The sequence below is a fragment of the Sorex fumeus genome, unplaced genomic scaffold, assembly GCF_029834395.1.
Source record: "Sorex fumeus unplaced genomic scaffold, SorFum_2.1 ptg000036l, whole genome shotgun sequence".
In the NCBI taxonomy this organism is placed as follows: domain Eukaryota; kingdom Metazoa; phylum Chordata; class Mammalia; order Eulipotyphla; family Soricidae; genus Sorex; species Sorex fumeus.
Genome location: NW_026606093.1, coordinates 22,173,971 through 22,246,059, shown reverse-complemented (window position 1 = coordinate 22,246,059; position 72,089 = coordinate 22,173,971). Strand labels below are relative to the sequence as shown.

The 72,089-nt window shown below is 41.4% G+C and overlaps 2 non-coding genes across 2 annotated transcripts; both read left to right on the top strand.

The window, feature by feature from the left end:
- The first annotated feature begins 21,297 nt into the window (after nucleotides 1-21,297).
- On the top strand, nucleotides 21,298-21,434 carry LOC130027270 (U4 spliceosomal RNA). Its single transcript, XR_008793014.1, has one exon. It is a non-coding gene; the product is annotated as a U4 spliceosomal RNA (small nuclear RNA).
- Nucleotides 21,435-21,756: 322 nt separating this feature from the next.
- Nucleotides 21,757-21,859, top strand: LOC130027299 (small nucleolar RNA U13). Its single transcript, XR_008793033.1, has one exon. It is a non-coding gene; the product is annotated as a small nucleolar RNA U13 (small nucleolar RNA).
- Nucleotides 21,860-72,089: the final 50,230 nt, after the last annotated feature.

Sequence of the window (72,089 nt, the reverse complement as noted above, 5' to 3'; positions counted from 1 at the left end):
CTATATTATTAAGAATCCTATAAAATTATTATTTGGCAACTTTATGGAATAAGAAAATATGATATATGATGTTATAATAAAACGATGATTTAAAAATATATGTACATCTTGTGACCATCACCAGGGGGAGAATTTGGTGAGATCACACAGATAATAGTTTTATAAAGGTAAAGGAATCATAATATTCAAAAATAGCATTTTATAAACTTTTTGTAAGACTGATGATATATTTCTATTATGAGAAAACTGTAGCACTGCACTGTAGCATTGTCCTCCCGTTGTTCATCGATTTGCTCGAGTGGGTACCAGTAACGTCTCACAACAAATTGTGAGACTTGTTGTTACTGTTTTTGGCATGTTGAATACACCACGGGTAGCTTGCCAGGCTCTGCTGTGTGGGTGAGAAAACATACAAATAAATATAGAAAAACCCAACTAACCATATTGACACATGACATGTCCCCTTGTTTGTTTGTTGTTTTTTTTTTTTTTGAAAGGTAATGATTCTTTCTAACCCTTCCTTGACAATATACTGTTGAATGTGAGGAGTGTCCAGGCATGGAAAGCTCTGGGACGCTGCTTATTGGAAAGAATTACTCATTCAGAACTTTGATATTAGCCTCATTTACTCCATATTCCAACTCTAGTGGTGTTGACTATCCCATCTGCCTTTGATTTGTACCCTAAATGTTAAATAGATATCTTTTGTTTAACTCCCATTTTGTAAGCTGCTTTAGTACTGTTCAGTATGAATGAAGATACTTATGTAAAAGTACAGTCAAATTCTTTGTTTTCAAGGGCAAGGGATAAGACTCAGTACTAGAGTACTTGCTGTACATAAGATGCCCAACAACACAAAACCAAGCAAACCAAAAGCTTCAGATTCTGTTCAGGAGGGTAACTTGTTTGGATTGTGGATACAGTTGGACAGTTACTCCTAGTCCGTTGGATTTTTATCTGTGATCCAAAGGTTGAGCATATTGTATGATGCATGTATTTTCTCACATTCTCACATGTACTGGGATAACTTTGTAGGATAGTGAGGATAAGTTGTCAATAAGTTGAATCATTGGCTCCTGTAGAAGACCTTAGAGTTTTGTCTCAGCATAAGAAATCAAATGCAACCAAATATTGCAACCAAATGCAACTTATCTTCAGAACAAACATAGCTCCAGATTCGTGGTACTCTGAGTTTTTCTCGAGGATGGCTGTGCCCACTGATGCCCCCTCCTGGAAAACAACTGCTTGTGGACCCATGAGTGCTCTAGGATAACAACACCCTATTGTTCCAGACTTTCTTTGTCTTGTTGATTATACAATGAGAGAAAGGGTCTCATTCTCCTAACTCTGAAAGAGCCTTGAATATGACACTTTTAAAAAAAAAAATCTCAGGGCTAGGACGAAGGAGACATTATTGAGTCCTGCTCGAGGCAATCGACGAATAACAGGATTGATTATACATTGAGACTACACCTTTCCATGGTCCCATTGCTTGTAAGCCAGCTGTCAGGCAGAGAGAGGGTCTCTTGAGTACAAATTGCTTAGAGCCTTTAGTATTTGTTTCTGGAATATGAGAATACAGGCCTATTTATTGCAGTCTGTTTATCTTTTTCTCACTCATCTAGACTGTCAAGGTACAAGTTTACCCCGAACTGACTAAAGAAGTAGTAGTTTGAAAGGTTCTTTTCTGATTACATCTCTCATTGGTTTGACCTAGGTTTTTAAAATTTGAAAATTGATGTACTTTTTACCTAATGAATTTCATATTTCAAAAACAATAACTAATCATAGCACCTCAAAATGGGGATTTTTTTGTGTATGATTATTGTACAAATATAAACTTCAGATTTGTGATTACACCTAATATGTATGCAATGATTCCTTCTACAAGGAATTCATAAGGCTATAAGAGTCCTATGTGATAATCATACTAGAAAAAGAATGCGGTCCCTGAGCAGAGAAGTGTCTCACTCAGAATTTGAAAACATTGGTTCTGGCAGTTAAACCATGCCCACTGTCTGTCATTCCTCTTGTCCCTAAAAACTCAGAATAATCATTTCTTCTTGTATTTTTTCCTGATACCTGTCTCCATTCAGGTCGAATCAGGAAGCCTACTGACTGTCTGTTTCATAGAAGTGTGATATCCTTGAACCAAGGTTCTACCTCATCTGACTTTGGGTCTTACTAATACTTAGTGTAGTACCTGATATGTGAGGCCATTATATACCTGTCTTCTGGGATTATGGCGTTGGAATGTGCTTTAGCCTAGGACAGAAATATTTCTGCTTATATGAATAAAATATGTGTTATTCTTGTTGGATTTTTGCTAGCATAGGAGACAAACCTGCTTTATGAACTCTTGAAAATTTGGAGGTTTAGACCTCCCGAAAGAAGAGGCAAGTGTGGAGAATTCGGTATGGGTGCTTAGTAGTACAGACCTGCGCCTTCTAGAAATATAGCCTTTGAAGCACAACGCATGTATTATGTTGGGTGTAATGGAACTCCTGGAATTCCTGTTCAACTAATTATGTTTCATGATACAGATACCAGCACTTAATTTTCATTGTTTGCCTCTCAAAGTACACTCGTAACCTTTAGAGAGAATATTTTAGAGAATGAAAGTTTTATCGAGCGGGCCCAGTAACGTCTCCATTGGAGACTTTGTTGTTACTGTGTTTGGCATATCGAATACTCTCGGTAGCTTGCCGGGCTCTCCGAGAGGGGCGGAGGAATCGAACTCGGGTTGGCCATGTTGGCTGCTTGTAAGGCGAACGCCCTACCCGCTGTGCTATCGCTCCAGCCCCTAGTAGCATAACACTTGTCCACCCATCATAAGCAATTATTTGATAAAGTCAAGTATAATCAGAAATTCTAATTAATTTTTTAAGTTCCTCACTTCAGAAGCTATTAGAGACAGTTGCTTTCAACCTTTAGAAAGAGATACAGTGTAGATTAGAACTTGTGAACTGCCCATTGCACCTCCATTCTTCCTGCTTGTATTTGACCTGATTGTTCAGTGCTTGGTCTGTAAGGACTGGGGCCACCAAAGTCACATCTATCAGTACTTAAGGGACCTTGGGGTTCTTGGGTTCAAAATTAGGGTCTTTTCACATAAGATATGTGTGCCAGCCCTCAGAGCTATCTTCTTAATTCAGAAACCTGACTTTGTATAAATTTTTTTTTTTATAATTTCTTTTGTTTGGTTGTCATAGAATAGGGTTAAGAGGCTATCATGAAATCTGTGCCTTGTGGTTGCTACTGGAAGTGCTCATGGGATCCTATGGTACCAGAGATTGAAGGTTGGGCCTCCAATATGCAAAGCATGCATTCAGACTTTGGAGCCATCACCCCTGCTGCATATTGACTCCCCTTAAATAATAATGTCCCCCCTTAACTAAATAATGTAGTAAGTTTATTTTAAAAACTTTTTTGAGGAATTATGATTTACAAAATTTTAATGATGGTTTTCCATGTCCATAATTCCAAGACCATACTGATCACCAGTGTATCCATCTTCCTCCCACAAAATTCCCACACCCCACCCCCTTTCCTGACAAACTCAGTTTTGTGTATCAGTTCTCCTATTGCTTTTGACCCTTGTTCCTTGGTGTCTTTTTAAATTTAATTTCATTTTTTTGCTTTTTCTTCACATCCCGCAATACAAAGGGGTTTCTTCTGGCTCATACTCAGGAATTACTCCTGGTGGTGCTCAGTGGACCATCTGGCATGCTGAGAATCGAACCTGGGTCAGCCGTGGACAAGGCAAAAGCCCTACCTGCTTGGTGTCTTTAAGTTTCACATAGGACAAGAATATGTTTTAATGGAATTAAATAATGGGCTTGTTTTTCCTCTTCTTGGGGTGAGCACATGTATTTGGGGAGGGGCAACAATGAGTAAGAGTTATAGAGAGGGAGAGAAGAACAGCACTTTTACCTCCGAAAAGATCAACTTGGACTCCCCATCCACCCACTCATCTTAACAGTTCTAGGAGTTCCAGTGCTCTTCAGCATCAATGTCACTATTGTACAGGAGATAGGAGACAGGAGAAGAGGCAGAAAGAGTCGTAAGGTGTAGTTAATGGAAAGTATATCAACTGTGCAATATATTTGTATTCACGAATCACGACCATCTTGTTATTCATCGATTGCCTCGAGCAGGCCCCAGTAATGTCTCCTTCATCCTACCCCTGAGATTATATTCAAGGCTCTTTAGGAGAATGAGACCCATCATTATTACTGGTATTTGGCATATTGGGTATGCCACGAGGAGTTTGCCAGACTCTGCCGTGTAGGCAGGCTACATTCAGTAGCCTGCCAGTTTGTCCAAAGTAGGAATGAGATAATAAGATGTCATAATAAGATGTCGAGCGGCCGCATTCGCAGCCCTGCGGTTCTGGGAGCTGGTTTTTATAGTCTCTGAGTCTTGGCCATTGATGGGATTACATGGTGCCAGAGGGCCAGTTGGTCGGTGTGACCCCCGCCTACTGGAATTTGGAGGATCTGGGTGGAGGATGCTCAGCCCCTATCCGAGTAGGCTTGGAGATCTCAGCCCCGGGACCCGCTTGCCTTTGTTCCTCTGCTGGTATCTTCAGGTGTGCGGAGAGTGGTCTCAGCATGGTGGTGGCTGGTCCTGGAGGTCTTCGGCTGCCGGAGCACTGGTCGGGGCAGGGAGGAAAGCTCAACCCGCAACCCTCCAAGGGGTCCTCACGAGGACAGCCAGGCGTGGGGGCAGGAGACTGCACTGTTCTCTTCTGGGAGCTGGTTTTTATAGTATATTTTATATACTATATACTATACTAGTATATTTTATACACTATTTTATTTTTTTATAGTATATATTGGTATTCAGTACATTCAAAACCCAGTTCTGAAATACACACACACTTGACTTGTAAGCTAGGAGCTCTGGTTCTCTTGGGCCAGCCACCTGCAGATAAAGATCAACATAAACCACACAGTACATTAAGGTAATTTATGCATCGAATGAAACTTTAAGTCTTAGAAATAGGACTTCTGAGACTTCTAGACATCTGGTTTAGGTGGAAGCTTTCTCTTTACCAGAAATACATGAGTTGCTATAAAGCCAGAATAGGAAACCAAGGGCAGGCAAGGGAGGAAATTGGATGTTTGGGAGATTAAAATGCAAGGTGAAAAGGAATATTGTGCCAGGTTCCTGCTTGGGAGTGTAGGATTTTCTTCTGAAGTCATACAATATTTGTAGACATGAATGAGGGCAAAAAATGAGAAATGAGATGTGGTAAAACAATGCTTGAGCATATGCTCAGTCGTTTAGTCTCTCTCTCCAACCCACAAGCACATTTTCTTAACACAGCATTATGAGGCTTGGTTCTATCTGATTTAAGATAATGTTAATTACTATTAGGTAGTAATAGAGATAATCATGTTTCTTTTAAAATTTTAGAGGTTTAAAATTATATAAAGTAAAAACGTATAATATGTTTCAAACAAAATATGTTTTTTAGATGTATAAAAACTGAAAAAGTTTCCTGGATATGTTTTCTATTTCCATATAATCAATGCACTATAAATTTTCAGATTTTCTTTTCTTTTTAATGCAATAGTGGTCCCCAACTTTTCTCTATATTGGAATCAAGTTTTTTATTCCAATGCCTATGACATACCTTATTTCAATGAAATATGAATGTGGGTCAGTCATTTGAAGTTTTTAAAGATTTCCAGTAATTCTAATGTCCAGAGGAGTGGAGGAATGACTGGTTTAGTAGCACTTTACTTTTCAAACGTTTTATAAAAACTGTGCCTGATTGGTCCATAATTGGAAGCCTACCTCAAATGCCAGGGGAGAAGGCAGTTGAGATAGAGAAGGGACCACCATGACAAAGATAGTTGGAAATGATCACGTTGGATAAGAACTGAATGCTGAAAACAGGTAAAGGAACAAACATAATAATCTCTCAGTATATGTATTGAAAACTCTAATGGCCCGAAGGGGGTGGGGAGGGGGAGAGAGAGAGAGAGAGAGAGAGAGAGAGAGAGAGAGAGAGAGAGAGAGAGAGGACAGAGAGTGGGAGAGGGGGGTTAGGGAGATGGAAGGAGGGAGTGAGGGAGAAAGAGAGAGAAGGGGAGAGAGAGAGAGGAGAGAGTGAGGTTGAGAGAGAGAGAGAGAGAGAGAGAGAGAGAGAGAGAGAGAGAAAGTGCCTTCCAATAGAGACTGGCTAGTGGGTAGGGTGGCCAGAGGGAAACTGGGAACACTGGCGGTGGGAAATATATAATGGTGAAGGGATGGGTGTTGGAGTACTGTATGACTGAAACCCAACCATGATCAGCTTTGTAACTCTGTATCTCATGGTAATTCTAAAACATAAAAATTAAAAGGAAGAATAGAAAATTCTTCCTTTGCTTTTTAAAAAACGGCGATATTACTAAAAGTCTAAGTTAAGAATTATGATTAAGTTCAAAAATTTGTGTCAGGTTTCCGGTTATTTCTCTCCTTTGCATTTTCTAGACCTAACACAGCACATCAGACGAGTTTCGGTATATGGTGGGATAAGAGATTGGGTGGGGAGTGGGAAGAGTTAGGATTGAAACTCAGTGCTTTTCTGAAACTAAACATGGGCCTTTGTGCCTGTAACAGAAACAAGAAATCAGCTCAATGTTCAGCTTCTGCCCCTCCCATCAATGCTGTTTCTGTCTGCAGACTGCTGGTTTGCATTTCATTTACAGGAAGACAAAATGGAATCTTTGTACCAGACTTGAGGGAAATTATAAAAACCCACAACTTGTCTTCATACTTAATGTCAACTATTTGTATCCTTTTATTTCCAAATAAACAAGCTTTCCCCATGAGTTTTGTGGCTATCCCAAACATTCCCTCTTGTTTTATAGTTTCTTACTCCCTATGCCAATATATAAGAGAAAATATACCATTCTATATGATTGTGCTATAAACCACAGAGTGTTGGTTATTCGAATACACACTGATGTTGAATCTAATTATTTTTTTAATAAATGCTTTATTTTGGACTACATTTAATTAACTGAAAAAGGAAAGGTGGAAAAAAATTTCAAAAGTTTCCCCAAATATCATCAGCTCAAAGTATTTTCCCACCAAGTGGTACAATGGTTAATCTATTTTACAAATGGGGAGAAGTCCCAAAACAATTCTAATAGCTTCAAAAATATGGAAGATAATTCAAGAACTATCTTTCATTAGATCTGGACTGGCATTGAATGGATGGCCATTGGGACAACATGTTCAGTTACTAGGACATGGGATGGATCACCTAAAATTTTGATACTGTAAAAAAGAGAAATAAGATGTTTCAGTTTCCAATTTTTAAAATTATTATTACATGAAAGTTTCTGGAGGGTGGAAAACTACTTGAACATTATGTTGTAGCACCTAATTACTGCTCCACCTGCTGCCGGAGCCTGCTGCTCCAGATAATACTGACATCCAGCTGATGTCACTGGCCTAATCCAGAAGGGCAAGCAGAGTCCCTCTGGTCAACTCCCAGTGGCCTCCACAGACAAGCTATGCCATATAAAGGGGCTCACACCACCGCTTCTTCCTGACCTTCTGCCTGCTGCCCCACCATTCCTGGTGAAGCTGACCTCCAGGTGCTACCATTCAACCTTACCCAGAATGGCAGGAAGAGTCCCTCCCTTCCTGTTAGCTCCTAGTGGCTTCATACACAACCTATACCATATAAATGGTCCTGCACCACAGCTCCTGAGGTGTGCGGCCACTTATGTGGTTCACAGTAATTCTTCCTGTCACTTGGAGAAGATGGGCAGAGAAGAAAGTGAAACCTCAACACCTTCCAAGGGGCCTAACTACAAAGCCTCCCTCTACCCCGCCCAGAGCAGCAAGAACACTAGAAAAACAATGGGGAAAATACACAGAAACCCACCAAACTTAAAGTGAAAATAATATCACCAAAAACATAATCCGCACGAGTAAATTCTTAGACAATGTCTTACTCACACTATGATGAGGACATTCTATGAATTCAAAGACACAACAATGCAGGTGGTCAGCAAAGCGCAAGAAAGTAAAAGGGAAGAAATGAAAAAAAATACGAAAATCATAAATGAACATGGTTGGTAATATAAAAAGGTCACTAGAAGCTCTGAGAACAGTAGCAGAATAACTGAAGCTGAGCAAAAGATTGAGGAGCTCCAAGATGAGAAAGGGGAATCTGCTAGGAAACAGCAGAAGATGGAAAATACTTTGAAAAGAAATGAACATCATTTATATCATACTTCAGTTTCTGCCCTTTTCCCTCTGACTTTTTTAAAAATAAGTTTCAACTGAATAACCGTGAGCAACAGTTACAAAGCTTTCATGTTTGAGTTTCATACAATGATGGAACACCCATCTCTCCACCAGTGTGCATTTTCCTCCACTGATATCCCTAGTATCCCTACCCCTCATTCCACCTCTCCCCCTGCCTTTGTGGCAGGCACTTGCCTTCTTACTGTCTCTCTACTTTGGGGGCATCATGATTTGCAATACTGATACTCAGAGGCCATCATATTTGGTCCTTTATCTACTTTCAGCGCCCCTCTCACATCTCAAGCGATCCCTCCAACCATCATTGATTTAGTGATCCCTTCTCTATCCCAGCTGCCTTCTCCTCCAGCTCACGAGGCAGGCTTCCAACCATGGAGCAATCTTATTTTAACATGATGCCTTTCACTTCCATCCAAGTTGCAGCAAACTGCAACATTTAATCCTTATAGCTGCATATTATTTATTCCATTATGTATACATGTATAACATAACTACTATACCCATCTGTCATTGCACATTTTTGTTGTTTCCATATCCTATTGTTCTTAGTGCTACAATGAACATAGGTGTGCATATATTTTTAATTAATGTGTGTATATATTTTTATATATAGAAAGATTTTGTTTTATTTTAGCCTGAATTTCCTCAGCCACATAAACCTTTTTAATTTGATGTTGTCACATTTGTTTATTTTTGCTTTTGTTTCTTTTGCCAATGAAATAAAATTATTGGTATCCCTGAGAAGCATATCCTAGCTCAATGTGTTTTATGAATTCTGGTTTAATGTACAAGTCTTTAATCTACTTTGAATTAACATTTGGTGTGAGATATGGATCAATTTCATTATTTTACATATAAATATATATCCAGATTCCCAGAACAGTTATTGGAAGCTTTTTTTGCTCCACTTCATGTACCTGGTTCCTTTATCTTCTGGGCCCTCAATTTTATTCCATTGATCAGAAAGTCTGCCTTTACTCTATCATCACAGTTTTGATAGCTATAACTTTTTCTCAATAATATTTTTTCATTACCATGAATTCGAGTTATTCATTATTAAATTTCAGGAATACAAATTTCTAACACCAGTCCCTTCACCAGCATGCACTTCCCTCCACCAATATCCCCATTATAATGTAATTTAAAGTCAGGAAATGCAATACTTCTGATTTTTTTTTCTCAAAATTTCTTTTGATATTTGGGGAGTGATTGTGATTGTTTACAAATTTTAGTAGAGTTGTTTCTAATTTTTGAATCATCATTGAATTTTGATGAGTAGAATGGTCATTTTGGCGATATTAATTCTTTCGACCCATTAATAGAATATTTTCACATTTACTTGTGTCCTCTTCTATTTATATCAATAGTCAATTATAGTTTTTCATGCACGGGTGAAGACCCACAGAGCCAGGAAAGTGGAACGCTCTGACCTTGGACTCCAGGCTCAGAGGACCTGGGAACAGAGATCCTCTACCTGCTTCCAGCAGCCTGGAAGACCTCAACTACCTCCACTACCTCCACTACCCAGAGGACGCCACATTCCAGGGTGCTTTCTGGACTGCTGAATACAAGATTACTGCACCATATCTGATGGGGTTCAAAGTGGGTTTGAACCATGGGAAGACCTGAAAGGATGATTAGAGGCCGCCCTAAAAGCCTCTATCCCTCTCGGAGAGCTGGGCAAGCTACCGAGAGTGTTCCGCCCACACGGGAGAGCCTTGGCAAACTATCCGTGGCATATTCGATATGCCAAAACCAGTAAATATAATGGGTATCTTACTCCTGGCCCTGAAAGAGACACCAATAAGGCAGTGTTAAGAAGGATGAGGAAGGAGAGGCTGATAAAATCTCAGGGCCAAACTAGACTGCCACAATGCAGAAGGACAAAAATGACTGTCTGTACTTTCAATGCATGTACACTGGCAATGGATGCATCTATCGAGGACCTGATGGTGCAAGCGTGAAAGATCAAGTACGACATCATTGGTCTGACCGAGATGAGAAGGCATCAGTCTCATAACGCCTTTTTTGACACTGGAGAACTTGTTCCTCAGGACATGGGACAAAAGAGGCATCAGTCGGTGTCCTTGTCAACACGAACTTGGCCATAAACATTGATTCATTCGAATGCCTAACAACCTGAATCAGACGATTACACTTGAATAGGTGTGATTCACTGCCGGCAGTTTCTATCTTTGTTGTATATGCACCAACATCCAATTATGATGAAGGAGAAATTAAGAAGTTCTACATGGAGCTGGAGAAGATCTATAAAGAAGACCATACCTTTGACAAGATCATTGTTGGTGATTGTAATGCCAAGATAGGACTGAGAAGATCAGCGGAAGAACTCCACATCGAGACACATGGCCTAGAATGGAACAAACAGGGTGAGAGACTCTCTGAGTACATCATGTCGACCAAGACCATCCACGGTAACTCACAATTCCAGAAGGCCATATCTAAACGTTGGACATGGGAGTCTCCCGGTGGACCATTCCACAACGAAATTGACCACATCATATTCAATCGACAGTTTTGCCTGACCGATATTGCTGTTGTCCAAAAATTCCAAACAGAATCAGACCACCATCTCCTTCGTGCAATATTCTACTTCACAGAGCAGGGAGAAAGGGCTGCAAAGTTTAAGAAGAGAACTCCCACAACGGCCACCAACTGGGAGCTCTTTGGCAGTATTGTAGCAACATGAGAAGATGCCGTCATTGACAATATTGATTGTGAGAAACAGGTCTAGATAGCTTTTTCAGATTCCCTTTACAGGAACCCGCATTGCAAAATAACTTGTTTTTCTGCCCCTGAACAGGGAATTCGAATACAGGTGGCTGAGCTGCAAGTCACGAGAAGGGGGGAAGGGTAAGACCAGATAACCAGATGTCTCTCACAAGACCCATGTTACAAGACCCAGGATTGCCCTAAAAAAAACCAGGATGTTCCTAAGCACTGACACAAATGCTGATCTTTAAACTATAGGCTAAGGAGTGATGTACTTTAAAATGGATTGGTCAGGAAAGTATGGGTTGTTACAAATCTATTGGTTATGAAATTCACGGGCTCTGCTGTAACGGCCAGTGAAGGCCTATATAAGATCCCCTTTGAAGAAGCTCGGGGTGTTGCCCAGCCTGCCGGACCTGCGTCTCTGCATAGGCAGCTCAACCCTGGTTAGCCAGTCTTACAATAAGCCCTGCTTGCTGTTTGCAGTCTCTTGAGACTCTTTGTCGTTAAAGAGAGATCACGATCTGCGTCCTAACATTTGGAGGCCCCAGCAAGATTTCCTGATGGCAAACGGGCTCAGAGAGTGGGTTTTGAAAAGGCCTTAGATTCTGGGGAATATTCCATCTGGTTTCTGGGAGGACGGTGTCCCCATCTGGACTGTGGCAGGGAAGTGGTCAACCCTGACTGGGAGGACTTAAGGGACTTAAAGTTTCTTTGGATCCTCGTCTATTCTGGGCATCCTAGGATTGGGAGGACATATTTTCTGAGTCCTCATTTGTTCTTGAAAACCTGGAGCCAGAAGACTTGGAAGAACTGAACCCTCCGGAGGTGAAAATCATGTGCACACCCTTTGTGAATCCCAGTGTGACCGTGGTGAGTGGGTGCACACCCGTGTGAAAGAAGGACCAGTCCAAGCGAGTGCAGCAGTGTGATCTGTGCGTGTGTCCTTAGTGTGTGTATTTGTCTTAATAGGGCATTTGCCTTGCACGCAGCCAACATGGCTGACCCGAGTTCGATTCCTCTGCCCCTCTCAGAGAGCCCAGCAAGCTACCAAGAGTATCTCGCCCACATGGCAGAGCCTGGCAAGCTCCCCGTGACATATTCGATATGCCAGATACAGTAACAACAAAGTCTCCAATGGAGACGTTACTGGGCCCGCTCGAGCAAATTGATGAACAACGGGAGGGCCTTTACCTTTACCTTTATCTTTTTCCTAGTTCTGTTTATTAAGTTTGTTTGATATGGGTCAGAATCAATCGACCCCTTGAGCCTTAATACTTGACCACTTCTCGGAGGTCCAAAAGAAGGTCCAGAACATGGGCCTGGTGGTGAAGAAGGGTAAGTTGGATACCTTCTGCTCGGTTGAGTGGCCCACTTGGGAATTCAGATGACGACCATAAAGGGAATGATGCAGTGAAGAAATCCATGAGGAAGGAGGTAATCTGTGGAAAATCTGCTGTATGCTCGCTCGGAAATTGCTAGGGGACATTGGGAAGGAATGTGATAACCTCTGTGTGAATGTGTGTGTGTGCATGAGCACGCTGATAGGTCCTCTTATTGGGCATGATTTTGTGGCTCCATGACCTGGCACTCTTAAAGTCCCTCTAAAGTCATGCTGCCTACGATTCCACAGAGAATGTACAGTCAAGGGTGGCACTGGCATAGTTGCTGGTTGCAAGTCACAATGCTGAACTACTAAGGCCAAGTTCTCCACTGGCCAGGCAAGCATCTGAATGGTTTTCTGCAGAGAGGCAACCCCCCCCCCCCCCTTAGTCTGTTTTGCATCACCCACCACTATGGGAGGGATGGGAGGAAAGCACACTAGTGAGAAGATTCTGGGAAACCAAGGCAGATCAATTTCTAGGTAGAAAATCCTTTTCCCCACCCACTCTCTGTCTAGCCAGAAGATCAGCTAGAGGTCAATTGAAATGCTAATGAAGGCAGAGATAAGGCAGGAAAAAAGGTGAGGTTTAAAGGCCTGAGAAAAGCAGCAAGTCAGCAAAATGCAGAGTGGGAAATTCCACATAGATACCTAAAGATTCTTCATTGGGTTGCTTATTAAGCATCAGAGGAGCTTCCAACTAGGTAGTGTAGGAGTATCATGTTGACCTCTGTAACACCATGTGGACTGAGTATAAGCTAGAACATCTGGAAGGATAATCAGTGAATGACAGTTTGCATTACCAGATTATTTCGCAGTCAGATCTTTGCAGGTAACAAAAGAAATAGGATTATCAAAGCAGAGGAGGTGGGAAAATGCAAAATCATATGATTAACTGTTTGACATCAGAAACAAAGCCTATTCCCATGTCTGATAAGAAGATACTAGTTCCCTGACTCAGAACTAGCCTTGACCGAAATATGGTAACATCTGACCACCTTAGGTTTAAACAACTTTGCCATAGTTTATTTTGCCGGTTTATATCAACAAAAGCGCTTTCTTGACCCATTTTAACAAGCAGGAGACTGGCTGGTCAGGCTGGGAAATGGGAAGCAGTGTTCCCAATCAGCCAGCAGGACTTCTTTGCCCTGGGACTGTCCCTTACTTTCTCAGTCCATCAGTTTTCTCCCTGCCATTTTTGAAGGGTCAGATTGATCCATCAACTGCAGACATATGCACTTGTACATTTGGTGTTTTGTCTGTCTGTCTGTCTATGTGGAACACTCGAGTGTCAGAACCAGGTTGAAATCAGAAGTAGAAATTCTAGAGAAGTAAGTGATATGCAGCCCAGTGATTTAAGATATGCAATTGTTTTTGGAACTTGCTAGACAAGATTTAAACGAAGATTTCTTATCATAATGTTGAGCCTTCAGAGAAAGCTGAATTCTCAATCTAGATTTCTTGTTAGAAGAACATTAATGATGAGTAACAGTTGAAATCCTTTTGAACTTAAGAATCTGTACTATCTAGAAGAGCTGTGGAACTAGAGCCTGAAACTAAAGGGAAATAAAGTTCAGAGAATGCAAGTCTTTATCTTACAAGCCTCAGTCAATTGTAATGAGGAATTTAGCTGTTTTACAAACAACAGGGGGGCCTGAGCAATAGCACAGCGGGTAGGGTCCTTGCCTTACATGTGGCCAACCCAGGTTCGATCCCCGGCATCCCATATAGTCCTCCAAGCACCGCCAGGAGTAATTCCTGAGTGCAAAGCCAGGAGTAACCCCTGAGAATTGCTGGGTGTGAACCAAGAAGCAAAAAAAAAAAAAAAAAAAAAAAAAAATTAGGACTGGCACGATAGCACAGTGGTAGGGCCTTTTCCTTGCTCACAGCCAGCCCAGCTGAGCCGGCTTCGATTCCTCTGCCCCTCTCTGAGAGCCCAGCAAGCTACTGAGAGTATCTTGCCCATATGGCAAAGCCTTACAAGCTATCTGTGACGTATTCAATATGCCAAACACAGTAACAATGAGTCTCGTGATGGAGACGTTACTGGGCCCACTCAAGCAAATCGATGAATGGGAGCACCGTGCTACTATGCTACAAACAACAGAGGTACAGAAAGCATCAAAATAAACATAGTTTTCTTATGTTTCCCTAAACATTGACAGTCCAAGTGTTATTTTCTATGACAATATCAAAGTTTGGTAAAAACCCAAAGGGCTTTTTCTGTGTCTGAAAGCATGTTTGTATACTTGTGGAATTGTTAAAAGCATCTGGTGTAGAAAGCTCATGATTTAAATAACTAATGTACAAGAACTATTGACATTAAGCCAAAGAAGATTTTATCATGTTTTATAAAAATTGATTTTTCATAGGTCTTATGTTGTTATGGCAATGTACATATTTGTAATTGCATTGGATTAGAACATTTGACCTAGAAAATCTTGTGAGTTAAAATAATTATGACAAATGAAAACAGGTTCAAAAAGTAACGTTTTAGTTTAAAAATGAGTTTCTAGAGTTATAAAATTGGTAGCAATACTTGCCAGAGCTCTATCTGATCTCTGAGACTCTTGGTAACTAAAATTTCTAGAAATTTTAAGAGTTATACAATCTGAGTTATACAATCTCAGGTGTCAGCCTTCTGTAATAGTTTCTGAGAATGGAGAATTGCATGGAAAATGTGGGAAATTTTTACTAACTATATTGTTAATCAACCTGCCTAGTGCTTGAAAGTGCATGCTATTATTTTGATAACTTTATTTCATGCAAAGCCTTAAAATAAAGAACCTCAGCTCAAAGTGCAGAATTAATTGCTTTCCTACAGTCTGTGAATTGGCCAATGTTGCTTTGGTTTCTGTTGCTTTAACTTTTTCTTTAAGACAGCTAACAACTCTGTTCCTACTGGGTCAAAAAAGGACTTTTTACTCCTACAGGGTCTAACCATTTTAAAGTGATATCCCTCAGTCTAAGTGAAGTGATCTTTTCTTTCAGATAACTTCAGGAACCCAACCAATTCATTGCCTAGGGCCCGTTATAAACTAAGGTATCATGATATTTACCCCTTGCCCAGGCAGTGTCTGCACCCCTCTGTCAGCATGAAGCAGCTTCAGAAGATGGACCACCGACAATTTTCCCCTTAAAGATTTAAGGTTGTAAAATCTCTAAGGGGGGAGTATATGATGTGGGCAGGTAGACAGGGGAGGCCCCCTCCCAAGGCAATGAAGAATGGGGGTTTATGTGTGGTGTTAGGAGAAGAATGCTGCTTCTGTATGCCGATCACACAGGGCTGTTCCGCGACTCCATGACCAAGTTCCAGGAGGGCCTTGAGCAGCGCCAAAGAGAAATGGAGGCCCAGGAAAGCTGGTATGAATGCTGGTTTAACCAGTCTCCTTGGCTAGCTACCCTCCTGTCGGTGTCGACGTCCACCTTGGAGAAGATGACCATCAGCTCCCGCCTGCTCTTGCGCGGCTTGGCGTGCTCCTCAAATACGTCTGTGTCCTTCCCCAGAAACACCTCTTGATGGAAGTCCTTGTTGAGGTGCCCATCCAGCTTGAGCTTCACCTCGTTCAGGTGGTCGGGTGGAGGGGGGGGCAGGATCTCGTGCTCGTCTCTGCTGGCTTGGTCCCGAGCAGAAGAGTGGTTGGCAGGCCATGAAAAGGTACGCATGAGCAGCACGAACCCCAGGAACCAGAAGCAGTAAGGAAGCAGGCTGCCGAGTGGGGCCAGTCTGCATGCCATGGCCGGCTGGGTCCAGCAGGATCAGTGCACCCGCAGGCCCCCAGCAGACGGTGAGTGGCTCAGAGCTGCTATCCGACAACGCTGCTGACACTTCTGGAGAGACAGCTTTGCAGTGACCCTGAAAGCCTGGCCGGCCCACTCAGGCTGCTACCATCATCAGATTTTACAGCCCACTGAGGAAGATTCCTCAGTATGGATCAGAGAAAGGGAGGAACGTGAGGAACAGGTCTCGATAGCTTTTTCAGATTCTCTTTACAGGAACCCGCATTGCAAAATAACTTGTTTTTCTGCCCCTGAGCAAGGAATTCGAATACAGGTGGCCCGAGTTGCAAGTCACAAGAGGGCAGGGGGCTCAGACCAGATAACCAGATGTCTCTCACAAGACCCATGTCACAAGACCCAGGATTGCCCTAAAAAAAACCAGGATGTTCCTAAGCACTGACACAAATGATGATCTTTAAACTATAGGCTAAGGAGTGATGTACTTTAAAATGGATTGGTCAGGAAAGTATGGGTTGTTACAAATCTATTGGCTATGAAATTCACGGGCTCTGCTGTAACGGCCAGTGAAGGCCTATATAAGATCCCCTTTGAAGAAGCTCGGGGTCTTGCCCATCCTGCTGGACCTGTGTGTTTGCGTAGGCAGCTCGACCCTTGCTAGCCAGTCTTACAATAAACCCTGCTTGCTGTTTGCAGTCTCTGGAGTCTCTTTGTCGTTAAAGGGAGATCACAATTCATGTCCCAACATTGATGAGGAATACGATCGAATGGTTCAGCGCCTCCATGATTGTGCGAAGAATGCCAAGAGAGAGATAGCCACAAAAAGATGCCTGTCTTCAAAAACTCTCGAGCTCATTCGCCAACGTGGCTTGGCGCAAGCCTCAGGCAACCACAAGCGAACGTCGGAGTTCGCAAAGCAATGCAGAGAAGTGATCAAAGAAGACCTCAAAGAGAGAAGAGCAGCTGTGCTGCCAGATGCGGCAGAAGCTGGGAAAAGCATTCGCAATGCCCTCCTGTCCTTTCCCAAAGACAAAATCCTGATGGATCCATTACATCTTCCAGAAGGACAATGGAGAAAATTATCCATGACTTCTACTTGGATCTCTTCAATAGCCACGTCCACCTGTCCACATACCAAATTCTGCAGGATGGATATGTCATTCCCAATGTTCTCCTTTCTGAAACCCGACACGCCATTTCATCAGTAAAGTAGTGAACAGCACCTGGCCCAGACAAGGTCAGATCCGAACAACTGAAGAACCTGCCATCAGTACTCATAAGTACAATGGCTCGACTATTTACGCACTACCTGTCTGAATGCAAGGTTCTATCCCAGTGAAAAACCAGCAGGACTGTAATACTGTACAAGAAAGGAGACATCCACAACATTGGCAACTATCACCCGATCTGCCTGTTGTCTGTTGTCTACAAGCTGTTCACTCGAGTCATCCTGAATAGGATTGGCAGAACACTAGATGAAGGACAACCATGTGAGCAGGCCGGTTTCCAAAAAGGATTCAGCACAATTGACCATATCCATATGATAACCAAGCTCATTGAGGTTTCTCAGGAGTTCAAAATGGTACTCTTCCAGAAGGACAATGGAGAAAATTATCCATGACTTCTACTTGGATCTCTTCGATAGCCACGTCCACCTGTCCACATACCAAATTCTGCAGGATGGATATGTCATTCCCAACGTTCTCCTTTCTGAAACCCGACACGCCATTTCATCAGTAAAGTAGTGAACAGCACCTGGCCCAGACAAGGTCAGACCCGAACAACTGAAGAACAACATCTTCTAACAACACCAAATGTAGGATAACACTGTTTTGTCCTTCCCGCATAGTCTCAGGTAGTTTAGGTTTATTGGGTTGCTTCCATCACAATGCTCCCATTCCTCTGTTTATTTGTAACTTTCTTTGTGTTCTGTTGACTTGTAAATATTGTTTTTCTCTTCTCCCTAAGTCCTTTGCATAGTTTATTCAGAGCAATGTCCTTTTTGTATGGGCACAAGAAGACATACTTTTGTAATGTGACTCTCAGTGATATTTCCCTCCTGGGCATCTGTTCTCTCACCTAAGCCTCAGCTGCCCTTTCTTTCTACCACCCCCAAAAGCAGGGTCCTGATGAGGAACTGGATGGAACCAGGGCAAGCTGTAAGCTATCTGCTACTCTGGTATTGAGATGGGCCTGGCCGAAGTGCCATAATGCTTAACTATAAGTTAAGAGCTTGGTCATGGACAAATGCTGTCATGATCCAAAAATTAATAACTAGATTTGGACCCTGCTGGGGTTAAGAATGATTAATTTGGCCTGAGCTCTGTAGTCTGAGTCTGGCAAGATGTTCCCAGGAGAGCTGCCCTACAAGTCTCAATGTTATCTCTTACTGTGTCCATACAAAAATAGCTAGTATTGATATGTTGATAGTTATTGGACTGAGGAAAAGAGAAAGACACATTAAGGGGTATTTTGCCCTTGGGCAGTCAGGAAGGGCTTTGGAATACCTATTAGGTGGGGCCTCAGGAAAGGTTTTCTTATGTTGATTTTGCTACCTGACTGAGTGCAGTGTCAGCCCAGACTGCAGGGTAGTGGGAGGCAAGAGAGCTGGAGACAGGAGAGAGCGCAGAGCAGCAAGATGGACCACGGAGAGGCTATCAAGGGGGACAGAAAAGAATGTAGAAGAATAATACAGGAGCAGGCATGTGGAGAGAGAGAGAGCCCAAGCTGTGAGATGGCGTGTGGAGAGAGGAGCGGGTGAGACAGAAGGAGACAGGAATGAAAGGCAGTGTGAGACCATAATGGGAGGCTGAGAGAGACGGGGGCAGGCTTTTGGGGAGAATGGAATAAAGGGCAACTGATCAATCAACCGGCTTGGCCCTCTTTTCCTCTGCTGTCTGCCCCAGGGCCTGGACTGCCCTGACTGGGGGGTGGGGGGGGCAGCCCGGGCCCTCCAGAACCTGGGAGGCCAGGGGAAGAGTTGTCTGGGTCACCCTCTGGCCGTCCTCGAAGTTTTTTACAACCAAACATCAGCTAAGCAGTACAAACGCTGGCTGACTTCGGCAATGAGTGTGGAAAGGTCAGTCTACAGCTTAATCTCATGAAGACAATGTTTATGAGAAACAGTCTCGTTTCTGATGTTCGATTTTCTCTCAATGGGATGAACATCTCTGAATGCAACAGTTTTGTGTACCTAGGTGGAGAAGTCAACATGACGAATGACCTGGCACCTGAGTTACGCAGAAGGAAGAGAGTGACTTGGAACACCTTCAAGAGCATCAAAGAAATAGCTAAGAGGTCAAAGAACCTCCAGCTCCAGGCACATCTCTTCAATTCTTCCTGCATTAACATACGCCTCAGAGACCTGGGCCCTACAAAAACAGGATGAGAACACTATTCGGGTCTCCCAAAGAGGAATTGAAAGAGCTATGCTTGGAATATCACACTTCACTCAAATGAAAGAAAGAATCCGAAGTTCCAACTCCCATGGACGATCAAGAATTAGGGATGCTGTCTTGTTTTGCCAACGTTTCAAAAATCAGTTGGGCTGGACATGTAATGAGATTTGGAGACAACCGCTGGACTAGAGTCATTACTGACTGGATTCCACGGGACATCAAAAGATCGTATGGCCCCCCACGTATGAGATGGTCAGACTTCTTTGTCAAGACCCTGAATGATTGGTTTGAGGCTGTTCATGTTCCTAGATCGAGCTGATGCCTTTGGACTACACTAGCATGTGACAGGGACAAATGGAGACGTTACTGGTGCCCACTCGAGCAAATCGATGAGTATGTCAAGGATGTCAAGTGATCAAGTGATCAAGTGAAGTTTTTGATGTATAAGACTTTCACATCCTTTGCTAAATTCTCATGTATTTGTCATTTTTGGAAACTTTAATGGAATTGTTTTTCTGTATTTTTCTTCTAGTTTATTGTTTTTGCATAGTAAAGTTTTGTGTATTTATTTTGCAACTGATTATTTTACAACATCAGTTTACTGTTTCTAAGAATTTGTAATGGGAAAACATGGGTCAGGAGGACTGGTCAATATTTGGAATCTACAACAAATGTGTGTGGGACAGAGGGTAGGTAAGATAGAGAAGGGACCGTTATGACAAAAAAATAGTTGGAAATGATCACTTAGGACAAGTATTGTGTGTTAAAAGTAGGTAAAGGAATATACATGATAACTTTTCAGTATCTGTATTGTAAACTACAATTCCCAAAAGAAGAGAGAAGAAAGAGGGAGAGGGGGAGAGACAGAGAGTGATAGAGACAGAGAGAGAGAGAGAGGTAGAAACAGAAAGAAAGAGAAAAAGAGAGAGTGAAGTGTCTGACATAGAGGCAGACTGAAGATGGAGGTGGAAGGTGATGGGAAAGAACCTGGGGACACTGATGCTGGGAAATATACATTGGTGGAGATAAAGGTGTTGGAGCACTGTATGACTGAAACGTAATCAGGAACAGCTTTGTAAGGGTTTACCTCACAGTGATTCAATACAAGTCTTTAAAAAATCACCGTCTCACGCACACACACAGGTCACCATTCACACTTTAGAAAGAATAAATCACGACCACGATCACGACCACCCTGTTGTTCGTCGGTTGCCTCGAGCAGGTGCCAGTAACGTCTTCTTCGTCCTAGCCCTGAGATTTTTTTTTTTTAAAAGTGCCATATTCAAGGCTTTTTCAGGGTTAGGAGAATGAGACCCATCATTGTTACTGGTATTTGGCATAATGGGTATACCACGGGGAGTTTGCCAGACTCTGCCGTGTGGGCATGTTACATTTGGTAGCCTGCCAGTTTGACCAAATTAGGAATGAGATGATAAGATGTCGCGCGGCCGCAAATCCGGGAGCTGAGTGTGATGATCTCTGGATCCTGGCCGTTGTTGGAGTTACACGGCAGTTGGTGGGTGTAACTGTCTAGTTACTGGCAGGTCCAGTCCCAAACTGTGCAGGCTTGGAGATCTCAGCCCCGGGTCCCACACACCTGGGTTCCTCTGTCAGTTCTTTTATGCGTGAGGCTCATCCAAGTGTGTGGAGAGTGGTCTCAGCATGGCCTTGGCTGGGCCTCGGTGGTCTTCAGCTGTTGGGCCCTGGTGGAGACAGTCAGGCATAGGGTAGGAGACTCTGCCTTGTTCTCTCCCAGGAGCTGAGTGTGATGATCTCTTTGCGCAGTGGCAGTATCGTAGCCAATGAGGTTTATCCGAGGCGCGATTATTGCTAATTGAAAACTTTTCCCAATACCCCGCCATGACGACTTGAAATATAGTCGGCATTGGCAATTTTTGACAGAAAGAATAAAACAGAATAAAAAAATGTAGCATGCAATATGCAAGTAGTAATAGTTTAGCTATTCATATATGTATTTCTTTGATTTCTTTTTCTTGTCTATTTGTGTAGTAAGGACTTATAAAAATATGTAAAAAGAATAGTGGAGAAAATAGAGTTCCTGCTTGTGCTAATCACAGAGGATGTCTTTCATTTTTTGCCACTGAGTATGATTTTGCTGTGGATATATCATATATGATGGTTATTATCTTGAGGTATATTCTTTCTATTCCTACTTTATCTGAGGGTCAAAAAATAATAATTGTTTAATATCGTCAACAGCTTTCTCAGTGGACCCTTTTCTGGTTCATAATCATGATGATTGGGTGCTCACAAGCTGTGTGGCATGTGCCTCCCTTAAATCTTGTTATTCATTTGGCACATTATCCATCTGACATGAACTCAAGTGCCTATTAATATGATTATATGATTTCCGTCTTTTTAATGATATTGAATGTTGCATTAATTTATTTGTAAGTATTGAACCATTTGTTGCATCTCTGGAATGATTCCCACTGGATCATGATGTTGAATTTGATTTGAAAAGATTTTTTTCTGAGGATCTTTAAATCTATTTTCATCAGAGATATTTGTAATTTTCCCTTTTAGTAATATATCTGATTTTTGTTATTAAAGGTAAAGGTAAAGGCCCTCCCGTTGATCGTCGATTTGCTCAAGCGGGCCCAGTAACGTCTCCTTTGGAGACTTTGTTGTTACTGTGTCTGGCATATCGAATACTCTCGGTAGCTTGCCAGGCTCTCCAAGAGGGGCGGAGGAATCGAACTCGGGTCGGCCATGTTGGCTGTGTGCAAGGCAGACGCCCTACATTAGGAAAGAGTAATATTTATTTTAGTCCCATTTCTCTTTGATTTTTGAAGTGCTTGAGAAATTTAGGTAGCATGTCTTTGAAGGTTTGGCAGAATTCTTCTGGATCTGGAATTTTGTTCTTGGGGATGTTTTTAATTAGTTTCAATTTCCTTACTTGTGATTCATGTGGTAAGGTTTTTCACTTCCCTCAGTTTTGTATCATCTTGGAAATGCAGCCATTTATTCTAGATTCTCCAAATTTGTGGCATACAGTATGTGTCCAAAGTAAAAAATTATTATCTTTTGTATTTCTGAGGTATATGATGAAGTTTTTCCCTTTCATCTCTGATCTGTTTTATATATTTATATATTTAAAACGAGTCTAGCTAAGAGCTTGACAGATTAATTATTTAAGAAATATAGCTTATGGTTTCATTTAACTTTTGTGTTATTTTTTGGATTTCTGTATTATTATTTTTACCCTTTTGATATTTCATCCTTTCTACTTTGGAATTGCTTTGTTGTTATTTTTCTAGTAGTTCAAGTTGTGAAACTATACTTTTAAGGTCTTTTTTGTCTGTTTTGTTTTGTGATGTAAGTATTGCCTTGAATTTCCCTTTTAGTTTTTGGTTTGGTTTGGTTGTGCTAAATAAATTCTGACAGATTTTTAATCTTCATTCTCATTCATTTTGAATAGTAATTTTACTTCTTTGATTCCCATTTGCCCAAATGGTTAACAGGTATGATTTTTAGTTTGCAAATATCAGGGCTTTCCTTGACCTTTTAATAGCTAATTTCTGACTTCATGCCAAAAATCTGTATTTGTGATTTTATGGGCACTCAATTTGTGCTCCTGTGTATAGGCTAGTCTATGTAACAATGTTCTTCAACATTTTCACACCTGTAGCCAGGTATCTTATATAAAAGTCCCTATACTAGCAGTTATAATCAAGGTTGTAGAGCACTGGTTTTTAACTTTTCTGTACCTGCAGGTGAGCACCAGTTCATAGACTGATGGTTGAAGACCATTGCTATAGAATGTTCCATGCTCATAGGAGAAGAATGTGCATTCAGCCTTTTGTGGCAGTAGGGTCATTATATATATATATATATATATATATATATATATATATACACATACATATATATATATTAAGCTCTTCCAATTCCTCATTAGAGTTCTTATTTCCTTTAAGATGTGTTGTCTCATTAACTGTCAAATGAGTGTGTGATGTTAAAACATCTCTCTATTATTTTATTATCATCAGTGTTTCTCCTTAGGTCTATTAGCATTTGATTCACACGGCAGTTTTAAATGTTCAAAGGCCACAGTTTTGACAAAAATGAACAAATAAAATAAAATCCGGCATAAAATCACATATTTGAAAATTAGGAAGGAAATGAAAACATATACTGGACTTATTTTTCATCTCTAACAGGATAAGAGTAAAACTTTGTAAATATTCAATATTTCCTCTCCACCTTTGATTTTTAACACTAGTCTCTAACTCAAATCCTGCGGGTGCTACCTAGTCATATATTTTAATGTTTGCAGGTGGATACACCTCAAATATGAGAACAATTAGAATGCAGTGCCTTCAAGTTTCCCACACTAGTGATCATGTAGAAGATTGTCTTCTGTCCTATTAATTGTCCTATTAAGATTGTCCTGGGCTGGAGTGATAGCACAGTGGGTAGGGCATTTGCCTTGCACGTCGCTGACCCGGTTGACCCAGGTTCGATTCCTCCACCCCTCTGGGAGAGCCCAGCAAACTACCAAGAGTATCTCACCTGGAAAGCTACCCGTGAACGTATTCGATATGCCAAACACAGTAACAAGTGTCACAATGGAGATGTTACTGACCCTGCTTGAGCAAATTGATGAACAATGGGAGGACAGTGACAGTGACAGTGATTAAGATTGTCCTATGTCTAGGATTCCTGAAGCTGTTTGGTACAACCTGGAAAGCTAGAATTTCTCTTACATGTGATAACTTGTCTGCACTTGGACACTAATGGAAAAAATGGTATTGTTTAAGGTGGGGAGAATTCATTTTTCTTTTTCTGGTTGCCCAACCTCCAGGACTGCCCACCATAAAGACTCTCTCTCTCTCTGAGAGACCACAGGGCAGAGAGAGATGCTTTCTTATTCTGGGCTTACCCAGTGTCCTTCTAATGTCATGGATGGCATATTTTCATCTCTGAAAGAAGGGCAATCTAATCCTCACGTATACATTATAGCTGTTGAAATTTCAGGGTAACTGTTAGTCACTTTATTTTGAGATCCCATTGAGGTGGCTTTCACTAACAAGTGCTTTTTCTCTAAGGTGTTTGGACATTTGAAGTAAGGGATTATCTAAAATTGGAGGAGAAGAGAGATTCAAGAAAGGGGAAGAGAGATGCAGGTAAAGTTTGTCTCTAAGCAACAGCTCCTACTGTTGGACTGGTTAAGGATGGAGGATTTGGGGTGGCAAGATAAAAGTTGGGGCTTGGGGAATGCTAACTCCTGTTATATTGATAGAAGAGGGTAGAAGAGTGCTCATTTTGCCCTTTTTGGATTCTTGTGAGAGTCCAAAAAATGCCTTCGCCTTCCAGACTATTACACTTTGTATTTGCTTTGAGCAGAAAAGGGTGAATAGTCTGGCTTGGAAACCCTAACATGGTGAAAGGTGAAATCCTTCATTTTATTTTTTGCAGGCAGAAGCATACATGAATCCTGGGAGGAGATGAAACCTTCCACAATAGGTTTATTTCAGTGAACTGACACATCTGTCCCCAGATAACTCCATCTTCTGAATGACTGAAAATCAGCTTGGGAATATCTATATAATGCTTATCTTATCTTGATTATCTTGTACCTTCAGCATTTCTCATTGGGTTCAAATTGAAGATGGCAGAATGAGCTTTATAACTCTCCTTCCTAAATGTCTATTGAATTGGCCCAGGATATATACCTTTTGGAAACTGTGTATCATTTGAGAACAGGAAAGATAAAAGCTGAAGGAGGATAATTTAGAGACATTTATGCTAGACAGTAAAGTTTCAAAGTGAAAAAGGATCTATTAGAAATACTCTTTATTTTATATCTACCAAGGAACATTAGTAAAACTCTTCTTCTTCCCTGAAATACCCAAACTTATGTCCCACAGATGCAGTGAAAAGTTTTAAATATTTTTCATTCCCTTAGCTCTGAGATGTAACACTCAATTTGCTAGTCATGAAATAAGATTAATGATAGCAATAATAAGATAGATAAATTGTTCAGAGGAAGATGCATAGCCAATATGTTGATAAACATGTACTGTGAGCAAATTCCATTTTATCTTTATAGAATTATTCTTTTTATCCACATACACGTTCTATATGAAGTTCCTGAAATTCTATTCACTGATTTAAAAATAAGGCAACAGGATTAGAAGAGTAGACTTGTTCAAGGTTCTTAGCTATTAAGAGGATACAGAAGAATTTAAACTCATGTCTAAGTGCAAGTAGTATGTTTTCAATCTCCAAGCTACCATTCCAAGTCCATAAGAGGTGTCACTTTACGGAATCCTTTCGGTACCCCATTAGGAACTATTTTTATTAACAAAAAGAATTCAGAGGTTGAATGTTATGTTTTACAGAATTGACAGTAACCTGATTTTTCTCATATTCTATACTCTTTACCACCATATCCTTTTCAAATGATATAATCTATGAAAGGTAATTCCATCTTTCAACTAGATTTTATGTCCAGTGATTGCAAGGAGTGGAACAGCATTTTGATGTGATAGGGAGAAATTAAAAATGTGTTTGCCATGCTCCAGATTTTTGAAGAATTGAATTATTGAAAGTGCATCTTTCTTAGTTTCAGTAGAACTGAAAACATGAGATTTAAGTGGTAATCAACTGAAACTTTGTAGTGTGCCTGTCAAGCTGACAGGTGGGAATTGAGTTGGGGATTGGGATGGGGAGGGAATATAGGAACACTGGTGGAAGGAAGTTCACTCTGACAGAGGGACTGTTGTTGAATTATATGCCTAAAATGCAACTATTAGTAACTTTATAAATCAAGGCTCTAAAATAAAAATTAAAAAAGTAAAGTGCATGTTTCTAAATTACCTGTATTTCTCTTTGCTGCTAGAACTCAATGAAAATACCGGGATTCCCCTGAATCTTCTTGAAAACCATAGCCCTTGGCCAGCCTATGTAACATATACATCCCCAATGGTGAAAAGACTCATTGAGAACAGCAAAGCAAGAGAACTCCAATGCAGACGTACTCTGGAGGAAAATCAATGTCTCTTGAGGCAAAACAAGTCTTTCAACATTCCCCCAGTAAAAAAGAGAAAGTCAACCAAGACCTCTGTCAACATACTCAAGGACTTGAGGTCAAAGACTGCATTATCAGTGTGGAACACATGCCCAGTGACAGCCATGGCTCCACCAGCTATCCCCAAATCCAGTAATCTTCCAATGGATTCCAGAGATGGTCCCACTGCAAACTATAACAAAATCATCTTCTGTCGAAAACTTTTGATGAGGATGCTTCCTTACAGCTCACTTCAGGCCAACAGGAAGAAATAGTCAAACATTTTCCAAAAATTCCCTGCAGCCATCCCCCAAAATTGTGCAATAATTAAGATCCATTTGCACAAATTTCACTTTTCTTTACATTTTTCACTTGCCTCTTCAGGCTGGCTGAGAAAAACCAAATGAGAAGGTTTTTGAGAAGGTCATGGTAGGTAGCTGCATACCTTCCAGAATTGCAATAAGATAGACTGGGAAATTCCAGTCTCTCTACTTCTAACAGAGCTGCTTAGAACCAATCTGTAGGTGACTTATGTGGGTGTAGGTGGGAAAAAGAAATCACACAGTTATTTTACTAGAAATAATTTGAAGTATAGAATTATTAACATTGTAACTGAAAATTCACGAGGAAAACATAAAATATTATGGATGAAGCATCTGTAGGAAGCAATTGTCACCACCACGATTGGGGAACTGAATAAAATATATTTTCCTTAAAAGAAGTTAGATGCTTAGAGAACAGATGAGTGGAATCAATCTCATATTTCTTTTATAGGGGACTGAGGATGCTCCTCAAATGATGTTGACATTTTGAACTCGGAGAATAACCTCCATATGGTTGGTGTCTCTATCTTTGCACATAGAGAGTGATTATGTGTATGTGTGTGTTTGGTGTGTGTGCATGTCTAAGTGCGTGTGTGTGTGCACCACAGGGTCGATTCTATGGTGCCAAGAAGACTAAACATATGTATTCAAATGCTTTTGAAATTATTACTGCCTGAGTCAACAGTAAGCAGTTCTAAGGGCAGATAGGAATAGAAAACGAGTGGCAGGTAAATAGGAAGCAAATGAGGAACCAGGTTGCTTATTTCTCCTGAAGCCTTGTTAGTTCCTCCAGTGACCCCTTTGGGACACCAAACGGGAAGAAAAGATGGAATGTAATTTGTAGATTCCCAAAGTCTTCATTTTGAAACATTGTAAAAAATGATGTACTTGAAGTCAAGATAAAATTAGCTTGATCAGGAGCATAGACAAATTCTAAGTAATCCCACCTTGTTATTCCACTTGATACTTAAACCTGACATTGAGAAGCTTTTTCCTGGAGGCGTTGGAAAGTGGAAGTGAGGTTAGAGTGTACTCAGCTGAGAAACAGAAAATTATATCTGTCTACATATTTAAGGTTGACTTGTGAAGCAGCGTTGTGGGAGACTTTTTTGACTGGAACCCAGATACGATTTGTCAAACTACAGCAAGAATTGGTCCACCAGTGCTCTGTGTTGTTCTCAAATGACCTCAAAATAAGCCATGTTAAAAACAGTATCAAAACTACATAGTACTCCATTGCGTAGATATACCAAAGTTTTTTTTAACCAGTCATCTGTTCTGGGGCACTCAGGTTTTTTTCCAGATTCTAGCTATTGTAAACAGTGCTGCAATGAACAAACAAGTGCAGATGTCACTTCGACTATACTTTTATGCCTCTCTGGGATATATTCCCAGAAGTGGTATTGCTGAGTCAAATGGGAGCTCAATTTCTAATTTTTTGAGAATTGTCCATACTGTTTTCCAAAAGGGATGAACCATTCGGCATTCCCACCAGCACTGAAGGAGGGTCACTTTCTCACCACATCTGCGCCAACACTGGTTGCTTTTGTTCTTTTGGATGTGGGCCAGTCTCTGTGGTGTGAAATGATATCTCATTGTTGTTTTGATCTGCATCTTCCTGATGATTAATGATGTAGAGCATTTTCTCATGTGCCTTTTAGCCATTCGAATTTCTTCTTTGAGAAAGTTTCTGTTCATTTCATCACCCCATTTTTGTTGGGGTTGGATGTTTTATTCTTGTGGAGTTCAACCAGTAGTGGAGTACTATGTAGCTGTTAGAAAAGATGAAATTTTGAAATTTACATACAAGTGGTACTACATGGTATCATGCTTAGTATCATGCTCAGCAAAATGAGTCAGAAAGAGAGGGACAAACATAGAAAGATTGCATTCATCTGGGGAACATAAAAGAAACAAAATAGGAGACTAACATCCAAGAATAGCCGAGATAAGTACCAGGAGGTTTACTCCATGGCTTGGAGGCCAGCCGCACATGCTAGGGGAAAAGGAAGCTCAGATCCTCTCAGGAGGGGAGAAGCATACTGATAGTCAACTATAGACCGAACATGATTGCCACTCAATGCCTATTTTGCAAACCACAGCACCCAAAAGGAGAGAGAGAACCAAATGGAATGCCCTGCCACAGAGGCAGGGTGGGTCGCAGGGGGTGGGGTGAGGAAATGGGGGGGGGGGGAGATACTGGGATCCGTGGTGGTGGAAAATGGGCACTGGTGGAGGGATGGGTACTTGATCATTGTGTAATTGAAACCCAAGCACAAAAATTTGTTGTATATAACTGTACCTCATGGTATTTCACTAAAACAAATTTGATCACTTGATCACTTGATATCCCGTTACTCATCGATTTGCTCAAGCGGGTGCCAGAAACATCTTCATTCATCCCTGTTGCATACTAGCATAGCCCAATGGCATCTGCTCATTCTAGGAACACGAAGAGCCTCAAACCAATTGTTCAGGGTCTTGAAGAAGACTGACCATCTGGTAGGGGGGCGGCCACGTGATCTTTTGACATCCCGTGGAAACCATTTGGTAGTGGCTCTAGTCCAGCGGTCATCTCTAAATCTCATTATGTGTCCAGCCCATCTGATTTTTGATGCCTTGCCAAAGGATATAGCGTCACTGATTCTTGAGCGTTGACAGAGGTCAGAACTCTGGATTCTTTCTCTCATTTGAGTGAAGCGTGATACTGCAAGCATAGTTCTTTTGATTCCTCTTTGAGAGACCCGAATAGCATTCTCTCCTGTTTTCGTAGGGTCCAGGTCTCTGAGGCATATGTTAGTACAGGAAGAACAATGGAATAGAAGAGATGTGCTCAGAGCTGGAGGTTCTTCGTCCTTTTAGTTATTTATTCAACGCTCTTGAAGGTGTTCCAAGCCACTCTTCCTCCTGTGCAACTCAGGTGCCAGGTCATTCATCATGTTGACTTCTCGACGTAGGTACACATAACTGTTGCATTCGGAGATGGTCGTTCCATTGAGAGTGAATGGAACAGTTGAAATCCATCAGCATTTGTGCTGCTTGGCTGATGTTTGGTGTTATTATAACGATGTCATCAGTAAAGCGGAGGTGGTGTAGTTGCCGACCATTTATCTTCACTCCCATTCCTTCTCATTCCAGTCATCACATGATGTTCTTGAGGGTGGCCTGAAGACTTTCGGTGAAATGGTATCACCCTGCTGAATCCCTCTCTTTACATGGATGATCATTTCTTTGGTGAGATCCTGGTAGTGAATCCGTAATACAGCTCACGGAGGATCCTGATATATTGAGTTTGAACGTCCTGACTGGCTAGGGCTTCGATGACTGCTTCCATCTCAACAGAATCAAAGGCCTTCTTTAAATCAATGAATGTTAGACAGAGCGGCATCTTGAACTCCCGAGAAACCTCAATGAGCTTGGTTATTGTGTGGATTTGGTCGATGGTGCTGAATCCTTTTTGGAACCCAGCTTGCTCGCATGGTTGTACTTCATCTAGTGTTCTGCCAATCCTATTCAGGATGAGTCGAGTGAACAGCTTGTAGATGACAGACAATAGGCAGATTGGGCGATAGTTGCCTATGTCGTGGATGTCTCCCTTTTTGTACAGTAGTACAGTCCTGCTGATTTTCCACTGGGACAGAATCTTGCATTCAGACAGGTAGTGTGTGAAGAGCTGAACCATTGAATTGATGAGTACTGACGGCAGGTTCTTCAGGTGTTCATGTCTGACCTTGTCTGGGCCAGGTGCTCTTTGTTTCTTTACCGACGAGATGGTATGTTGCATTTTGGAAGGGAGAATGTTGGGAACAGTATATTCATCCTGCAGAATTTGGTATGTGGGTAGGTGGAAGTGGCTATTAAAGAGATCTGAGTAGAAGTCATGAATAATATTCTCCATTGCCCTTCTGAAAGATGTGATAGATCCATCAGGACATCAGAGGGCAGTCATCTTGGTCTTGTAGTTGGTGAAGGAGAGGCAGGCATTATAAATGCTTTTCCCAGCTTCTGCCTCATCTACCAGCACTGCTGCTCTTCTCTCTTTGAGGTCTTCCTTTGATCGCTTCTCTGCACTGCTTTGCAAGCTCGGATGTTCGCTTGCGGTTGCCTGAGGCATGCACTAAGCCACGTTGACGAATAAGCTCAAGAGTTTTCGAAGACAGGATTTTTTTGTGGTTATCTCTCTCGGCACAATCATGGAGGTGCTGAACTAGTCAATCGTATTCCTCATCAATGTTGTCAATGATGGCATCTTCCCATGTTGCCGCAAAAGAGTCAAAAAGCTCCCATTTGGTGGTTGTTCTGGGAGTTCTCTTCTTAAACTTTGCATTCCTTTCTCCCTGCTCTGTGAAGTAGAATTTTTGCATGAAGGAGACGGTGGTCTGATCCCTTTTGGAATTTTGGGACAACAGTGACATCGGTCAGGCAAAACCGTTGTTTTGAATATGATGTGATAAATTTCGTTGTGGAACTATCCACCGGGAGATTACCATGTCCAACATTTAGATTCGGACTTCTGGAACTGTAAGTTACCATGGATGGTTTTGGTCAACAAGATGAACTCAGACAGCCTCTCACCCTGTTCATTCCATTCTAGGCCATGGGTCCTGATGTGGAGTTCTTCGGCTGATCTTCTTGTTCCTATCTTGGCATTAAAATCACCAACAATGATCTTGTAAAAGGTGTGGTCTTCTTTATAGAACTTCTCCAGCTCCATGTAGAACTTCTCAATTTTTCCTTCACCCTAACTGGATGTTGGTGAGTAGACAATGAAGATAGAAACTGCTGGCAGTGAGCCACCTCTATTCAAGTGTAATCATCCAATTTGGGTTGTTAGGCATTCGAATGAATCAATGCTCATGGCCAAGTTTGTGTTGACAAGGACACTGACTCCTCTGATGCCTCTTTTGTCACATGTTCCAAGGAAGAGTTCTTCCCCAGTGTCGAAAATGGTGTGATGTGATTGATGCCTTCTCGTCTCGATCAGACCGATGATGTCATACTTGATCTTTCGTGCTTGTACTATCAGGTCCTCGATGGATACATCAGATGCCAGTGTACGTGTATTGGAAGTACTGACAGTCATTTTTGTCTTTCTTCTTTCTGGCATCCTAGTTTGACCTTGAGATTTTATCAGCCTCTTCTTCCACATCCTTCTCAACGCTGCCATATTCAGGGTCAGGGGAATGAGACCCATTGTATTTACTGGATTTGGCATATAGAATACACCACAGATAGCTTTCCAGGCTCTGCCATGTGGGTGGAATATTCTCAGTAGCCTGAAAACAAAAATAAACTTTACAGGTGTTCCTATTCAGGCATATGTGCTGGCATGATACTCTCAGTAGCCTGCTGGGTTCTCTGAAAGCGAGAACTAGAGAATAAGAAGAATAAGAGAATAAGAAGTCTCTTATTCTAATTAGAGAATAAAAATAATATTCTTATTAGAGAATCTAATTTGTGGCCGCACACTTCTGGGAGCTTGGTGTTATAGTCTCTGGATCCTGGCCGTTGATGGGGTTACACAGCAGTTGATGGGTGTACCTGTCTAGCTACTGGAAGGCCCAGTCCCGAACCGAGCAGGCTTGGAGATCTCAGCCCCGGGTCTCACACACCTGGGTTCCTCTGCCGGTTACTTCATGCATGAGGCTCATCCAAACCTGTGGAGAGTGGTCTCAGCATAGCTTTGGCTAGGTCCCGGAGGTCTTCAGCTGTCGGGCCCTGGTGAGGACAGTCAGGCATGGGGGTAGGAGACTCTGCTTTGTTCTCTTCCGGGAGCTTGGTGTTATAGTCTCTGGATCCTGGGCATTGTTGGGGTTACATGGCAGTTGGTGGGTGTAATAAATAAAAATAAAAATAAAAGCCCTTCCTGACACCAGGCTCAAGGACAGAAACACCACCTAGGTGTATTCTAAAGCCCTTCTTGACTGCCCAGGGGCAAAATTCCTCTTAAGGTGTTTTTCTCCTTTCCTCAGTCCAATGACTTAATCAACATCTCAATACTAGTTATTTTTGTATGGACACAGTAAGATATACACTGAGGCTTGTAGGACAGCTTTCCTGGGAACATCTTGTCCCAGACTCAGGCTCAGGCCAGATTAATCATTCCTTACCCTAGAAGGGTCTGAATTTAGGTATTACGTTTTGGGATTATGAAAGAATTTGCCCATGAACAAGGTCTTAACTTATAGTTAAGCATTAGGCACTTTGGCCAGACCCATCTCAATGCCAGGGTAGCACATAGCTTACCGCTTGCCCTGTATCCACCAGTCCCTCATTGGGACCCTTCCTTTGGGGGTGTTAGGAAGTAAGGGCAGCTGAGGCCTAGGTCGAGAGAACAGATGCCCAGGAAGAAAATATCACTGAGAGTCAATAAACCCCCATGTTACAAAAACATAGCATTTACTATCTTCTTCTATCCATACAAAAAAAGGACATTGCTCTGAATTAACTATGCAAAGGTCTTAAAGAGAAGAGAAAAACAGTATTTACAAGTTTACAGAGCACAAAGGAGTTACAAATAAACACAGAGGAATGGGAGCACAGTGATGGGAGTAACCCAACAATCCTAAGCTACCTGAGGCTATGCAGGAAGGACAAAACAAAGTTATCCTACAAATAGGAGATTCTGTGAGGGCCAAGCTAGATTTCTCATATTTGGTCATGATTAGCCTTTATTCCGTCATGATTCTGTTCACTTGAGGATTGAGGAAGCTTCTGGGAAACATTTCCTCTAGGGATGAAGAAATTGAAGTGGAAAAATTTGGATCTAGTAGTGATGCCTCGGATATTGGGTTTCCTGAATAGTGTCTTGCTGCTTATGATTTTTCTCTTGGTCCAGACTTCGTTGAGAACTATGGAGATGGAAAAGCAATAAGCTATGCTCTTAAAGGGATCATTTGATAGAACCCTTAAAGCCCTGGGGTTTAAATCCATAGTAGGGAGAGCACTTCTTTTGGACCTCACTGCACCAGAGCATGCCCCATGTCCACTGTCTTGGGTATGGACACAGAGAAACCAGGTCTACAAGGACGCAGTTACAGTGGGTACTCTGCAGGACCAGCCTTATGTATAAGAACCTGAAAGTAAACCCTTGGTTCTTCCAGGACAGGCATGAGTCCTTCTGGGTACCATCAAGAGCAGGCAGAGCACAGAATGGAACCTGAATAAATAGTGTTGTCAAAGCTAAAGTGGCTGGACTTTCTCAGGTTTCTCTGAACATATTAAATTTCCGTTTATAAGAGAAAACTGATGTTCTCTAATGTCCATAGTCAACAGCCTCCTCTTATTCATCTCCTTGGAATCTGTAATATTCAGCTTGGCAGGAAAGTTGTTCTGATTAGTCTCTCAGCTGTAAAAGATTTAGGAAAAAAAACAGAACATGTATTTTGTTGTTCTGTATGGTTTTTCTATAACCAAGGCTTAATTCTCATTTCAGGAACTGGATTTCAGACAGGCCTCTGTGGAAAACCCTTCTTGTTTGTCTGGAAGTTGAAAGAGTGTTTGTGGAGATCAAACTTAGTACTCTAATGTTATAGCTGGAAGAAGGCGTGTCCCAGCTTGTCAGAACCATGGCTCAGATATTTGATCGTGAAAGCCAGTCCATGTCCACTTGGCTGTACTTAAGACTTATATCCTTATTTACTTAGTGACTAAGTGATTCTTCCGAAGTAAGAGAATCTCTTGGAACCTGGGCCTCTCGGTTCCAAGATCCAGACTTTCCTCTGTATTGAGCTCTCACTCTCCTCTTCCTCCCATTATTCCCCTTCCTCCTCCTCCTGTTGTCCTCCCCTCTCCACTTTTGGTGCTATAACTCTCCATGTTTGGGCTACATCCGTGACATTAATCACAGTTCTGTTTCTCTATCCTTAACAAGAAAAATGTGTTTGGACTGTGACTGTTGACTGACAGGTTTGACTATGGTACTTTCTATTGAGTTGGTTTTGTTCAAAAGTCCTTGTATATGCGGCACACTTAACCAAGAACCAGTTACTTTGTGCCACCCAAGGAGCAGAACTGGGACAGCAGACCATTAAATTAGCAGGCCCTACAACCTAATACCAGTGTATATCAGGGAGATACTTTCTTTCAAAATGACTCTATGCTGGAAAAAAAATCCACTTGTCTAGGTTTTGTAGAAAGTTTGAGTTCTTGAGTATAGACAATCTTGCAATGAATTTTCTTCTAGTCCTGATAGTACAAAGAATTCAGAAGATAGCTCTGATGAGTATTTTCTTATGGAATATTGGAGGTATGAAAGCAACAGGAGGCTAAAAGTTAGATTTATTCTGTTCTTTTAAATGACCAATCCATGCCTATATGATGGAATTGAGTCTATTATTATTTTCCTATACATACGTTAGCAGAAGTGACCTATTTGTCATACTCTGAACTTGTCCTCTTATTCCCACATTAGCAGACACAGCAATGGGCACCCAACAAATGTGTGAGAATTTTTATCTGATGCCAGACACTATGTCAGGAGCCAGGTGCAAACATGGTAGATGTGCTCTGTCTTACATCTGCTGTGGGATGCAGGACAACTGTGATATCCAATTGCAGGCATGAAGCATGTTACAAGAAAGCAAGATATTCTGTGAGAGTGTATTTATTTATTTAATTTTTTTGGGTAGCTTCATGACACGTTCTTTCCTGCTGCATAAAAAAAAAAAAAGGATTCCGGAAAGAGGCAGGATCAGCATCAGGACAGCTGCTCGTAAAAAGGAGTGAGGTCAGAGTAAATTGCTGGCCAAGTCGAATTTTAGTGTCCTGCTGAATTTTTCAGACATTGCAAAGCCTTCTTAAGTTCTGATTAGCTAAAACTCTTGTTTTTGTTTCTCTATGAAGTAGTCACCTCTTGTGGGCATGCTTTGAATCAGGGGTATTTCCCTCTTTACTCTCTCTAATAAGACAGAGACAGTGTCCTCATTTGCATGCTGCTTTCTCCAGGACACTAATTATCTGCCTTTCTGTCCTCCAGGGCTAGATGTATTCAAAGGATAAGTAAAGTAAGGCCCTCCCGTTGATCATCATGTTGTTACTGTGTTTGGCATATCAAATAAGTCACAGGGAGCTTGCCAGGCTCTGCCGTAAGGGCAAGATACTCTCGGTAGCTTGCCGGGCTCTCCGAGAGGGGCAGAGGGATCGAACTCGGGTCGGCCATGTTGGCTGCATGCAAGTCAAACGCCCTACCACCGTGCTATCGCTCCAGCTGGAGCAATAGCACAGCGGGTAGGGCGTTTGCCTTACATGTGACCGACCAGGGTTCGATTCCCAGCATCCCATATGGTCCCCTGAGCACCGCCAGGGGTAATTCCTGAGTGCGAGCCAGGAGTGACCTCTGTGCATTGCCGGATGTGACCCAAAAAGCAAAAAAAAAAAAAAAATTCAAAGGATATATCAAGAATTTTATAATCTGCTTATCAGACCCTAGGCAAGTGCCAAATTCAGAGCTTTAGCATCAATAGCCTCACCCATGGATCCCCAACCTGAACATTTTGTAGTCTCCAAAGCAAAGATGTCAATTCTAACTTTGATTTCTCCTTTACAACCCTATTTCTTACCTTTTTTTTTTTTTTTGCAAGTTTTGGAGGGTTCTCTTTTTTTTATAGGGCCAGAGGGTGCATTTCAACACTCTCTGCCTCTGGGCTCCCTTGTGTGAAGTTGCTTTTGCTCTACCATGCTCCTCTCTCTGGTGTATCCACAGAGCTGCTCTGTCTCCCCTCCCCCATATTCCTCATTCTTTCTTTTGATCTTTTGTTTTGTTATTAAAGGTAAAGGTAAAGGCCCTCCCGTTGTTCGTAGATTTGCTCGAGCGGGCCCAGTAACATCTCCATCATGAGACTTGTTGTTACTGTGTTTGGCATATTGAATACATCACAGGGAGCTTGCCAGGCTCTGCTGTGCGGGCGAGATACTCTCGGTAGCTTGCCGGGCTCTCTGAGAGGGGCGGAGGAATCGAACTCGGGTCGGCCATGTTGGCGGCTTGTAAGGCAAACGCCCTACCGCTGTGCTAGCTGTGATAGCACATTTTGTTATTGTAAAATTAAATTACGCTTGTTTTAGATGATATTAATTTCACAATTAGTTGTACTTCAGGATAAACCTGTCTCTTTAGTGCTCAGATACCTGTGGTTTGTCTCCATAATGGGGACAATAGGAAATTCCCAGATTCTTCCTCGGAAGTACCATGGAATGCTGTAATAATTGCTCAAAATCATCTTAGTGGCCATTTGTCATCTGGCCATTCATTTCACTCTAGAAGCAGTTGCTGTACATTCATATGGCATTCCATATCAGTTCTCAAAAACATAGCCCCCTAAAGCTTTGAAAAGCATAGGTTCTTGCAGGTTGTAATAGGCAGTACATCTTTTCTTAAACATATGAGAAAGAGAACTGAGAACTGATCCTCCCATTGTTCATCGATTTTGCTCGAGCGAGCCCAGTAACGTCTCCATCATGAGATTTGTTGTTACTGTGTTTGGCATATTGAATACGTCACGGGTAGCTTGCCAGGCTCTGCCGTGCGGGCGAGATACTCTTGGTAGCTTGCCGGGCTCTCCGAGAGGGGCAGAGGAATCGAACTCGGGTAGGCCATGTTGGCCGCTTGTAAGGCAAATGCCCTACCGCTGTGCTATCGCTCCAACCACCAAACATATGAGGATAAACAACAATAATCAAATAAACTACAATTGATATAAACATTTTCTACTTTGGAATTACCATTAGCTTACATGTAATTTTGTTCCCTTGTGGAACTATCTCTACTACCTAAGATATATCAGTATATTTCCAAATTTCCAGGATCAAAGTCCAGCTTCACCTTAATTCTAAAGATACTAGAATTACTTCTACCTTCTCACTTCTCTACTCACTATAACAAGATAGAGGTAGTGTTCTCATTTGCATGCTGCTTTCTCAATAGTCAATTGTCTCCCTCTTCTATCACCGACAAAATTGTCACTGGGAATGCCAACTACCTAATCTACCAAAGCAGTTTAATTATCCTGTTGTGGGAAATATGGTCATAATATTCAACTGAACATAGTGCATTTGGGCTTCAGCACAGCAAAATTCATTTTTTGGTTTACTCCATTTTGGAATCCTCTGCCAGAATATGAGGAAGTAATGCCTTCTTGATGTCCAGAAAAATGATAAATCTCAGACAGGACACACACAGCATCAGCCCATATTAGCCATAATTTTTGTATTTTCCATTTGTAATTCCATCACTAGTACCACAATCACTACCACTAAATCAACATAAGAAAAAGATAACCTTAATTGTTTATTATTTTCTTTAAGCCAGAAAATTACAGTCCCAACAACAGACCTATTTTATGTCATTTAACACCTCAACTAGAGGTATTTGTATTTGGGTTGCCAAGCACAACAGACTCTATAAGAACAGCCTGAGAAATTTGTATGACTAAATTTCCTAGAACGGTTCCTTCTCATAAAAATAGAATTTTCCCTCATGTGTCTGGAAACTCCAGCTCCTGCAGATACTGCTCCTAAATTGCACTCACTCAGCTGGAGTTCCTGGTGCAGCTCAGAAGGCCCTGCCTCTGTGCCTCTAGGAGCACCGATTCTACTGTCATGCTCCAAATACACTAACCGTGACTTCTTCCAGTGCACGCCAGAAAACCTGCTCACTTCTTCCCAGGGTCAGCTGTCATCACTTCTTGGGCATGAATAGTGCCCATAACTCTCTTGGATGCTGCTTTTCCCCTGGGCTGCATGGCTACGTAAGAGGCCAGAAGATAGCTCTATTAATCATGCCACACACTACACATATTTACACTTCATGTTGTCAACCCACAGACTTGTGTGTCGCTCTGGGTGCCCATAAGGATTCCAGGCTAATTTATATCTCATTCTTAAATTTTATTTTAAAAAGTTGAGTAACTGAGATACAGCGCTACAGAGTTATTCACGATTGAGTCTCAGTCATACAATGTGCAACAACTGTCCCTTCACCAGTGCACATTTTCCACCATCAATGGCCACCAGTTTCCCTCTCATTCACCTCACCCTGCTCCCACAACCTGCATCTAATGCAGACAATTCTCCCTCCCTCCCTCCCTCCCTCCCTCCCTCCCTCCCTCCCTCCCTCCCTCCCTCCCTCCCTCTCTCCCTTTCTCTCTCTTTATCTCTCTCTCCCTCCATCCATTCCTCTCTCCCCCACTCCCATTTTCCTTTTTAAGCACTGTGGTTGGCAATATAGTTAAGTCTTAGCTTCATCTGTCTATTCTGCAAAAAAAAAAAAAAACTTCATGAAGTAGTGGGGGTCCGGTGATAAGATATCACAGAGCCTTAATTTGCAGCTGGAGGAGATGCAGGGCCTAGATGGAGTTGAAAGTACACCAGACTTCAGTCACAAACCAGAAATAGTAAAATGTTGGTGAGAGAGACCCAGGAAGGGGGGAAAAAAAGAGAGCAATTCCCAGCTAAATTACTCAGAGAACTCCATTGAAAGAAATGCAAAGATTCACCCTCAGGGGGCAGCAGGCAATGAGGAAGTCGTGCAGAATCCCAACAAGTTTAGTGAACAAAAAATACAGCTCAGAAGATTCTACCAGTCTCAGCCAGTCTAACCTCTCAGATAATGACTTTTTAGTGACACTATGAGGATATTTAATGAGTTCAAAAAATGATACATAGTCAAAGCACAAGAGTGTGAAAGCTGAAATGAGAAAATTACACTTAGAAATGATAGAACTGAAGATTATAATAGGTAAAATTAAAAACTCAATGGAAAAACTAGCAGCAGACTAATAGCAGCTAAGGAAAAAACTGATCATCAATATGAGGTACAGGAATTCTCTATAAATAATATGAGATAGAAAATGTCTAAAAATAAATGAACACACCATAGATATATGGGATGATTTCAAAAGGAATAATAAAATAATTGTTGAAGTTCCTAAAGACAGAAAGGAGAATTTGACAAGTAACTGCTAATCAATTAAGAATTTCCAAGAGTTGAAAGGTGCATTCACCAAGTTTCAAGAGGCCCAAAAAGGCCCCAGTCAAGATAAAATTAAATAGAAAATTTCCAAGGCATTGTTACAGAATGATAAAATCAAAGATAAGAGATATTATTGAAAGCAAGATCAGAGAAGGAACATACACACAAAGGGAATTTCACAAGATACATAAAATATCTATCAAATGAGATTCTCAGATGCCAGAAGAAAATGGAGGTATGCATTGAAAAAATTCAGTGAACATTTCATAAAGAACACACTTTTTCAGTTAGATTATTGTTCAGATATGAAGAAAGTTACAAAGATTTACGGACAAGCTTAGAATTTCATAGCTTTGATGCCATATTTACAGAAACATTTAAGAAGCTTCTCTAAGACAAACTACATAACCAACTAACTTCTACAAAATGGTGACAAATTTCTTCAGCTCAATAACTTCACTAAATGTCAAGGTCAGAATTAACTAATCAAGAGAGAAAGAGTGGCAGAGAAAGTATAAAACTGAACTAAAGATTTTACTGCCTGCATGAAACATATCTATAGTCAATGTAAACGTAGGCTCAAAGACAAATCTGGAAAAAACTATAGGCAAACAATTGCTTTCATTAAAACATTTTTTGAGATTCTGTAGACTACCATACTATTAATTGCTTCTGCACATGATTTGATCATACCCACCAACAGAGATGAGATAGGTTTCTGTGCGTCTGGTGTTATGGCTGTGCTGGAGAACCGCTCGTGGGGGGCAACTCATGACCTCGGTAGGGCATGAAGGACGAGCTGGTACCACCCCCCTTCCCATGAGACAGTGACAGTTGCCCTGTCACCGCCGGCTCATACCTGGCTTTCCAATAAGCTCTGAGGTGGTGGCCACCTTGCTGCCAGGGGGAGAAAGGCGGAAGGGAGCAACACCCTTTCCCTCCTGGGGAGGCATTGTGCCATAGTTTAACGCATGGGCCATTCACTTTTCTGCCGCAAGCTGCCAGGCTCTGGATTAAGTCCTTTTGCCTCTGGAGCCATGACCGTGTATGCGGTCCAGATGTATTTCTGCCAAAAGTCACTCGATTTCAAGATTTGTTTCTGAGTCTCTGGGATCATGGCCATTAATCAGCTTGATCAGGAGCCAGAGAGGCCATTTGTAGGCGGTGACTTGAGGTCTCGCTGGAATGGGGAGGAAAGGGCCAGTTCTACCCCCATCTGGTGAGGCCCCACATGTCTCATCACTGCAGGCCTAAACCTGACTGTCCAGTGGCCTCTGGAGGATGACGGTCACTGGGCCACCAAGGGGAACAAGCCAAGGCACGAAATCTATTTCCACCTGGAGTGGCCCAGACCCAGTAACCTACTGCAGGAACAGGATGCATTTCTGCCAAAAGCCTTTGGGTTCTGAGATTCGTATCTGAGTCTCTGGGATCATGGCCGTTAAGCAGTTTGATTAGGAACCAGAGAGGCCATGCCTCCAATTATATAGCTGAGCTGGAAGTGGTTTGTGGTGTATCTCCCACATACCTAACTTTTGGCCGTTTACTTTCTTGGTAAACTTTGCCCCAAGTTTTGTGGTCTGGCCAAAGGCACAGCAGCAATTTTGGGGTATCTTGAATTCTGACGGTGCCATCAGGCTGCTGATGCACTCGCCTCACAGGTACAGATTGACCTGCTGGCGGCACCATACCCCCTAAAATAGATGATTACTTGATCACTTGACTTCCTGTTAATCGTTGATTTGCTCGAGTGGGGGCCAGTAACGTCTCCATTTGTCCCTGTCGCATGCTAGTGTGGCCCAATGGTGTCTGTTCATTCTAGGAATATGAAGAGCTCAAACTAATCGTTCATGATCTTGATGAAGAAGTCTGACCATCTGGTAGGTAGGAGGCCACGTGGTCATTTAACACCCCGTGGAATCCAGTCAGTAAGGTAATTGCTCTAGTCCAGCGGTAGTCTATCTCATTACGTGTCCAGCCCATCTGATTTTTGACGCCTTGGCAAACGAGACAGCGTCCCTGATTCTGGAGGTTCGATGGAGGTCAGAACTTCAGATACTTTCTCTCATCTGAGTGAAATGTGATACTCCAAGCATAGGTCTTTCAATTACTCTTTGGGAGACCTGAATAATGTTCTCATCCTGTTTGCTTAGGGCCCAGGTCTCTGAAGCGTATGATAATGCAGGAAGAACAGTGGAATCAAGGAGATGTGCCTGGAGCCAGAGGTTCTTCATCCTTTTAGCTATTTATTCGACAATCTTGAAGGCGATCCAACCCGCTGTCTTCCTCCTTCGCAACTGGCAGGTGCCAGGTCATTCATCATGTTGACTTCTCGACCTAGGTACACATAACTGTTGCATTCAGAGATGGTTGTTCCATTGAGAGTGAATGGAACATCAGGAACAAGACCATTTCTCATAAACATTGTCTTTGTGAAATTCAGCTGTGGTCTGACCTTTCCACACTCACCAGCATTTGTGCTACTGGCTAATGTTTGGTGTTATTAGAACGATGTCATCAGCAAAACAGAGGTGGTATAGTTGCCAACCATCTATTTTCACTCCAATTCCTTCCCATTCTAGTCGTTGCATGATGTTCTCGAGGCTGGCACTGAAGAGTTTCAGTGAAATGGTATCACCCGGCCCAGACAAAGTCAGACCTGAACACCTGAAGAACCTGCCATCAGTACTCATCAATACACTGGCTTGGCTCTTCATACGCTACCTGTCTGAATGCGAGTTTCCGTCCCAATGGAAAACCAGCAGGACTGTACTAGTGTACAAGAAGGGAGACATCCACGACATTGGCAACTATTGCCCAATCTGCCTATTGTCTGTCATCTAAAAGCTGTTCACTCGACTCATCCTGAATAGGATTGGCAGAACACTAGATGAAGTACAACCATGCGAGAAAGCTGGGTTCCAAAAAGGATTCAGCACCATCGACCATATCCATACAATAACCAAGCTCATTGAGGTTTCTCGGGAGTTCAAGATGCTGTGCTGTCTAATGTTCACTGATTTAAAGAAGGCCTTTGATTCTGTTGAGACGGAAGTGGTCATTGAAGCCCTAGCCAATCAGGGCGTTCAAACTCAGTACATCAGGATCCTCCATGAGCTGTATTACTGATTCACTACCAGGATCACACCATTCTATAAAGAAGTAATCATTCTTAAAATAGATGATTTTTTATAAACATCACTGTCACTGTCCTCCCATTGTTCATCGATTTGCTCGAGCGGGCCCAGTAACGTCTCCATTGTGAGAGTTGTTGTTACTGTGTTTGGCATATTGAATACGTTATGGGGAACTTTCCAGACTCTGCTGTGTGGGCAAGATACTCAGTAGCTTGCCGGGCTCTCCAAGAGGTGTGGAGATGTTGAACCTGGGTCAGTCGGGTCAGCAGCGTGCAAGGCAAATGCCCTACCACTGCGCTATCACTCCAGCCCTCTATTTCAATACCCACCAGAAATGCTAGCAGTGTCCTTGGGCTGATACTAATACAGCCTGTCATCTGTAAATCAGCATACAGACCAAGAGGAGGCTGGTCCAGGTCTCCCTGTCAGCCCTTACTTGAGTGCAGTGCTCAGTAACTAAATACATATTATAATAATTATAAACATATTATTCACAAAATACAATTTTATGGTTTTTACTTCACAATTGATATTTAACTTACATTTTAATTAAAAAATCTGAGAAGAATCTCCCAAGAAGTACTCAGGATGCCTGAGAATCCCACCAGTGATGCTAGGTGGACTGGCCTTGGGCCATATCTGGTAGTATTTGGAGGCATTCAATCCTGCACCCTGTGATGCTTGGGGCTCCACATGGTATTTTGGACCACCTGCATGCAAGGTGTGTTTATTAAACCCTGAATCATATTTCTAGACCCTAATTTCGTTGTTTAAATAGAAGGGCAAAACTGTAACAATTAATGCCTACTTATTTTATTTAAGCATTTTGATATTTGTAAAGTTTTGCAGATCAAAATTCTTCCTCCTTCATACTCGGCTACCCTCATACTTGGCTCAGTATAATATATATGCATGGGATAATGCATATGTTCAGTTTGTTAACTTGATGTCCCAATCATTTTGAGATGGGAAAGAGTGGGGTAAAGAGAATACACTAAGCTCACACAGCAGAAAAGTTGTGGCTGATGTCCAGGCGTCATTTTTTCTAACCAGACAGTGGGACCTCTTCACATGGACACTCATTGCCTCTGCTCATTCCACAATACTTGCTTGGTACAGCTGCTTCGTCAAGTATCCAGCATGGGCCAAGTATCCAGCAATGGAATTCTGCCCTGATTTTAACCAGACCTCACATTTTTCAGTGCTGCCAACTTCCTGGAATCTATTGCACTGAAACTCAGTTGTTACACCACTGGATTGGTCTGAGGATCTTGTACATGTGTGTATGTGTGCATTTGTAAGAACTCTGAAGAATTCTGGAACTTCAACGGGTCATGTAAGATGAAACTATAATTTCTTTTTTTAAAAAAATGAATCACCATAAGATACAGAGTTACAAAGCTGATTATGGTCAGATTTCAGTCACACAGTGTTCTGAAACCCATCCTTCTACCAGTGTACATTTCCAACCACCAATGTCCTCAGTTTCCCTCCCCTACCCTCATCCCAGCCAGTCTCTATGGCAAGTGCCTCTCTCTCTCTTTCTCTCTCTCTCTCACTCTCTACCTCCCCCATTTTGGGGCATTATGATGTGCAATAAAGGTAATGAGATGTTATCATGTTTGGAACTATGTAATTTCAGACAGCTCTTCACCACTGTTAAGCTGGTCAAAGACCACTGCAAATTGGGACATATCTGAGAACTGGGTTTCTCATCTTTTTAGTTATTGGCTTAAAAATTGTCTTATTAAACACAAATTTGCAATGAATATTATATACTGTGTGAATACTGTTATCTGGAAATATGGAATTGAGCCAACCTGTGTGAGCATACAAAGTATCCCTGAAGTAATTGATGTTTGATTTGGTCCATGAATGCCAAATAATATTTAGCCTAGCAATATTGTGTGTGTGTGTGTGTGTGTCTGTGTGTGTGTGTGTTGTGTGGTGGATGGAAGGTATCTTAGAAAAAAAAAGCTTTGGAGAGAGTACTGAAGGAGAGCAGCATTTAAAAAATTATGTTCACAAATTCTTGGAATACTTCCTTAAGAGCAGTACTGTGGAACCATTCTTTGCAATACATTTCTGAAGAATGGGATATGGTTTATCACCTTTTAGTTATAAAAAGACTGACTTTAGTATTGGAGGTCCATGTCGATTTTGCCTATTTCAGATTATTTGCTCTAAGGATAATGAGCTGCCACATCAAGTGGGCAGTCCTGTAGAGAGGCCTGTGTGGTGAGAAGGGGAAGCCTCCTATCACCAATCCACGAGGAAGGTTGGAGGCCTTTGTATGTCTGTAATCCTAATCAATGCCTCCAAAATCTAATGGAGTAATTGGTTAGCTTCAACTGGTTAGCTGCTTCACTCATGCAGGTGAGAAGATTTAACTCATTAAATCATTGAAGACATAAAAGGATGAATTGTGGATTCAAAGATTGCATTCATCTGGGGAACATAAAGCAACAAAATGGGAGACTAACACCCAGAAGTGGCTGAGATTAGTACCAGGAATTTGGCTCCATGACTTGGAGGCCAGCCACACGTGCTAGGGGAAAAGGAAGCTCAGATAGAGAAGATAGCATCAAATAAAGGGTGTTGTGAGGATCCTCCCAGGGTGGGAGAAGCATGCTGAAAGTAGAATATAGACCAAACATGATTGCCACTCAATGCCTCTCTTGCAAAACACAGGACCCAAAAGAAGAGAGAGAGAACAAGGGGGAATGCCCTGCCATAGAGGCAGGGTGGGATGGGAGGTATGGGGGGTGGGAGGGATGCTGGGACCCGTGGTGGTGGAGGATGGGCGCTGGTGGAGGGATGGGTTCTTGATCATTGTATAACTGAAACCCAAGCACAAAAATTTGTAAGTCTAGCACAGCGGTAGGGCGTTCGCCTTACAAGCAGCCAACATGGCCAACCCGAGTTCGATTCCTCCGCCCCTCTCGGAGAGCCTGGCAAGCTACCGAGAGTATTCGATATGCCAAATACAGTAACAACAAAGTCTCCAATGGAGACGGTACTGGGCCCGCTCGAGCAAATCGACGATCAACGGGAGGGCCTTTACCTTTACCTTTTTACCTATAACTGTACCTCATGGTGTTTCACTAATAATAAATAAATAAATAAATAAATAAAAAACTGTTCACCTGTTTAAACCACAAACTCACGGTCTGAGAGAATGACTGTTTTCCAACGTCTTAACATCATTGATTATCAAATATTTAACTTTATTTTTAAGTTTTTTTTTATTCACAACACTGATTTGCAATATTACAGAATTTCAGAGGTTTAACTCAATACTGTTGGGCTGGAGCGATGGCACAGCGGGTAGGGCATTTGCTTTGTACACAGCCGACCCTGATTCAATTTCTTTGCTCCTCTCAGAGAGCCTGGCAAGCTACCGAGAGTATCCCGCCTGCACGGCAAAATCTGGCAAGCTCCCCGTGACGTATTTGATATGCCAAACACGGTAACAAGTCGCACAATGGAGACGTTACTGTGCCTGCTCTAGCAAATCGATGAACAATGGGAGGACAGTGCTACAATGCATTTATTTGCATGCTAATTCTCTATAAGAGCTACATTTTGTTTTACTCTTTAAAATATATTGTTATTGGTCTTGTATGTTGTAATTTAAGTCTCTTATGATAAGCTCTTTTATATTAAGCTCTTTAAGTCTTTGTTCATAACCTATCTTTCAGATGTTTCCCCAGTTTCATTTATATTTTGACATCATTTTAATATTAGGCCATCGTATCTCGCTCGCACGGCAGAGCCTGGCAAGCTCCCCGTGACGTATTCGATATGCCAAACACAGTAACAACAAAGTCTCCAATGGAGACGTTACTGGGCCCGCTTGAGCAAATCGATGATCAACGGGAGGGCTTTTACTTTTACTTTTACTTTACTTAATATTAGAATATTTATACTACCTTTTCCCAGCACAATATGAAAATATTCCCTGGTATTTTAGGATACTTTTAAAGTTACACTCTTTTTTTTTCTTTTTATTAGTGAAACACCATGAAGTACAGTTGTAGATTTGCAATTTTTTGTGCTTGGGTTTCGATTATACAATGATCAAATACCCATCCCTCCATCAGTGCCCACTTTCCACCACCATGGATAATATCCCTCCCACCCCCACCCCCCCCCCCCATCCCACCCTGCCTCTGTGGCAGGGCATTCCCTTTTGTTCTCTCTCTCCTTTTGGGTGTTGTGGTCTGCAAAAGAGGCATTGTACACTCTTAAAAATATATAATGTTACCTATAACTTAATTTAGTATAAAAAGTGAAGTATAGTATAAACATATAAAACATTTTATAGTACAAACATAAAAATGTTTAGTTTAACATTTATTCTTGCTTAGCCAACTTAACAATGATATTTACTGAATAATTCAATTTCACAAAGGACCTGAAAATTTACTCCTCTTAAAAATTAAATTATTTGATGTTTTTTAGTATCTCTCAGCACTCTGTTTTGACACATTCATTGATTTACTTATGCTTCAGAATCAAAGTGCTTTTATTAAATAGCTTTAAACATTTTTTCTACTATCTGATAAAAGTAAACCCACTGGACCTTTCTAATTTTTTTTTCTGATTGCCACAAACTTTTGGCAGGAATACAAAATATTTTTAGAATGAAAAATTGCTTTTCTGGGTAGAAAAAATAGGCATCTGAAGCCTGGAAACTACTAGCCCCGTTTTCTTGCTGAAACATCAAATTTCCTAACAAAGTAATGGTAAGATAAAAGCTGATTGTATTCCTTCACTTCTCTGCCTGCAGTCTGAAAATTGTGCTCCCTGAGAGCTGAAACTGTGTTGTGGCTTGTCTTTTTCCAGAGGTATGATAGAAAAGATCAAAACTGACCTTCCCATTAGTGTAGTAGCCTGAATTTAATGTGACTTTCCACTTAAAAATAATAATAATAAAAAGAAAAATTCAAATCATAAAATAAAATATCACAACTTTGACAGTTCTGAAATATAGCTATTACAAAGAATCATGTTAAATATTAAGGTAAACTCAAAATGCCTGAAGTGAGGAACTCAGTCTAGAGACTGACACTTATGTCAGAGCTAATGTAGGAATAACCTGACTATACTTGCTCCTTCCAGAGTCACCCAGGGCTGCCTAAAGTCTCCGGACACAGATTCAGTGGGATCTTGGTATGAAGTCAATGTTTTGTGTGGGTGAGGTGTAGGAAGCAAAGCCAGATATTTAGACATTTTTTCCTTCTCTGCTCCTTTCTCTGAGAATATTCTTGGCCTCCCGGGAACAGATTCCCATTGTGCACTCGTGCCCTGGGTGATTTGGCTCAAGTGTTGCCTGCAGCTTCTTAAGAGACAATCTTTGAGAGCATGTGTGGAACCTAGGGAGCAGAATTCAGCTCCTCAAAGGAGCAGCTGCAAGACAGTCCCAGACTTACCCTACGTAATCGTACCCTGATGGCCAGGGAAGGGGAAAGGTGGGTGGGTGGAGGGCAGGAAGGTATGTGAAGGAAGTGAGAGAGTGTACAGCTCACCTACCCCAACTACCTACGGTGAGAAATCACTGCAACCTCATAAAAGAAAATAAAGAGATACCTGGAGCATTGTAAGCCAAAATGATCCCAGTTTATATTCACTCCACACTCTTAGAGGTGGACCTCTCTCTATTTCCTTCATTTGTTCATTTGTTCTTTCTTTTTCTTCATCTTTCGGCCACACCTGGCTGCTTAGAATTTATTTCCTGCTCTGAACTCTTGGATTGCTCGAGCGGGCCCAGTAACGTCTCCGATAGGGCGTTTGCCTTGCACGCAGCCAACATGGCCGAACTCTTGGATAATTCTTGATTTTTTGGGGGACGAAACGAAGTACTGGGATTGAACTCTGGCCTAGCTGTGTACAAGCAAAAGCCTTCTCCATTGTACTATCTCTCCTCTGGTCCTTTTCTACCTTTCTTGAAGGAAGTTTTAATCTATCTGGAATGAGGGAGGTGAGGACAGGAACATTTCAATAGAAATTAATCAGCTATGAGTTCTGTTCAGGGCATCAGAAGTTACTTTTCTTCTGCTTGTGCAATATAACAGACCTCTCTGGCAGCATGAGAGATTTGCTGTCTGCCTAAGGAGTAGGGTAATAAGGGCCAACACACTTTTAAGTTGTCTGATCTGTGAGATGTCTTCATGGATGTTGGTGTTGACCCCACCCTTGTCTAGAATGTGACTGTCTTAGTTGGTTCTCGTTAGCCCTCTGAAATTACTCCTGTCTTATTCACTTGGGCTGTTAATCTTGTTAGCAAAATTTTCTTTTTGTTAAAAAAAATATTTGTGCTACTGTCTTTCCAGATTTCTCAACTTTGTCATTGAGTTAGTCAGGGTTCTCCAAAGGAACAAGGAATAAGCAGTAGTAGCCGGAGCACTGTAATACTGTCTTCCCATTGTTCATTGATTTGCTTGAGTGGGCACCATTGTGAGACTTGTTGGTACTGTTTTTGACATATCGAATAAGCCACAGATAGCTTGCCAGGCTCTGCCGTGAAGACGGGACACTCTCGGTAGCTTGCCAGGCTCTCTGAGAGGGACAGAGGAATCGAACCTGGGTTGGCCATGTGCAAGGCAAATGCCCTACCTGTTGTGCTATCACTCCAGCAGTAGTAGAGAGGAAAATATGGCAGGGTAGGGGGAGGGAGGAAGGAGGGGAAAGAATTTGCCTTTTTAAAAAATTCTGTCTTGTTCTATTTAATCCCTCAATGGATTGGATGATTTGGTGACCATTTGCATGGTAAGGGTGATTTTATTTATTCAGCCTACTGACTCAAGTAAGAAACATCCTCAACAACACACAAAAATAATGTTTAATCAATTATTTGGGCTTCCACTTGTAAAATTTACCACTCTACCCTCATGTAGTGATGCTAAATTGGGAATTAAATTCAAAGATGAAAGTGTATTTTTGCCTTCTCCAGAAGACCAGTACACAATATTGCTAGCTCTAGCCCCAGTGATACTCCCCAGGAAGGCTTTTATGGACATTTGATCCATATGGCTGTTGATAGATTAAATAAGATGATGTGTGCAGCAACGGTGACAGGAGTAGAGTTTGCCTACTGAATGCCTCCCGCGTGTAAGGCTCTGGTCTAAGCCATTAAGTGTACTACATTCAATCCTCAAAAAACTTCCATTTTTTAAATTCCTATTTATATAGTAAATCATGGCGAAGTACAACTCAAGGAGCTAAAAAGAACACCATCTCATGCAAAAAAATCTTACTAGAAGGCCAGAGGAACAGTTCAATGAACTTCATAATTTGCATGCAGGAAGTCCGGGTTTGATTTCTGCCACTGTATTATTTCTTTAGTACTGCCAGGAGTGATTCCAAGGCAATATACTTGGAGTAGTTCCTTCACTGACCACTGCCCCCCAAACCAGTCTACCACAGGTCTCCTTAGATATGGTGGCTGGTGTAGCAACTTGCCTCAGAGAATACATTGTTCACCTCTCCTTTCAATGTTTTATATAGTGACATCAGCACTTTGAAATTGACCGTTGTGAGAGTATTTTCACCACATAAGTCATAACACTACCAACCAATATTTTTTACTTAAAGTATTTTTTTAAATTTTGGAGACCCACTTCACTATCATGGCAACGCCCAATGGCATAGAAATAATTTTTAATTAGATCATACTAAAATTAATGCACTAAAATTAGTGTTCTAGATTTTTTGTTTTGTTTTTGGCTCACAGTGGCAGTCGGGGCTTTTATTCCTAGCTCTGTACTCATGGATCACTTCTTGTGGGGCACAGGAGCTGTATGGGGTGCCAGGGATTGAATCCAGATTAGCAGTGTGCAAGCAAGTGGCCTACCCACTGTACTATCACTCCAGTCCCTCATTCAAAATTTTTTTTTAAGTTTTTAAAAAATTAAATTTTTTTTGTTTTGCTTTTTGGGTACACTTGGCGATGCTCAGGAGTTACTGCTGGCTCTGCACTCAGGAATTACTCCTGGTGGTGCTAAGGGTACCATATGGGATGCTGGGGATCAAGCCTGGGTCACATGCAAGGCAAACACCTTCCCCATTGTACTATCGCTCCAGCCCCTCATTCATATTTTTAAATGGAGGAAATATCTTCATCAGACTAATACAATCCAATCAGGGAAATTCTATTATGTGGAATTAAAGTGGTAGAAGGAAAAAATGATGTTAAAGAGTAAAGTATCATCAGAGGTAAATAGTTTGAAGAAACTTTAAGTACAGAGTCACAGAAAGCCACATGTAACTTGCCATCACTGTACAATTGTTTTTTGATTGCATGTAAAAAGAAGGATTACTCCAGAAGAGGCTCTTGCAAAAGAGGTAGCTCTCTGCATGTGTGTGCACATGCATGCGTGGTTAGCATGGGGTAATATGTAGCTCTTTGAGTCTTCAGTCACTTATTTCAAATGAATTTGATCTTGGATGAGACCTTAACAATGACCAAAATAAAGTGAATTGAATGAGATTAAAAGCCTGCAAGCAAGGTGAAGAACGGGTCTAAATAAAGCTCAGAGCTCATGAGGAACCTGTCAGAGTCTCCTAAAGCTTAGGTTACTGCAGGCCCCACTGCTGGGAAGGGGAATGAATTTTGGAGGGCACCAGGTGCTTTGCTCTGATCCCATGTTCTGTGCTCTAAGGGACTGCATGTGTTCAGAGTGAATGCAGGCAGTTGACTGCTCAGTTACACCATTAGCATGAAAACACTGAACAGTGTTTCCATCTCAGAAAGTCAGGAATGTTCTTTGGAATCTCTACTCTCTCATAGATTAAGATATAATGCCCCCAAATGCATCATTGGTGTATTTAAATGCTCTGTTCACAAAATGTCAAATCATTGTATAAATGTAATTGCCATGATTGTCATAATAAATGTGCTTTACTTTAGTAGATGACAATGTCAATCCTCCCAATCCATGAGCAGGGGATGTGTCCCCATTTCCTAGTGTCCTCTTTTATTTCTTGAAGTAATAATTTAGTAGATGATTTGATATTTTTATATAATAGTTAAAAGCAGAAAATGAGATATATAGTAATATGTATCTTCATTTTCAAGAAGTCAAATTAAGAGTTTACTTAGAACTCCTATTTATTGACTGATATAGTTATCATCTCCATTACTTGCACACTTTCCTCCTGCTTATTTACAATGATATGTAACTTTTTGTCCTCTGTACAGACTGAATATTTTAAGAACAGGTCTCAAATAACGTTCATTTCTTTATTGAACAAACATTTGTTGAAATCCACTACTCCATGGCTTGGAGGCCAGCCACACATGCTAGGGGAAAAGGCAGCTCAGATAGAGAAGGGAGCACCAAATAAAGGGTATTGGGAGGATCCTCCCAGGATGGGAGAAGCATGCTGAAAGTCGACTATAGACCGAACATGAACATGATTGCCACTCAATGCCTCTTTTGCAAACCACAGCACCCAAAAGGAGAGAGAGAACAAAAGGGAATGCCCTCCTACAGAGGTAAGGTGGGATGAGGGGGATGGGGGATGGGAGGGATACTGGGATTCGTGGTGGTGGAAAATGGGCACTGGTGGAGGGATGGGTACTTAATTGTTGTATAATTGAAACCCAAGCACAAAGATTTGTAAGTCTACAGCTGTACCTCTTGGTTTGTCACTAATAAAAATTAAAAAAAAAAAAGAAATCCACTATGTGCTTCAAAGGAGATAAGAGCCTGATGAAACAAAATTCTTTTCTGCTGGTATCTCATGAGGAGTAGGATTAGAGAGCTAAACCTAATGGGAAATGGTAGGAGGCAGAATATGGGGGAGTAGTTACTAGAAAAACGTTACAGAAAATTCCACAGAAGTCAAGAAAAGGTGGTATCAGGATTAAGAGGGATTGAGAAATATACTCCAGGATACTTGAGACAGAGGCTACCAGTGATTTGAATAACATGATATATATATATATATATATATATATATATATATATATATATATAGGGAGATACTCAGCAGAAACATAGCCCCTATGCTTCCATGAACTGTAATTTCTATTGCATTTGAAATAAATGACTGAGGACTCCTGAGCAATAACAAAAATAAAGTGAACTGAATGAGATTAAGAATCTACAAGCAAGGTGAAGAGCACGTCTAAATAAAGCACTCTGCACTTCCAGACAGCTCTGAGCTCTCGAGGAGCCTGTCAGAATCCTCCTGAAGCTTAGGTTACTGCAGGCCCCATGGCTGGAAGGAGAATGAATTTTGGAGGGCACCAGGTGCTTTACTCTGATCCCATGTCCTGTGCTTGCTGCCAGGAGACGCACATGCTGTGCCCTAAGGGGTTGCATGTGTTCAGAGTGAGTGCTGGCAGCTGACTGCTCAGTTACACCATTTGAGATGAAATCTAATGACTGCAATCCTGGCGCTTGGGGTGCCTGACATACCAAACAAGCCAGATAGATACAGAGGGAACATCCTGGTGTTCACGCTCCCAGAGCTGGAAGCAGTCTGTACAGAGAAGATGCCGCTCAGTGGTTTCCCAGGCGGCATTTCAAGCCCAAGTCCCACTCTGGATGGAGTGAGTCTCCTGCTCTGAAAGAAATAAAAAATTGCTTTCTGGGAAGGTTTTCTCAGAGGGCCTTCTAACATCGGCCCAGTGTTGAGTTTAATGTGCACTGTGAAAGTGCATATGTTTCTTGAAGAATTTATAGATTAATAATCTATGTAGAAAGTACTCCACTTGAGTTTTTCAGATGTTATAGAAAATGTTCTTGAGTTTTATTTATTTATTGATTTACTTATTTTTAATTTTTTAAAAAAATTTTAATGAATCATTGTGAAATAGGGCTGGAGCGATAGCACAGCAGTAGTGCTGGTGCACACAGCCAGCCCTGCCGAGCCAGGTTCGATTCCTTCGCCCCTCTCGGAGAGCCTGGGAAGCTACCAAGAGTATCTCGCCCGCACGGCAAAGCCTGGCAAGCTCCCACTGACGTATTCGATATGCCAAACACAGTAACAAGTCTCAAAATGGAGACGTTACTTGGGTCCACTTGAGCAAAATCAATGAACAACGGGAGGACAGTGGACAATTATGAAATACAGTTACAGACTTACAAACTTTCGTGATTCCATTTCAGTATACAATGATCGAGTACCCATCCCTCCACCAGTGCTCATTCTTCACCACCAATGTTCCCAGTGACCCTCCTGCCACCCCCACATTATCCCCCTTGCCTCTGTGGCAGGCACAGTCCCTTTTACTCTCTCTCCTTTCCAGGTGTTATGGTTTGCAATACAGGTAGTAAGTGGCGACCATGTTTGGTCTATAGTCTACTTTCAGCATACATCTCCCATCTCGAGTGAGCTCTCCAAGCATCCTTTACTTGGTGGTCTCTTCTCCATCCCAGCTGCCTTTTCCCCCCAGCATGTGAGGCTGGCTTCCAACCTGTGGAGCCATCCTCCTGGCCTTTATCTCTACCCTTATCTCTATTATCTTGGGAGTTAGTCTCCCATTACTTTAGATTCCACAAATGAGTACAGTCATTCTATGTCTGTCCCTCTCTCTCTAACTCATTTCATTTAGCATGATATTCTACATGTTGATCTACTTATATGCAAATTTCATGATTTTATCTTTTCTAATAGCTGCATAGTATTTCACTGTGTAGATGTACCACTTTGCTGGTATTAAAGAAACTTTTTCTTTAACCAGTCATCTGTTCTCGGGCACTTGGTTTTTTTCCAGATTCTGGCTATTGTAAATAGTGCCACAATAAATATACAAGTGCAGACATCTTAGAATGGACCCGTCCTTGCCTTGGTACTTATTGAACAAATTAGGATATCTTTCTGATAGATCTTCTACAAACCATTCAATCATCAATGTGGAAGATCATCTCCCTCCAGTCAACTACAGCAAAAGCCCCTTAAGGGCTTAAGGATTGTTCCTTCTCATTTACTCAACACCAAAAGAGTGCTTCCTTATTGATAGAAAGTACTGTAGAAAGAAGTAGGGAGCACAATTAAAGGGGACCACGCAGCAGGCAGTCACATGATCTCTCTTCTAACCACTTCCTACTGCACCACCTCCCCAAATATAAGAACTTGGTTTCCCAAGATAGGAATATTGGAAAAATGGCCTCCTGGGTCTGTTTTCTTAAAACAACATAGCATCTATGCAGATGTTTTCAGCTCATGGGAAAAGGTAAGGTTCTTAGAACATGGGTCTGCCTTTTTTAGAGGGTGATGCTCATGGAGAGAGCCAGATTTGTGGAACATTTAAGCTCTCTCCAAGTCTCTCTGGGAGAGAAGGCTTAATTCTTTCAATTGGCATACTTTCTGAAATGACAGTTTGGTACACATGACTTACCAGTGTAATCAGGTTCAAGATTTTTTAGTCCCTCAATATATTTCTTTTCCCCCGATCATTGTCATCTGGAGACATCTCTGACTCAAGTTGATGTTTGTTCACCATTGTCTCAAAGACAATCTTTTTCATTCACTAGGAATTAATTATAGACATATGTTTCAAATTCATGTAGTATACATGTAAAGAAATGTAAACCATGTAAACCTGTGTAAAGAAATCACAGGTTTTATGTTATATGTTTTTTATAATTATTTTTTATATACTGTGATTTTCAAAATTATATATAAACAATCTCAGGTATACAATTGTTCAGCACTCATCCAGTCACCAGTGTCAGTTCCCTCCACAAATGCCACTCCCACCCCCTTACAAGCACATTTTAAAGTTTGGTCATTGTGGTCTGGATATGCTTTCATTTTTTTGGTTCTCTGACTTAGATATATAGTCACACAATACCTCTTCAGCACCTGTATTTCTGTGAGCTTGTTGCCTTTCATCCACCTCTCTTTTTCACCCCTTCAGCTTATTTCCTTCTCTGTCCTTAGTTCTGTAGTCGAGTTTCTAGAGTAATAGAGTTATCACTACATTTCATGCCTAGTTGTCCCTTCCTGTTAAATAATTTTACATAAAAACTAATTAGCTTACAAGCACTTAATGGCTCCAGGGTGAGATGCAACAATCTTCACACACTTTCCCCTAAGGAAAACTTTTGGGATCATTTTTAGCAGATTATTCATAACAAGCAATACAAAATAAATTATTTAGGTCCTGCTTTTGGGGGTAGGCTTTCGGGAAGGGGTTGAAAAATTTGAAATATGGATGGGAAGGTGTAATAGCAGTGAGATTGGTGTTGGAATATTGAATATAATAAATTATTGTGAACAACTTTATAAAAACTAAATAAAGAACTGGCTTAATAAGTGGCATGTGTAACATTTGGCTGGAGTGATAGCACAGTGGGTAGGTCGTTTTCTTTGCCCGCTGCCGACCTGAGTTTGATTCCTTCACCCTTTCTTGGAGAGCCTGGCAAGCTACCAAGAGTATCTTGCCCAATGGCAAAGACTGACAAGCTACCCGTGACAAATTTAATATGCCAAACACAGTAACAAGTCTCACAGTGGAGACGTTACTGGGCCCACTAGAGCAAATCAATGAACAGTGGGAGAAAAGTGTGACAGTGTGTAACATTTAAAAATATTAACAGAAATGACAATATATTCAAATATATATTTGCCTTTTGTAATCACAGAGAACTTTATTTGAATGAAATTATGTGGAAGAATTGTAATATTAAGTAGTTGATTTTGGGAACCTCTGCTTGGAAGCAGGACAAAGTTGGCACAGAAGATGAGGGATGCTTTGGGACGAGAGGCTCAGCTCTCTCACACAGGTGCCTATGTGTGAAATTTTAGTATAGCCTAGACCGTTGGAGAAAACCAACTCCAGGAGGAGGACAGCACTGCTTTGAAGAAGCACTACACTCACAAATCCTCTAAGACAAGATTTTTATGGATTCTCCGTAGTGCTGAGTGTCCCACAGATATCCTGGTGTTATCAGATCAAATCTGTGTGCCACCCCAATACATAGATGCCAATACACAGATCAAGCCTCTCTCTCATGCCTTTACACAGGAGACTGAGTGACTTGATGTTTTTGCTTTCCAGTTTCCAGCAGCAGGCCTTGGTTTTTGACTTCTGAATTCTAAAACTACAAGGCAGTAAATTTTTTTGGTTAACCCAAATTTTGATGCTTAGCTACAAAAAGTCTTAAGAAATAAATGAGTATCAGTTTATGGTTAGGGTCTGCCACATGGCAATGTTGAGACTCTGACTTGCGTGGTAGTTGCAGGATCCTCAGGAAATGGCAGGAGAGAGAAGGGCTGAGAAACAAAAAAAAAGTCCTTTATTTTTTGCCCAGAAAAGACAAACCAGGCTTTTCCCTAGTGCTCCTCATTGACTTCGCCTTATTTTCTCAACTGATTCCCTTATCACATCATTATGATAAGATAAGGAGATTGCTGATATGAGAAGGAATACATTCCACAGAAACACAAACCCGAGCTTTAGATCTCGAAGAGCAAAGTAGCTCTTTACTGCAGGTTTCATGAGGAGATAGTAAAATATGCTCTGTTGTTCTTTTGATTAATGCTGAAATTGCAGGCACTCAAGTATATTCTCTCACTTTCTTTTTTTCCCCAAGGGAAACCCCAGCTTCGCTGCTGCTTCTCTGCTTCCCCTTCCCATCTCTGTTCAAGCTCTTTTAACTTCCTTCCCATTTTGTGTATTTTGTGACATGCTCTCTTCCTTGTGAAGATAAATTTAGTTTCTCTTAGCTTTTTTACTCTTCTCTTCTCCAGTCTTTGACTCAAACGAGGCCAGAGAAGGTTTCTTATTTATTTTCCAGAAAACATTCCAACATATAACTTAATGTATAATTTTAATGGTACTGATATTAGAATGATTGCAAAGTAACTTCTTGTGTAATTATTTGTGCTACTGCTTATAATGCACAAACTTTAAGGTGTATTTTGAATTTAAAGTTCATTCTGATTAAGGAGTAAAATAGCTGGCTTGGTACATCTCACATAAATAATATACCTAAATTTATGTTAATGTATATAGGATAGTTAATGAATTCATACTATAAAGTATGATTATTGTAATAATAAACCTACCTATATATTACAAAAATGGGAATAAATACATAATTAAGTACATATTCATCATGTATTTACGAAAATGGAATTAAATGCAGCTGTTTTGTAAATGTTTCCCACATTCCATATCAATACACTCATTGCAACATTAGTTTTAGTGTAGTAACTATAGAAGGGTTATAGGCAAGTTATTTTCTTGATAATGAGGAAGAGTGATTATAGGAGAAACAATTCAAGAATTGTGTTCTGTCTTTTGGGCTGTACCTGACTGGCTTACTACTGGTTCGTGCTCAGGAGTTATTCATGGAAGTATTCAGGGGACTAGATTCATTTCTGCAGATCTAACCTAGGTAGCATGCAATACAAGTTTGCTACCTGTTCCACTATCTCTCCAGCTCTTTAAATTCTTGACAAATTAAGTAAAACATCAGTAAAATCTTTATCAAAGAGAACAGCTAACTTCCCTGGGACAAATTAAAATGGCTTTATTGGAGAATTTTGGTTCATAGGAGGATTGGTTTCACTGAGTTAAAACATAATCTTCTCCATAAACCCCACTAATTCAGACCTATAGATTCACTTTAATTTTGAGTCCTATATCTAATTGCCAAAAGTCACTCTTGAGGGAACTCAATAATCCAAAGGGGCTTTGGGTTGGGGGAGGGTTTTGGGTGACTCCTCTACATTTTTTTTATAGCTACATGATATTCAGTAAGTATGTACAAACTTGAGGAACCACCCACACTTTAGAGAAGATTTTTCATCAAATTTACTGTGATTTATGCATCACCACACAAAAATTTTCCATGAGTTAGATGATTAAGAGGGAGAACAATGCTGTTTTTTATAAATAGTTGAAGGTCTCAACTCAGGAAACTTCAGGAAAAAAAAACACTGCAGAATCATAAAAATACCTAGATATCTCTACAAGGTCAGATACATAACTACTGAACTTGTGAGATGAGCATGGTGGGGAGAATGGTAATAGCACTGATTATCTTAGTAAATTCCCTATGCTTGAAAATTATTGCTAGATATCTGATTTTATGGAAATTATGGTCCTCCCGTTGTTCATCGATTTGCTAGAGCGGGCCCAGTAACGTGTCCGTCATGAGACTTGTTGTTACTGTGTTTGGCATATTGAATACGTCACAGGTAGCTTGCCAGGCTTTGCCGTGCAGGCAAGATCCTCTCGGTAGCTTGCCGGGCTCTCCGAGAGGGGCAGAGGAATCGAACTCGGGTCAGCCATGTTGGCCGCTTGTAAGGCAAACGTCCTACCGCTGTGCCATTGCTCCAGCCCCAGATATCTGATATTTTTAATAAAACATTTAGGTAGTCCAGGGTTTTCTGGTTAGTCTGTATAAATCAAGGGAAAATAAATAAGGACCTTCTGAAATGGTTCCATTCCCAAATGGGATCCTTGATATTTTATGTTCTGTGACCATTGGATAAGGAAATACTCCAAGGCAAAGGCTCCCTCTCTTCTCTCTCCCTGCATGAACACTTAAGTTATCTCCCTTGTGTGGTCCACTCTTTGGAGGCAAATACCTTCTATGTCTGCCTTTCTCAACTTAGTGGCTTCTTTCACACTCCTGTCAATTCACAAACTTTTAGGACTGTTCAGGCTCTCTAGGACACTGAACTTGTATTGTAAGTTAATATTGCCTTTCTCCTCTTATGAGATCTGTCTTATGAACAGTTTACTTTAAAGCAATGTCCTTTTTGTACAGATACAGGAAAACAGTTAATATTATGCTTTGTATCTTAGGATTTAAGTGGCTTTGAATATCATTTACTCCCGGACATCTGCTTTCTCGACTTAAGCCTCAGTTGCTCTTGGTTCCTAACACCTCAAAAGCAGGGTCCTGATGAGGGACTGAATGGACCCAGGGCAAGTGGTGAGCTACCCTGGCATCGAAATGTGCCAGGCCAAAGTGTCATGAATCTTAACTACATGTTAAGAGTTTGATCATAGAAAACTTCTGCCATGATCCAAAAGTAACGATGAGACTAGGACCCTGCTAGGGATAGGAAAGACTATCTGACCTGAGCTCTGTAGTCTGAGATCAAGATGGCCCTAGGAGAGCAATTCTATAAGCTTCATGTATTTCTTACTGTATCCATACAAAATGATTTATATTATGAATGCTTATAAGTTTGTTGGACAAGGAGAGGAGAAACACACCCAGGGGATTCCGTTCTAAGGTGGGTCATCCTGCTGAGAGAGTATCTGTCCCAGAAGTGGCTTTCCTCAAGGGAAAGAACTTTACCCCTGTTGATTGTGACCACACCTATGTGTAAGCCCCAACCCCTCATGGTTTTGGGATTTAACTAGACTGAAAGATTGGGCTGGGGGATCAGTATCCAGACTCTAGAAGGAGGATGAAGGGGGATGGAGAAGGAGAATGAAGTAGCATGGGGGAGGAAGAAGCAGGAGGAGAATCAGAGGAAAATGGAGATGGGGATGAAATAAATAAACTGCAACTAAGACCAACCAGCCTGGCCCTCGTTCCTTCCTTTGCCTGCCCATCTCCATCAACCTCCCCGGGGTGGGGGAAGCGGCCCGAGACTACCAAACGCGGTCGGTGGGAGAGATAGAACGCCGCCGCTGCTGTCATTTTGAGTTTACACAATGGTTGTTCTGGGAGTTCTCTTCTTAAACTTTGCAGCTCTTTCTCCCCGCTCTGTGAAGTAGAATTTTCATGAAGGAGACGGTGGTCTGATCCCATTTGGAATTTTGGGACAACAACAACATCAGTCAGGCAAAACCGTTGATTGAATATGATGTGGTAAATTTCGTTTTGGAACCGTCCACTGGAAGACTCCCATGTCCAACGTTTAGATATGGCCTTCTGGAATTGTGAGTTAGCATGTATGGTCTTGGACAACATGATGAACTCAGTCTCTCACCCTGTTCATTCCATTCTAGGCCATGGGTCCCGATGTGGAGTTCTTTGGCTGATCTTCTCAGTCCTATCATGGCATTAAAATCACCGACAATGATCTTGTCGAAGGTGTGGTCTTCTTTATAGAACTTCTCCAACTCCATATAGAACTTCTCAATTTCTCCTTCATCATAATTGGTTGTTGGTGCGTAGACAACGAAGATAGAAACTGCCGGCAGTGAGCCACATCTATTCAAGTGTAATTGTCCGATTTGGGTTGTTAAGCATTCAAATGAATCAATGTTTATGGTCAAGTTTGTGTTGACAAGGACACCGACTCCTCCGACGCCTCTTTTGTCACATGTTCCGAGGGATAGTTCTTCCCCATTGTCAAAAAACGTGTGATGTGATTGATGCCTTCTTGTCTTGGTCAGACCAATGATGTTGTACTTGATCATTCGTGCTTGCACCATCAGGTCCTCAATGGATGCATCCTATGCCAGTGTACGTGGATTGAAAGTATAGGCAGTCATTTTTGTCCTTCTTTGTTTTGGCAGCCTAGTTCAGCCCTGAGATTTTATCAGCCTCCCCTTCCTCATCCTTCTTAGTGCTGCCATATTGGTGACTCTTTCAGGGTCAGGGGAATGAGAATCATTGCATTTACTGGCTTTGGCATATCGAATACAACATGGATAAAATGAGAATAAAATGAGGGTTGTATATGTAACCTAAAATTTTAATCATAGTGAAAGCAAGACAGAAAAGTTAGAAGCACATGAATTAATTTTAACACTGTTTTCAATCAATATATGCAAACTAAGTTTCTCCATCTCAAAAAAATTCAATATTTGCAACTCAAAGGAATGTCTTCCTAAATCTCTGATATAAGTCAGGACTAGGCAGTTTCTTCGGAGAGTCCGGCAAGCTGCTGAGAGTATTCAATATGCCAAACACAGTAACAACAAAGTCTCCAATGGAGACGTTACTGGGCCTTCTCGAGCAGTTTTATTATATTCTGGAAAATTCATTATCAGACCCTCCTATACCTGCCTACAACATTACACCTTAGAGATTTCTCCACCTAAAATCTTTAAGGGGTACATGAATGAAGGTACATCTTCTATAGCTGCTTCCTGTTTGTAGATGGTGTGGAACTACCTATGTAAGTGAATATAATCTCATGTTAACTTAGTATTAATGTGTCCCAGGCAATAATGTATTTGATTTCAGAGTTTTAAGTTTCAAAGAGAAATATTATAGATTAGACAATAATTTAAAAAAATTAGGTCCTGTTTGTAGTTAAATGCTCTCCCTTAATCCAGGGAGGATAGCATGTTTTAGAAAATAAGAAAATAATGGCCAAGCATAAACTTTTGTACCCTTTTTATGCAGTTTGATGAGTTTGTTATAAAAGAAAGATTTAGCTCTTATTTCTGCTGATCTTCTGTAAAATAATATGATAATTAACTTTTAGAGAAATGTCTTATTTTCTTAAAAACAAGATTTAAAGTCTAGCATTAACTAAGCATATGATTAAATCAGGATAGGTGCATCAGGAACATGGAAATGCTATTTTAATTCTCACCCAAATAGAGAATTAATACCAAGTACATTTCAATCTGGTAGCTGAGTTCTACTAAAAACCTTGAAAACTGGATTCCTTTCAGATCAACTACCACTAAAATGGAAGGGACCTTGAATTCAGTTATCTTCACACTCCCACTACCGTGAAATGGAACTTATGAAATAGAACTTCTAGTTGAGTGTTGGAGTATAGCTCCAAACATTTGAGGATAACATTGGTATGTCCTTTCTCCCTTGCCACAGGGAGTTTAGGTTTAAGTGCTCTGGAGTCACTCCCATTCCTTTGTTTATCTGTAACCTCTTCTCTGTGCTCTCCTCCCCAAACAGTTAATCACCTTTCCCCCCAATCAGATTCAGTTAATTTGTAAGGTCAGATATTTCTAAGGATGCTGAACTTGTATTGTAAGTTAAATATTGCTTTTTCCTATCTTTTGCATAGTTTACTTTAAAGCAATGTCCTTTTTTGTATGGACACAAGAAGACAGTTAATATTATGCTTTTGTAACTTGGGAGTTAATTGACTCCGAATAATATTCACTCCTAGACATCTGCTTTCTTGACTTAAGCTTCAGTTGCCCTTAGTTGTCTAGCACCCCAAAAGCCTGGTCCTGACAAGGGACTAAATGGATGTGAGCTACCCTGGAATTAAAATGGGCCAGGTAAGCGCCATAATACTTAACTATAAGTTAAGAGCACATTCATGGACAAACTCTGTCATGACCCAAAAGAGATAACTGGATAAGGCCCCTGCTGGGGTTAGGAAAACTAACCTAGCCTGAGGACTGTGGTATGGAATATATAATAAGATGTCCTCAGGAAGAACCAAATTTTAAGCCTGATATATCTCTTACTGTGCTCATACAAAATAACATTGCTAGAAATAATAGAAATAAATTTACTACAACTATTTAAGTGGATTACTAGCTGGGGAAAGAAGAAAGCAACACACCCTGAATAGAATCCCACCCTTTAGCAGATCTCCTAGTAATCTGGAGTAATCGCCTTAGATGAGATTTTTGTCCTTGAGTTAATCTCCTAGAGGAGTGGCCTTACCTCTCTGTTGATTTATTAATGTTCAACACCACCACCTATCCCCACCCTACATGATTTCTATATAAATTAGGCTGTAAGAGTGGGCTGGGGGGATTCAGAGAGAGAGAGAGAGAGAGAGAGAGAGAGAGAGAGAGAGAGAGAGAGAGAGAGAGAGAGAGAGAGAGAAACAGAAGGACAATCAGAGGAGAATGGAGAGGAGATTGGAATAAATTGCAATTAGCTGGCCCTCATTCCTTCTTTTGTCTCCCCATTGCCATCAGGCTCCCCGGGGTGGGGCAAGTGGCAGAGACCACTGAACATGGGCAGTGGCGAGAGAGATAGATTGCTGCTGCTGCTTAGTAAAAACACAGTTGATTTTATTTCTCTAGGATAAAATCAGTTCCATCTAACTTAACCAACGACCATACTCTGTTAGAAGAGCTGATCTACTCCCATGAACTCATTTATAACTTTAAATTCTTATTCATTATTTTTTTAGGTCTCCTGGCATTGCTCAGGTGACCCAGGTTCCTTTATGAGTAATTCCTGGCCAACTGGATGGCCGGTTCAATTTGAGAGCCAAGGATATGGCTCTGCTTGGCCCTCTGGTGCAGGGGCTTAGCTGGTCTATTCTACTGGTATTAAGGTGATTCTAGGACCACAGCCAGAGGTTCTCAGGCGTCTCCAGGGTTGCACCCAAGGAAGCTGGAGGAACAACGTGATGCTGGAGATTTAACCAGGGTCCTCTGCATACAAGGCATATGCCTTAACCCTTGTACTATGTTTCATGCCCCTCAGAAACTTTTAAAGGAATACAAATGGAAATTGAAATTTTGGAGGAAAACTAGAACTTTGGGAGTTAAAATAGTTCCAGAAAGAACTCTGAAAGTTTTCTGAGCTTAAGCGACTTGGGAATTCCTCATTAGTCATCTGAGCTGACCTCACATGGGTTCCAGTGTAAGGGACAATCTATTTACCCAGGCTCTCTGTCCCAGCATTCCACCCAGGAGTTAGCACTGCCACCTACATACAGCCACCTCAGGAGATAGATGGAATACCAGCAGCCCACAAGAGTCCTTTGTCAGCTAAAAGAACCCTGGAAATGGGTGGCTGGATAAAAAGTCCTCTGTGTGTTGTAGGCCGGGACAATGTCTGTTGCAGCCTACACTTTCATTATGGAAATATTTCTCTATATGTTTAATGCTCTGGAGAGAAGTGCAGATATTTTGCAGAATGTGTGGCTTAATGGGCCTGGACATTGGCTGCTTTTCCTGGAGAGATTGCTATTTAGGGTCTGACCCCAAAACCCCCTTCCCTTATCCCTGTGAAGTTCAAGCAGAGCCATGAGCTCAAGGAATAAGATGTGTGTAAAAAGGAATGAAACACATTAGTAATGTTAATTTTCTCTTTCTTCTTTTAAATTTTTAAATGTGCTATTTGAAAATGTAAAATGAGAATTGTGACTTGAATTCATTCCACTTCTATTTGGCAATGCTTCTTTGTTAGGTGTTGGGCATTATAACACTGGGCTCAAAGTTGTGACATCTGTGTTCCAGTGCTATGTATGGGTATCACTGTATCACTGTCATCCCATTGTTCATTGATTTACTTGAGCAGGCACCAGTAACGTCTCCATTTGTCCCAGCCCTGAGATTTTAAGCAGCATCTCCTTACTCGACTTACCTAACGCTGACATATTTGAGGCTCCTTCAGGATCAGGGGAATGAGACTCGCCATTGTTACTGTTTTTGGCATATCAGATATGCCACGGCTAGCTTGCCAGGCTCTGCCGTGGGGGTGGGATACTCTAGGTAGCTTGTCGGGCTCTGAGGAGCATATATATATATATATATATATATATATATATATAGAGAGAGAGAGAGAGAGAGAGAGAGAGAGGCATATATGTATGGGTACAAAGAAATTCAAAGACCAAGAAAATCTCTCTCTGGGCCTCAGTCTAATCATCTCTAAAATAGGAGTGCTCTGCTAAATAATATCCAAGCTACCTACAACTTTTTACTTCATGGATCAGTTGGAAAGAAATAATGGTTTGGCATAGCCAATCTTTATTCCTGCAGTAAAACTGAAGTCATGTTCACATCGTTCTGATAAAAAGGTTAAACAGAAAAGTATTTGTAAATAAACAGGGCATTGTGAGCACTTTCATTTATTCAGCCACCTCCCTGCTGAATTCTCTAAAGACTATGTTCTCTTTGGAAACCTAATCCTCTAAGTCTCATCGAATACCCACCCAGGAGGTATGATGGGTCTAAGAAATCCTGCTTGCAGCCAGCTCACAAATGCAGGGCGCTGCTTTTCAGAAATCAATTTCAGAGTAGAGGAGCAAAGACATTAACTGTCTTTTCCAGGAACACTTCAACAAAAATCTTTTAAAAGCTGGGGAGAAGTGACTGCATCTAGGCTTTTATATTGTTTATATATGCAAACATGAAATAAATATTTAAGAAGAGTAATTAGGACAAAAATTACTCACGGGTCTCTCCTTTGCTTCAAAGAAGCCTGCAACTGGTCTGTTTCTACTTCCTCTCTGCCAGTTCATCTTGTCAGCCATTATTCTTTCTGCATGTCACTTCCTTGCTTAACAAACCTGGAATGTTTTTTATTTCTACGTAGAAAGAAGGAAAGGTATTCCAATTTCTCCTTAATGACTCCCATCTCCCTGTGCCACCACCCCAGTTCTTTTTGGTGACTCGTCCTAGATCAGATCAGTCCTGACACTGAGCCTGGATGTTTCCTTTCAGCTAGAAAGGTTTGCTCTTCTAGCTGTACCCTCTGCAATCCCACCGTCTAAAATCTCAGTTTACAAGAGGCAGTATTCCTCCCTAGAGACCAAAAAAGAACAATGCTTTACTGTGGCTTACTGTGTTGTAACTGCTTTGTTGTATTTCATCCTTCTAATGTGACCACTGCTCAGGGTCCTTCCTGAAACTTATTTCCCCAAGTGAAGTAAAATTACTTCCACATCCCCAAAGTGATCCTTCCTGAATACCAAGAGTCGAACTTCTTTTTTTTTTTTTCCATTTTTAAAAATTTTATTGAATCACCATGACATAGTTACAAGCTTCCATGTTTGGGTTACAATCACACAATGATCAAACACCCATCCCTCCACCAGTGCACATTCCCCACCATCAATATCCCGGTTATACCCACCCTTTCCCACCCTCACCTTGCTTCTATAGCAGACATGTTTCCTCATAATTTCTCTCTACTCTGGGACATTATGGTTTTCAATAAGGCCCCGAGAAGTTGCCATGTTTGGTCCTTTATCTATTTTCTGCACAAATCCCTCATCCCGACCTATTCCTCCAGTCATCTTTTTCTTAGTGATCCCTTCTCTATTCCAGCTGCCTTCTCCCCTTTGCTCATGAGGCAGGCTTCCAGCTATGGAGCAGTCTATCTGTTCCGTGTATCTACTATCCTTAGGTGTCAGCCTCATGTTATGTTGTTTTATGCTCCACAAATGAATGCAATCCTTCTATGTTTGTCAGAGTCGAACTTCTTTGCCCCACTATGTGAATGTTTCCATCCTGTCTATGAGCTTGCCACAGCCAGTACCCCTCCTTCTATCAGGAGATTTATACTCAGTAATTACAGAGTCTCTCCAAAAATGCAAATCACTCTCCTGTTTGAAACCATCCAGTGGAAAGCATTCTTGTTCCTGGAGTTAAGTCAAAACTCTTTTTGAGATTTGTGTGGGTCTCCAGTGCCCTCATGTCCCACTATTTCTTTGCAACTCACGATACTCCGGCCGGACCCTTGGAATTTGCTATTTGTTTGCTCAAAACTCTCTCCTGCACCCCACCCCATTTTATTAAACACCATGGTCAAACCTCTTTCTGCAGTCTTTGTTGCACACTATCATGCATTTTTCACGTAAGATGCATCTTTTATGAGTTGAATTCATCTCAAATCATCCTCTGCTCTCTTCTAACACCTGCAAAACACTCATCCCTTGGAAATCACCCATTTACCTGTCTGTACCTCTCTTTCATAGACCCTATGCTCCTTGCTTTTCTAGTACACATAGGTCTGAACATGGGGTGATGTCAGGTGATATCTCCTTGCTTCTCTATTATGCTCAGGTCCTAACATGGGCTTTTCACAGAGAAAGGATTCACTCATTACTTAATTAAGCAAACAGGTCAATTAATTAAGAAAACATAATTCTTAACTTATGAATTAATATAACATTCTTCTGTGTGTGAGACTACCACTGTTTCTGCTTTTTTTAATTGAATCACCATGAGATACAGTTACAAAGCTTTCATGATTGGGTTTCAGTCATACAATGACTGAACACCCATCCCTCCACCGGTGTATGTTTCAAACCACCAATGTCCCCAGTATCTCTCCCACCACTCCCACTCCACCCCTTCCCCTGGATTTATGGCAGACATTTTCCATTTTACTCTCTCTCTCTCTACTTTTCGGCATTATGGTTTGCAATACAGATACTGAGAGGCCACCATGTTTGGTTCTTTGTCTACTTTCAGCATACATCTCTCTCCTGAGAGATCCCTCCAACCATCATTGACTTAGTGATCCCTTCTTTATCACAGCTGCCTTTTCCCTCAGCACTTGAGGCAGGCTTCCAACTGTCACTGTCACTGTCCTCCTGTTGTTCATCGATTTGCTCGAGTGGGCCCAGTAACGTTTCCATTGGAGACTTTGTTGTTACTGTGTTTGGCATATCGAATACGTCACGGGGAGCTTGCCAGGCTCTGCCGTGTGGGCGAGATACTCTCGGTAGCTTGCCTGGCTCTCCGAGAGGGGCAGAAGAATCGAACTTGGGCCGGACATGTTGACTGCGTGCAAGGCAAATGCCCTACATCAGTGCTATCGCTCCAGGCTTCCAAATGTAGAGTAATTCTCCTAGCTTTGTCTCTTCTATCCTTGGGTTTTAGTCTCATACTATAAAGTTTGACTTTTAGGATGCCTTCCCTCTCACAAATCTCACTAAAGTTGGCAGTTTCAGTTCTTGTTATCTGAATTTATATCTGAACTCCTCACCAATAATTGCATTTCAAAAATATAGGTATAAGGAGTAACTATCCCAGCAAGCCAAATCGTATTTTCCTTGTTTCTCGGAACTACTTTGCTGGATATAGAGCTGCAGAGGATGGAGATATAAGAGGTGAACCTGCTCTAACCTAAAATACATTTAGTGTGGACCTGCTAAAACCTAAAACAGTATCCTGTGGGGAAATGAGAATGTGCAGGTGAAGTTTGCCTGTCTTACTGACATCATGTTTCCACTCCCCCATAGGCCTCCTTCAGGTCCATGACGTGACAGGGAATGTAGCTCAGTTAACCTCCATTGCTCTCTCTCTCATTCACAAATGAGGAGAGTGTAAGACTTCTGTATGAGCATCCAAAATAAGATGGTAGAGAAAGTGTGGGAATTTATAGAGCACGGGGCAACTCACATGTGATGGGCTCCAAACCTCACAGTCAATAAAGGCTCCTCAGTCCCTCTGTTAAAATCCGTTTCTGAGCCTATCTGAAAAAGCACAAACTATGGTGGCTGTCGGAGGTCTCTAATGCAGCTGAGATCCTAAAGATAGTCCATGAAGGAAAGATTTTTCAACAATGGACTCTAGTTTAGTGAGCAGGTTGGGCACACGTGCATAAAACTCAATGAAAATTATAGAAGGAGATGTGAGAAAAGTGCAGACTAGGGATAAAAAAATGTGGGAGAGTTCAATTGCAGCAACAGTTTGAAAGGTCAAAAGGCAACTAGTAACTGACGTCGCAGATGCATAAATTTTATTGCTATCCTTGAGTGAAGAAAGACAAAAATAAGCCCTTTTTCAAAACACAGAATTTTCCAAATACCCAGGCATGGCAATGCAGACAAGTGATAGAAATTTTTCTTGCTGAAGACATTTAAATAGAATTACCCCTGGAACTGGGTGACCCTAGGCACAATGGACTCAAACAGAGCCATTTAGGAACACTGAATCCTATAGAAGAGGAGACTCTGGACGGGTTTTGGAGAAGGAGGTTTTATGATAGGTGGAATGATGATTCATAATAAGCACAGAGTCCAGGAAGGCTATTAAAGAGATGAGTGTGGCTTGTGCTAATGGAGAATGGTACAGGGTGGGCAGGAACAAAAAGTGAAGAAGTAAATTATGAGGGTCGTAATAAGGCCAAACTAGTCGAAGTGACATCTGCACTTGTTTGTTCATTGCAGCACTGTTTACAATAGCCAGAATCTGGAAAAAACCTGAGTGCCCGAGAACAGATGACTGGTTAAAGAAACTTTGGTACATTTACACAATGGAATACTATGTAGCTGTTAGAAAAGATGAAGTTATGAAATTTACATACAAGTGGTAAAAAGGTAAAAGGTAAGGTAAAGGCCCTCCCGTTGATCATCGATTTGCTCCAGCGGGCCCAGTAACGTCTCCATTGGAGACTTTGTTGTTACTGTGTTTGGCATATCGAATATGTCACGGGGAGCTTGCCAGGCTCTGCCGTGCGGGCGAGATACTCTCGGTAGCTTGCCGGGCTCTCCGAGAGGGGCGGAGGAATCGAACTCGGGTCGCCCATGTTGGCTGCGTGCAAGGCAAACGCCCTACCGCTGTGCTATTGCTCCAGTCCATGGAAAATATCATGTTAAGCGAAACGAGTCAGAAAGAGAGGGATAGACACAGAAAGATTGCATTCATCTGGGGAACATAAAGCAACAAAATGGGAGACTAACACCCAGGAGTGGCTGAGATTAGTACCAGGAATTTTGCTCCATGACTTGAAGGCCAGCCACACGTGCTAGGTGAAAAGGAAGCTCAGATAGAGAAGAGAGCACCAAATAAAGGGTGTTGTGAGGACCCTCCCAGGGTGGGAGAAGCATGCTAAAAGTAGTCTATAGACCAAACATGATTGCCACTCAATGCCTCTCTTGCAAAACACAGTACCCAAAAGAAGAGAGAGAACAAGGGGGAATGCCCTGCCACAGAGGCAGGGTGGGATGGACGGGGGGGGGAATGGGGGTGGGGGGATGCTGGGACCCGTGGTGGTGGAGGATGGGCACTGGTGGAGGGATGGGTACTTGGTCATTGTATAACTGAAACCCAAGCACAGAAATTTGTAAGTCTATAACTGTACCTCATGGTGTTTCACTAATAAAAAAATTAAAAAAAAATAATAAGGCCAAACTGGGGGCTCAGGGTTAGGAAGATATACATGGACTTCTAAGCAAAACAATCTAGTGACAGAAACAGGACTTCAAAAAGACTTGTCTACAACTTAATATTTAGGTTGTGGTTTGGAGAAGTTGATACAGGAAAGATTTGAAGAGAAAAAAGTCTGACTACAACAAGTATAAAAGGTTGCAAAGAGTGGATAGGAATGGATGACAATGGGGGATATATAGCAAATGCACAAAGGGAACACCCAGTCCCTGGCCAAAGCCAATGCTCCCTGTTCTTGTAACTGCTCATTCACGCTCCTAGGACACAGTGTCTCTTAATACAAACTTTCTGTTTTTGATTTTTTGTTTCAGAATCATATCGAGCAGTGATCATGGATGACTGCTGTTCAGGTCCCAGTGGTGTTTGGGGATCAAACATGGGCGTCCTGCATACAAAAATAATGTAAATCTTTTGGCAAATAAGAACACTAGGTTTATAAATGTGAGTACCGGTTTTCTTTTGATTCGTTGAAAGAATCTGAGTCAAAGAAATAAATGACATTAAATAAAAATAAAAGCATATTTCCTTTAGAAATTTCTCCATCTGTTATCATTCTGTGACCACAGACATAACTAAGCTATACTGTCCAGAATGGCAGTAAAACCATGCCCACATGCCATCAGGCCCGAAGCCTAGTCCTTTCTGTCCCCATTTTCTCACACTTCTCAGGGTCTAACCTCCTCTAGATGCCAATCTAGAGCCCTTCAACCCAAATAAGGAAAGAAAATAAAACACCTCCAAGGAAGTAGGAGCTGAATTAAATCAGGTTTTATCTATCGTATTTTTATCTGTAATAATTTAATACTGAAATATATTTAACATATTTTAGTTTAATGTATAAAACAAAGATTTGACACTTGTATGTATCACAAAATATATCGCAGTAAATTGATTTATCATCTTTCCTTGGCAACTTTTGCACTTGTAGCATTGTTTTCATTGCTAGTGCCCGTTTTTAATAATTACAACTAAACTTTATTGATCCCTTTCTCAGCTTGAATGGGTTAACAGTTGATCTGTCAGGGAAGTGGGACTCAGAGCTGCCCAATATAACATAGATAGTCTGTAAGCATAATGGGAAGACAAAGATGTTGTTCACTACATTTTGTTATTGCTGTTCTTTTCTCAAATTCCAAGACATGTCCAGTTTTGTTGCAAAGATGGTTCTTTTGCCTGAAGTCTAAAGGCTGAAGCCAAATACCTTTCTCTCTGATGATCCTGGAAATCTCCCGTGTTTGGGCCCATTGTTTAGTCTAGAAATGGGTCTGTCACTTTTCTTCCATAGACAGGTTTTTATTGTCTGAAATATTCTTGACGCTAAATTGTCCATTTTAGCCATTGTTAAGTATACAGTTTAATGACATTTAGG